This window comes from Bidens hawaiensis, unplaced genomic scaffold (genome assembly GCF_021521415.1).
Source record: "Bidens hawaiensis isolate Kalapana, Puna unplaced genomic scaffold, B.hawaiensis_p1.1 tig00004702_1, whole genome shotgun sequence".
NCBI lineage: Eukaryota > Viridiplantae > Streptophyta > Magnoliopsida > Asterales > Asteraceae > Bidens > Bidens hawaiensis.
In genome coordinates, this window is record NW_027491288.1 from 1 (window position 1) to 59,549 (window position 59,549).

Genomic DNA, 59,549 nt, shown 5'->3' on the forward strand with positions numbered 1-59,549 from the left:
AACATATCGGGTGCGACAAACAACGCGAAAACGAGTTTTTTTTGCTCTTTTTGTATAAATTTATAAAAACATAGTATACATTTTAAAAATCGAAAATATTTTCACGGATCGCTTAAAAGATTTCAAATAAGTGCTTAGTAAGTCTTTTTTCGCTTAACGGATGATACAATACTTGGTTTGTAACTATCTTTCGCGTTTAAATCTATAGCGAGTAGTTAAACGAGCATGTTTTCGTTTAACTTGTTTGCTATCAAACTAAGGCCATAATACCAATATATTAGCTTATATTAAGCGTATATCACTTATAGATGCTCCCCCCTCCCCGGGGATATCCGAGTCATAACAAGACCCGTTCGGTTAATCATTTGATTGTTACATAATAAGCGTTTATTTGCTTAATCGGTAAATATGTATTGAGGTGTACCTGGTTTTGTCTCAAATGTTACATCCCCCCCCCCCCCGTTAGAAAATTCCGTCCCCGAAATTCGATTATTCACCTTTGTCCTTATTTGGATATAGGTGCGGGTATTTCTTTTTAAATTCGGATTTTCGCTCCCACGTGAATTCGGGTCCCCGTTCTGAATCCACCGAACTTTGACCAGAGAGATTTTGTTATGTCTTAATTTTTTTATTTTCCCCTCTAGTATTTCCACTGGTTCCTCCACGAAGTTTAGTTTCTCGTTTATGTTTAAGTCTTTTAGTGGTACAATTTGGTTTCGTCTATAAGACACTTTTCAGATTCGAAACATGTAAGACATCGTGTATGGAACTTAACTCTAAAGGTAACTTCAGTCGGTAAGCTACAGGACCGATCTTAGAAATAACTTCATACGGACCAATATACCGTGGAGCTAGTTTACCAGTTTTACCAAATCGAATGACGCCTTTCCACGGGGATACTTTGAGGAATACTTTATCACCTACTTCAAAAGACAACGGTTTTCTGCGAACATCAGCGTAGCTTTTCTGTCGATCTCGGGCGATTTTTAGTTTGTTTGTGATTTAACGGATTTTGTCAGTGGCTTCTTGAATCAAATCAGATCTAGTAATTTGAGTGTCTCCAACTTCAATCCAGCACAAGGGTGATCTACATTTCCGACCGTACAGTGCTTCGTATGGTGCCGCTTGGGGATGGTAGGCGGTGCTTAGGTCAATTCGGGTTCCTAAGGCTTCTTGTACAGCTTGCTAGAATCGAGAGGTGAAATGGCTATCACGATCAGATATGATTGAAACGGGTACACCGTGTTGGGATACGATTTTTCGTTGATGTAAATGTGACCAAGTTTTTTGGTTGAGTAGGTGGTACGAATTGGAAGGAAATGTGCGGATTTGGTTAATCGGTCAACTATCACCCATATTGCATCGTTCCCTCGGGAGGTTTTGGAAGGTATGTCACAAAATCCATGGTAATTTGCTCCCATTTCCATTGCGGTATTTCTGGTTGGTGCAGCACCCCGAAGGTTTCTGATATTCAGCTTTAACCCTCGCACAAGTCAAACATTTACTGACATACGTGGCTATATCCTTCTTCATACCGGGCCACCAATAATACTCTTTCAAGTCTTTGTACATCTTATCTGACCCTGGGTGAATGGAATATTTGGACTTATGGGCTTCGTCCATAATTAAGTCCCGCACTTTGTTAATAGTGGGAATCTAAACTCGGTTTTTGTAGTATAAAATTTCATCGGTTCTTTCTTCAAAGTTTTGTTCGGTCCCGTGTAAGTCTTCATTTCCCAAGTGGTCTTCTTTTAATGCTTCGTTTTGGACAATGCGGATTTGTTCAGTAAGACTAGTTTGGATGATCATTCCAAGTGCTCGGACCCTAAGTGCTTTGATTCTATCTTTCCTTCTCAAAGCATCTGCTACTATATTGGCCTTGCCGGATGATATTGTATTTCACAGTCATAATCATTCAACAATTCTACCCATCTTCTCTGCCTCATGTTCAGCTCTTTTTGGTCGAAAATGTGTTGTAGTCTCTTGTGGTCGGTGTATACTGTGCATTTAATGCCATACAAATAGTGCCTCCAGATCTTAAGTGCAAAGATAACTGCGCCCAGTTCCAAGTCATGGGTAGTATAATTCTTCTCGTGCACCTTTAACTGCCGAGAAGCATATGATATGACTTTATTTCTTTGCATTAGTACGCATCCTAAGCCTTTCCAGGATGCCTCACAATAAACTACCAGATCATCAGTTCCCTCTAGAAGACTCAGTATCGGGGCTTGGCATAATTTCTGTTTTAGCAATTGAAAAGCCGCTTCTTGTTCTTCTCCCCAATCATAAGCACGATCTTTTTGAGTCAAAAGAGTTAAAGGTTGAGCTATGCTAGAAAAGTTAGCAATAAAGCGCCGGTAATACCCAGCTAATCCCAAAAATTGACGAATCTTTTTCGGTGACTTTGGGGCTTGCCAATTTTTGATGGCTTCAATCTTACTCGGGTCTACATGGATTCCGTGCCGATTAACAACGTGTCCTAAAAATTGAACTTCTTGTAGCCAGAATTCACATTTTGACAATTTGGCATATAGCTTTTTCTGCCTCAACAATTCCAAAATGACTCGTAAATGTTGTTCGTGTTCCTCCTTGGTTTTTGAATATATTAGAATGTCATCAATAAACACGATAATGAATTTGTCGAGGTACGGTTTACAAACTCGATTCATAAGGTCCATGAAAACCACGGGTGCATTAGTCAGCCCAAAAGGCATAACTAAGAATTCATAATGACCATAACGTGTTCGAAATGCTGTTTTGGACACATCTTCCTCCTGGATTTTAACTTGATGGTAACCGGATCGGAGGTAGATTTTTTTAGAAATAGTTTGCCCCTTTAAGTTGGTCGAACAAATCGTCTATTCGTGGAAGGTGGTACCAAATGCATGCCTTGTGATATGGAGTCGACGGTCTTACCACCCTTGGCGGGTGGTCGTTGGTATCCATTCATAGCTAACCCATTAAACAAAGCTATGCACTCATCCGGGTCCTTTGTCGTCAACAGATTTTCTCCCGCCGCTGTGTCAAGCATATTCTGCATCGCGTACATCACTCCATTATATAACTTCTCGACAACCACCCAATCTTGCAAGACATGGTTCGGGCATAACGCTAACAGATTTTTAAATCGCTTCCATGCATCGTAGAAAATCTCGGTGTCCTCCATATGAAAAGAATGAATCTGATTACGCAAACGAGCGGCCTTAGCTGGAGGATCGTACTTCTCAAGAAATTGGGTCTGCATGGCAGCCCAAGTAGCTTTAAAGCCCTGTGGGAGGGACTTGAGCCACAGACTCGCCTGATTAGCGAGTGAAAACAGAAAGACGCGAAGTTTAATGGCGTCTTCGAAAACGCCAGCAATATGGAAAGTGTCACAGATACACACGATGCGAGTAATATGAGAATGCGGGTTTTCCTGAAGTAACCCGTGAAAGTGAGCAGAATGAGAAATGGTATTCATAATATTCGACGGAATATGCCAGTTTGTATTAACTCCAATAGCGGGTGGTGCGATGCTGGATCTCACGCTAGCATTGGCCGGACGGGCCCGGTTTGCAACTGTCCTCCTTGGTTCGGCCATAATCCTATCCTTAACGTCGAACTCAGAAAACGTAGGAGAAGAGAATAGACTGCCAACGGATGAAGAAGTGGACGATGGAGAAACGGTGCGACGTCAAACTCTCTCTCTCTCTCTCTCTCTGCTCGATAAATACTTTAGTGTCAGGTGGTCCACGAGATCGAGTATGTCGCATACAACTATAAAAATCAATAAAAGTAGCCAAACTGTTCTAACAAATAAGCAAATCAAAACAAAAATAATTACAAGTAGCAAACAAGGTAAATCCTAACTCAAGTCGCTCTCAAAAATCCTAAAACCGTGTCGCCAGCAACGGCGCCAAAAGCTTGATGTGCATCGGACGATGTATCTATGAATGACCCTCACAACGAAGCTTTCAATTTAAAACGAAAATCCTAACCACACACAACCGGCAAGTGTACCGGTCACAACTAGTATAGACCTAGGAAGTCCGAGTATCGAACACGAGGACACATATAAACGCTAATGATCACTAACCCTAGACAAGACCTACCCAAGAATAATATTTAATTGATTTTAATTTTATATTTTTCTTTTTAAAATAACTTAACTGGACTAATTGGACTGACTGACAAAAGTTACCAAAAATAGAAAACTTAACGGGGAACTAACTGTGTTGACTTTGGATGGAGAAAAACGTCTACCTAGGTCTGAATCAAATTGTAGGCCTAACAAGCAAATGGATTGAATGATATCAAGACACCGATTCCTAAAAATGACACGACTAAGGATCGCTCAGGCTCACTGGATCACCTCTCGGTCTCACTCAACAAACCTTAACTATTCTTAATCAGCTAAAACAACCAAACCGGAAAACAAATGTTAACGTGTTCTAATGTTGACTCACCTCTCGGTCTCACCAACACTCGACCCTAATGGCAATGAATACTACACAACCAAGGATAGAGAAACAATTTAACTTAAACCAAAATAGATCAACTAGTCGCTCAAAACACCTAAACCTGACAAGAAACGAACTCGCTCTCGCGCAATTCTTATTCTAGCATGCAAAGATAATGAGATGACCCTACTTCTTATCACCTCTCGGTCTCTAAGAAGGTGTCTAACTGCTGTACTTTAACCACAAATTCATGCAACAAAACACTACGGTTGTACCTACCGCAAACAAACCCTAAACACAAAGTCTAGAATCAAACAAGCACCGATCAATCAATACAAAACTAATTAACCAACGCAAGGGGTTTAAGCAATGAATTAGTAAAATTTCCAGCCATCAAAAACAACCTATTTCATGTCTAAATCAAACTTTACAATAACAATTCAAGTCTATCAATCAAACAATCCATAAAACTCATCAAACTCTAACAATAATCATCATTCCTAGGTAGAACCGACAAGTTTAGCCTAACATCATTTTTGGACAGCCACGATTACTCAATAAAAACATTATATAACTCATTCCAATCATTCAACAATCAATACTAGTCATAAACACTTCAATCTTTCAAGCAATTGCAAAACTATTTATCAATTGAACAAGAATAATAAAGTGATGAACAATGTATTAAACGAAAGGATATATGATGAATTGGGGTTGTTCTTTGCTGCAACAATTGACGGAAAATCATTCCCAAGCCTTTGTTCTTGCCTCCTTCTTCTTCCTAGCCGCCACCACTCTTGAACCCTAGCTTTTTTTTCTTTTCTTTTCTTGCTGCAAATTCCAATCAGACTGGTTAAGGCGGGCTTAGGGTTTAATTTTTTTTTTTTATATTATTATTAGTGTAAGACTTGGGCTTGTCCATGATGTAAATGGGCCGGGCTTTGAGCTTTGTCTTGAAATCGTATGCGTACAATGCCTTTAAGCTCCTCAAGAAGTCCGGTTTTTCCTCCATTAACCCGTAACCTACAAGATAAATAAAACTATGTAAAACCTAAATAAAATAAGTCAAAATACATTAACAATAATATAAGAACTTAGATAAAAGGTGCGGAAAATAAGTGTGTTTTACAACACATCAATCGTTGATGACAATGTGATGTTCATAGTATCGATACGATTAGTATGAAGTCTATACGGTTAGTGTGTGTTTGTGTGTGTTATAAGGGAATTTCGGCAGAGTAACGAGGCACACACTGAATTATAAAACTTTGATGTATTACTGATAATGTTACAGGATATATATAGGGGATGACACATTCGTTAACTTAAGCATTAACGAATGTGTCATTCGTTACTTTAATACTAACGAATGAACATACTCATTCGTGTTACATTATCCTAACGAATAGCCCTTCATTTGTTTGTTACATTCTTTAAACAAGGTTAACGAATGTGGCTTACATTATAACGAATGTGGCTCATTCGTTACAGAGTAACGAATGGCCTTACAATAGAACGAATGGGGTTATTTACCAAAATACCCCTTGCATTATCAAACATTATAATAATAATATAATAAAGACCGAGACGCCCAAATCGTGTATCAACACCCTTTCTACAAAACTCACACTTCTCTACTAATATATCTATCTATCGTGTTTCCTTAATTTCCCAACAATATTAGTACCCTCTGAATTATGAACTAGCTAGTCTAGTTAATCAATGATTCGTTTTGATTCTAGAGTAAATGGGTGGTTGCTGTAACTTTTGGTGGATTCATAATGTGGAGGCACGATGCTCTTGCGTTATGGGCTGCAACGGGGTCTGTTTCAAATTTTATACTATCAATAACATTGAAGCGTGTCTTGAAACAAGAACGACCATTTGGTGAAGTGAGTTCAGGTCCTGGAATGCCATCTTCACATGCCCAAACCGTATTTTTTGCCCTTGTATTCATCATTATGTCCGGTAACATCATTCTCCTTCTTTTCTCTCCCAACATGCCTTCTAGCTAGGCCGGACTGGTGTTTCACTATATGTATTTTACGTTATTTTTTGTTTTGACCAATCCATTCTAGCTAGCATGAGCATTACCCTAGATTTTCATCATGCTACGTTATGTTCTTATTGCGCATCATGACAGTGATCAAATGGATGGGACTGAACGGAGCTACCACGATTCTTGGCATCCTTCTTGTAGCCCTTGGTTCATATTTTGTAAGCATATGCTTAGTTCTAAAACACTTACCAATTAATATACTTGCCTAATTTCCACAAAGTTAAGGATAACTAGCTATAACATGTCGTGTTGATCATCGTATTTGCAGTCATGGCTACGGGTTTTACTTGGTTATCACACTACCAGCCAAGTCATTGCCAGCACAATTGTGGGATCAAATTTTGCAGTCTTATGGTTTTGGGCATGGGAAGCTGTCATTTTTCATGCATATAACTTGAATCCATGGGTTCAAATCCTTCTTTTTGTTGGTGGTGCTTGTTATTATATAGGGTTTATATTTTATGTTTTTTGGCATTATATAAAAGGTTCGTATTTTTTATCTATACTTTTAGAGAGATTGAAATGATCCAACGGACTCTTTGTATCTACAACATAAATCAACCTATTATTTTTTTTTTTTAAAATAAGGTTGGAATTTCTTGTTTAGATGGTTGATCCTTGATACATTGAAATGATCGTCTTGACGAAATATAGAACTTATTTTGACAGCACGTAGCATTTAGTTTTATCTTTTAGATTTGTAGTCATCTGAAAAAAATAAAAATAAAAAAATTCACATGTTTTTCATTAGAAGTCAACAAATTGTTGGGTTAAAGCTACTTAACACTATATGATGATATAAATCTATTAGACGTAAACAGGTGGAGCGTCGATACGACGAAAAATCTGTAATGCTCGGTTTATAAAATTTATGTCGAGACATAGATAAAAAGACGAGTGATGCAGCGGATAAAATAAGATGGATAAACCGTGGCATTTTATATTAAACAACCAAAACCATGAAGTACTTTGGATGACTTGTATGTTTAAGATATGATTAAAATTTACGCCGAGACGTATAACAAGAGTGATTAAAAAACCGGTTAAAATTTTAGATAAAAAGAAAAATATCACAACAAATAAACAATGTTGTAAAAGTAGATCTTCAGAGCCGAGTACTCGCTACAAGGTATAGCATCGAGGAGACTTTCTTCAACTCCGCCTAGTTACCGAGAATCGATCAAATGTGGTCAACTCCAGACAGAATCACATCCAGTGGGTTAACTTGAGCCGATTTTGACTTAAAAAGAAAACATAATTCATATTTTATAATATTATAAAAAAATATCACTTTTTTAATTAATGATTAGCAAATTTTAGAATAACTTAGTATTTGAAAATATATATTCTCTTATTTATATCGATCTTCACTTATTTTGTTATAAATATTAGCATGCTTATGATATTTGACATATATTTTGTTGGAATTACGTATGCCCGAGACACGTATTTAGATTAATGTGGCTAACTGTGCTTGATCCAAGTCGGGTCATACCCAATAACGAGCTAGATAGACACCGGATTGTATTTGTTTAAGATATGATCTTTAAACGAATACCGAACACAAAGTTTAGGAAATCGGTTTTTCTAAAATTGCACTTGAAAGATTAAAATAAATAATTTGGATTATTTATTTATTTATTTATTTAATTATTTAATTGGTTAAATAATTAAGAAAAGATTATAAAATAGTTTTATAATAGTGTAGGCTAGTTTTATATATGTGATATATATAAATATATAAATCAAAAAAAAAAAAAAAAAAAAGGAGATGGGTGGCCGGTTTTGGGTGGGACCCATCACCACCCCAACAAGCCAATATGATCAAAGTCTCTTGGTTATATTTTTGGTTAAAATCCCACTAGCCTACACATGCATTGGTGCACCTTTCATTTCATTTTTCAAGTGCAAGAAAACTCCCACTCTCCCTCTCTTTTTCCTCTCGGCCGAAACAAGCAAGGAAGGAGGGCTCGGGTGCTCGGTTTTCTAGTGTTCTTGTCCTAACACTCATCCGGTGTTGCTCGTGGGTATCACCTCTTGAGGCATCCTACTCTTGGAGGCTAGTCCATCTTCCTCTTCATATCATCCTACTCTTTTGAGGTAAAAGAGTTATTGTTATTATTAATTTTGTAAGCCTTTTGTTCTTGTAGATTGATCCTATTTCGGGTTTTAGCCTTGTTACATATTGGTATGTTTCATAAAATTAACAATAGGTTGTTGATATTATCATGCTTCCGTTGCTAGATTAGTAAAAATGTTTCAACTAATACTCTAAAATAGATACTAAAACCCAACAATTGGCATCAAGAGCCGGTTACAAGGACATAGGTTTACTTTTAGTTTTTCCCCTTTGGTTTTATAAAATTAACATGCATGAGATTTTATAAAACCCAAGATCTTAACATATGGATGTTAAAGTTCAAAAAAAAAAAAAAATTTGGTTTTTGGCCAAATGGGCCGAAACCCATTTGGGCCGTGAGGTTAAAATGGGCCGAAGCCCTTTGGGCCGTTTTTTTTAATTGGGCCGAAGCCCAATAACTTTTGTTGGGCCGAAGCCCAATAACCACCGTGAGGGGTTTTTTAGTCTTTAAATATATATTTGGATATGTATTTATTTGTAAGTTAGTCCCTAAACCGAGCCTAGACCGATGTGGATGTTGTGATTGTGTGTTGTGATTTATCTATATTATTACTCATTTGGAATGTAATAGTAATTAGGGCTTGTATTTATTTTTTACAAATGGTTGTAATAGTAAATAGGTTGTTTGTAATTTTCTTTATTTTTAGACCAAATGTATTAGGATATATTTGTTGTAAATTGAAGAATTACAAGGTTTTGGTGGATTGGGCCTATTGGGCTTATTTGGGTTAATTGGGCCTCACTAGCCCAATTTGGGATTCAAAGCCCATTAAAGCCCAAATTCACATTTTGGGCTCAAGGAAGCTTATGGAAGTCCAAGGCCCACTAAGAAGCCCAAGTTGAAATCACAACAAATTAAAGAGGAGACACTTGAAGCATTGGATGCAAGATCAAGTGGGAGCATATCACTCATCCTTGTGTCATGTTTTGTCCCTTAGGATAAGACTAGGACACACACTTGTTTCGGCCAACAAGTGTGGTCCGCTTAGAGGCTCGTGTTTATGGTTGACCTTATGATGTTTGTATGCTTGTATGATTATGTTTGATTGTGTTTGAATGGTAGATATAGGATATCAATCCGTCACATAGATCTTTTAAAACAAACATATAAAATGGGTTCTAATAATTATTGGTAATTGACGTGACACGTAGTATTTATAAAATAATTAAATAGCCGTCTCACGCCTATAATAAAAATGGTTTTATTATAATTAGAACCGGTGAAAATCGTTTTCATATAACCGTGTTACTAAATGCATGTTAGAACATGGTAAATAGTTTCCTAAATCTAGAATATTGGAAAACTTAAAATCCCTTTTTTTCATAATTACCAAGGAAACAAGTCTAACACCATCCTTTTGTAAGACACTTAACGTATTAGGAAACTTTAAATGGGATAAAGGTCACCTAACCATTTTAGAGCAAACTAATATACTTAAGGTAATATTAACATATTTGTGGGATAAAGGTCACCTAACCACTTGTATGTTAATCTTACACGTTTATACAAGTAGGATGACTTGAATTGGAAACCATGTGATAAAGGTCACCTAAGCATGGGGTCCAATGGTGTTGATGGGATAAACATGCCAACACGAAATAAGGATTTCGAATGGTCCCATACCTCTAGAAGTTGCAAAGGGTTGCAATTGTCAAGGTTGACTACCTTGTTAAATCAAATAACGGGATAAAGGTCACCTAAACGAAATTTGATTTATCGTTGGATTCTAGAATTTAATTATTATTTTAAAATTTGGAATAAGAGGGTATTAATAATTAAATTGTTTATAATACTAAAAGGAACTTTGTTAAATTTTGTAGATGGCCGCTAACAATGCAAACACCTCTACCCATAACACCCGTAACCTATCCTTAAGAACCATCCTTGAAAAGGATCGTCTAAACCATAATAACTTTATGGATTGGTATCGCAACTTGAGAATAGTTCTCAAGCAAGAAGAGATATCATATGTCTTAGACGATCCCATTCCCGACGAGCCTAACGTGGAAGATGAGGAGGCTTATAACGATTGGGTCAACTACACCAAAGATTCGGTGCAAGCCTCTTGCCTCATGTTAGCGACTATGATTCCCGAAATTCAAAAGGATTTCGAGCATCATGGGGCATACGACATGATAACTCAATTGAAGGAAATGTTCCTTCAACAAGCTAGAGCGGAACGTTTCGAAACGGTTCGAGCGTTTCATGCATGTCGTATGGAGGAAACCCAAAGCGTCTCATCTTATGTCCTAAAGATGAAAAGCTACATTGAAAAGCTTCGTAGGTTGAATTGTCCCGTCTCAAATGAGTTGGCTACGGATTTGATCCTCAACTCTTTGACCAAAAGGTTTGAAACCTTTGTCATGAACTATAACATGAACGGGTGGGACAAAAGCATTGGTGAGCTTCACGCAATGCTAAGAACGGCCGAAGCGGGAATGGGTAAAAGGGTTTTACCCGTTCTAACAATCAATGAAGGAAAAAGGGGACATAACTCCAACCCCAAAGCAAGTGTTGCTAAGGGCAAGGGCCACGTCCAAGGAAAGGGAAAGAGGAAAGCCATCACGCCCACCAAACCGAAGGAAAAGAAGCAAAAGGTTGCGGCGCAAGATCCATGCTTTGAGTGTGGAGAGATAGGTCATTGGAAAAGGAATTGTCCGACCTATCTCAATGCGTTAAAAGATAAGAGGGATGCGGGGCATACCTCAGGTATTATCTTTACTATACATATTGAACTAAATGTTATTTCTTCAAATACATGGGTACTTGATACCGGATGTGGAACTCACATTTGCAATTTGTTGCAGGGGTTCAAAAGAAGTAAACAACTCAACAAAGGGGACATTAGTCTCTTTATGGGCAATGGAGCAAGAGTTGAAGTCCAAGCCCAAGGAGACTACTTGTTAAAGCTTCCAAGTGGTTTGGAAGTAATTTTGAAGAATGTTTTGTATGCTCCTAAGTTAAGGAGAAACATTATTTCCGTGTCTCTTTTAAAACAATGTGGCTTTGATCTTAAATTTATAAATTGTGATATTCATGTTTTGATGAATGGCATGTTTTATTTTAAAGCTATACCCATGAATGGTATATATGAAATAGATCAAAGTGGTATGTCACATAGTAGTTCAATGTACAATGTCAACACCAAAAAACTCAAGAAGGACTTGGGTGATTCCTATCTTTGGCATTGTCGCCTTGGACATATAAACAAGAATCGCATGCAAACTCTTCGCAAGAGTGGTATTCTAGAAACCAATGAGTTTGATTCATTTGATGTATGTGAATCTTGTTTACAAGGCAAAATGACAAAGCAACCCTTTAATAAAACTTTTGAAAGGTCAAAAGAATTATTGGGTATCATACATTCGGATGTATGTGGTCCTTTTAGACCAATGACTAGGAATGGTGAAAGATACTTCATTACCTTTATTGACGATTATAGTCGATATGGTTATGTGTACTTAATGAAACACAAAGATGAAGCTTTTGAAATGTTCAAAGACTTCAAAGCTGAAGTAGAAAGACAACTCAAGACCACAATCAAAGTACTTCGTAGTGATAGAGGAGGTGAATACCTAAGTGGTATTTTTCAAGATCATCTTAAGAGTTGTGGAATTATTTCACAACTTACTCCACCTGGAACACCACAACATAATGGTGTGTCTGAAAGGAGAAATCGTACCCTATTAGATATGGTTCGATCGATGATGGCTAGAAGCACTTTACCTCTATCATTTTGGGGCTATGCTTTACTTTCCGCTGTTCGCATATTGAATATGGCTCCAACCAAGAAAGTGGAGAAGACACCTTTTGAAGTATGGCATGGAAAGGCTCCATCGCTATCATTCTTAAAAGTTTGGGGTTGTGAAGCTTATGTAAAGCAATACACCCCAAACAAATTAGAAGTCCGATCCACTAAGTGTATCTTTATAGGTTATCCTAAAGATGATTTAGGATATTACTTTTACGATCCTAGTGAGCAAAATGTTATTATTGCTCGAAAGGGTAAGTTCTTGGAAACTAAGTTCCTTGAGGAAGGAACTAATAGTAGAACAGTGAAATTTGATGAGGATCAAGAATCACAAGATGATACACAATTGGTTGATACTAGCACTCAACAAGAGGTTGTTGAAAGTGATCAAGTGGTTGATCAAAACACACAAAACGTTCGCAGATCTGGTAGAATTAGCAATCCACCTGAAAAATATGGATTTTTTGTAGAAGGTTGCTACGTGGTAGATTCGGATGAACCGACCACATACCGTGATGCAATGTCCAAGAATGATTGTGACAAATGGCTTGAAGCCATGAACGTTGAGATGCAATCCATGTATGACAACCAAGTTTGGGAATTGGTTGAACCACCACTCAACTCCAAAGCTGTTGGAAGTAAGTGGGTTTTCAAAAGGAAAACTGATATGCATGGAAACTTGGATACTTATAAAGCAAGACTTGTAGCTAAAGGTTTCACTCAAACTCAAGGGGTTGATTATGATGAAACTTTTTCGCCTGTGGCAATGCTAAAGTCTATTAGGATATTATTTGCCATAGCTGCACATTATGATTATGAAATCTGGCAAATGGATGTCAAGACCGCTTTCCTAAATGGATATCTTGAGGAAGATGTCTATATGGTTCAGCCTGAAGGTTTTGTCGATCCAAAACATCCTAATAAAGTATGCAAGTTAAAGAAATCAATCTATGGATTGAAACAAGCATCTAGAACTTGGAATCATCGTTTTGATGAAGAAATCAAAAGTTTTGGATTCATCAAGAACGCTGATGAGGCTTGTGTGTATAAGAAAGCTAGTGGGAGTATAATTACCTTCTTAGTATTGTATGTCGATGACATTCTACTATTTGGAAATGACATTCCAACCATGGAAAGCGTTAAGGCTTGGCTTGGAAGTAGATTTTCCATCAAGGATCTAGGTGAAGCTGCCTATATTTTGGGAATAAAGATCTATAGGGATAGGTCAAGGCGCTTGATAGGTTTGAACCAAAGTACATACATTGATAAAATCTTGAAAAGGTTCAAGATGGAAAACTCCAAGAAAGGTTTTGTACCTATTCAAAGAGGGACCATATTGAGTTCAGCTCAATGTCCAAGCTCAAAGGGTGAGCAAGACATGATGAAACAAATCCCATATGCTTCTGCTATAGGATCCATCATGTATGCGATGATATGTACTAGACCGGATGTGTCATGCGCTTTGAGCATGACAAGCAGATACCAACAGAATCCAGGAGACAGTCATTGGATGGCTGTTAAGAGCATATTGAAATACCTTAGGAGAACTAAGGATATGTTTCTGATATATGGATCTGGTGAGGAGGAACTCGCTATAAAAGGTTACACAGATGCGAGCTTCCAAACTGATCGAGATGATTCTCGATCACAATCTGGGTATGTGTTCACTCTTAATGGAGGAGCTGTCTCTTGGAAGAGCTCAAAACAGGAAGTGGTAGCATTGTCCACTACAGAATCAGAATACATCGCCGCTTCATTGGCAGCTCAAGAAGCTGCATGGTTGAAGAAGTTCATTTCTGATCTAGGGGTGGTCTCTTCCATTCAAGACCCCCTAGAAATCTTTTGTGACAACGAGGGTGCGATTGCACAAATCAAGGAACCTCGTTCGCACCAAAAGACAAGGCACATAGAGCGGAGATTCAACTACATAAGGGATGAAGTTGAAAAAGGAAAGATATGTATTCGCAAAGTTGGAACTGATCAAAATCTTGCGGATCCATTCACGAAGCTCCTAGAAAGACCGAAACATGAGCGTCATGCGAGTGGCTTAGGACTTCGATATTCTAGTAATTGGATTTGATCTATTTTGTATTAAAGTTTAAAAGACTTTTGTAATTTAACTCTTTTATATGATTATGGAATCTTGAGTTAAATTCTAATTTTGCATGTTTAATCCATGAATAAGTTATCTTATTCTAAAAGTCCGTAGTCGATCACATTTGTGGGAACAAATATGAAGCAAGACTATTATGAACTAGGATTGGTGGATATTCATAAGGAATGAATATGGAGCATAGGTTTGCTGCCAAAGTTCATAGATATTTGTGGGATACAAATATTGGACTGACCCGCTCTCAATATTACTACATGGAGTCGATTGACTTGATCATTAGTAATTTTGAGTAAAGGAGAATTTCATATTATCCTTAGACCTGAGATGTATACTGGGTCTTGATTTTCACCAAGTATTACACTTTGACTCTCCCCTTTGCTATTCGTAAAAGATGGTACATAAGGATGAGCTCAGGTGGAGTATAAAAGTGATAGTGAGAGGCGTATACAGTCAAGAAGGAATTTGTTCCTCTTATGTGTTGAGAGTTTAGATGTCTAAGGCCTGATAAAGTTGAATTGAAAAGAGAATGATCACCTATGTCTCTTAGATCCAACATGACATCTAGTAACAAAGAGATATAATGATAGATTCACCTAAATCATATCAAGTAAGGGACTTGAAGGGATGATGTTATTGAATGGCACTTCGTCAAACACATTAGGGGTGGTGAACTGTTGTTAGGCGGTATTCACCACTTGCATTAATTTTCTATGTATCTCGTGCAAGTGGGAGATTGTTGGAATTACGTATGCCCGAGACACGTATTTAGATTAATGTGGCTAACTGTGCTTGATCCAAGTCGGGTCATACCCAATAACGAGCTAGATAGACACCGGATTGTATTTGTTTAAGATATGATCTTTAAACGAATACCGAACACAAAGTTTAGGAAATCGGTTTTTCTAAAATTGCACTTGAAAGATTAAAATAAATAATTTGGATTATTTATTTATTTATTTATTTAATTATTTAATTGGTTAAATAATTAAGAAAAGATTATAAAATAGTTTTATAATAGTGTAGGCTAGTTTTATATATGTGATATATATAAATATATAAATCAAAAAAAAAAAAAAAAAAAGGAGATGGGTGGCCGGTTTTGGGTGGGACCCATCACCACCCCAACAAGCCAATATGATCAAAGTCTCTTGGTTATATTTTTGGTTAAAATCCCACTAGCCTACACATGCATTGGTGCACCTTTCATTTCATTTTTCAAGTGCAAGAAAACTCCCACTCTCCCTCTCTTTTTCCTCTCGGCCGAAACAAGCAAGGAAGGAGGGCTCGGGTGCTCGGTTTTCTAGTGTTCTTGTCCTAACACTCATCCGGTGTTGCTCGTGGGTATCACCTCTTGAGGCATCCTACTCTTGGAGGCTAGTCCATCTTCCTCTTCATATCATCCTACTCTTTTGAGGTAAAAGAGTTATTGTTATTATTAATTTTGTAAGCCTTTTGTTCTTGTAGATTGATCCTATTTCGGGTTTTAGCCTTGTTACATATTGGTATGTTTCATAAAATTAACAATAGGTTGTTGATATTATCATGCTTCCGTTGCTAGATTAGTAAAAATGTTTCAACTAATACTCTAAAATAGATACTAAAACCCAACATATTTGATATCCAAAAATTAATTTTCTTTATAATCACCATATCTGAGTACTCTCCGAGTACTCCCCGAGTACTCCGAGTACGCCTAACTCCTCAGTCGGCTGTCTAAAGTCCGCCTAACGACTTTTACAATTTTACAAATAAAATAAAACCTAAAGTTAAATTCGTTTAGGTGAGTATAAAATCTTCTCATCATCTCGTGCAAAATTGGCATTCTGACGATCATGCTTCAAGTTTATTTTTCTTTTTTAAGTCAGCGATAGTTCTTTCATCATTTAGTTTTATTCTTGTTATAAAATCAGATATACAATATTGTCAATATGGTAGTTATATTTGATAGTTATGTCTGTTATATGTATAAATACATATATATTGACACTACTTCTTTAATATAATATCAAAAATTCTTTTCATGTTACCAAGCACGTATTGCTCTCCGCACATGAGGTTCCAACAATTCAATTCTTCAATCCGGGTACTGCAAATCAAATACTTTATGTTTTTGCATCATGATAGAATACCCATATTAGAATTTTGGTTAACGTATTTAGAACTAGTTTGAAGCCGTGTATTATACGGGTAATTGATAAAAATTTTAAGTTTTAATCATTAAGTGAAATACAGTCAATAAAATGATCATATATTGTTAATACAACTATAATTTACATTAAAATTACAAAATTTACATAATTAAGATTACACAAAAATGTTAAAAATAAGTAAAACCTTCCTTGTACACTATATTTGTGATTGTATTGGTCAGTATACATTGTTTATCAAAAATCAAAATCTTTAATTCATTTCTGCTTGTAACCCTTGATAAGGTAATATATAGGTCTGCTTATAACTCTTTTGTGTGATAAATAAGGTTCTTCAAGTACATACCAACCCTAGATAAATGATAATGTATCCATGAAACTAACAAAAAAAAAAAATATTCATGCATATAAAATATCATACATTTTAATCAATTAATATGATGTCATTTGAGATCATCTGCTCATGTTTATCAAAAAAACATGATTATCCCAAAAACCGGATTACCTGAACGTTGTTGATATAGTCATCCTTAGAATCTTTAGAGCATGTTTGGGATTGAGATTGAAATATGCTTATTGGCTTTTTTAAAAAGCCATTTTGAAAAGCCAGGATTTGGGGCTTTTAGAAAACTGTTTTTTTACCTTTTAAAAATCTAAAATAAAAAGGATTTTTGTGATTGCCAAACACATTTTAACTTATTGGCTTTTTTAAAACACCAATAAGCCAATAAGGTGTTTTCAAACTCAATCTCAAACATGCTCTTAGAATTTATGATAAATTTGTTGACATTAATATTCTATGTATGAAAATTTTTTAATTGATTTTATATTTTATAATTAACAATTGTATAATCAAGCAACATATAAAATCGAAAAACTATAACAAAATGATTTGTTTCATTTCATATGAAATATAATTATCAGGAAAATGATAAAAACATACTAACCTTAAAGTCATGTTCAAATAACAGTGAATTAGCAGAATATTAGAAAATTTAAAGTTGCATAAAGTGAAGGTAATTATTCTTATTTACAGTAGTTGAAAGTATTAAATTAGAAATGCATAAATTTTAATACTAATCCCGTGTTATTAGTTAATATTATGGGAAGTTGTTGGAATATGTAATTAATATTATATATAGATATAAAAAAGGGTTCAAATAAGAATAAAGAGTTTCATATGAATGATAAGAACTAATAGATTTTTTACATTTGACATTAAAACATATGCTAAAAGAATAATTATAGGAAACTATGTCGGTTTTTGGTAATTTTAAATCTCAACCATTGATTAACATGATCCAATGGCTATAATTTATTCATAGTCAAACTCTCTTTTTTTATTTTAACCCACCCCTATATATATATATACAACTTATAGAAAACAAAAAAGAAGAAAAGATTTCGGATTTTATGGAAGCATAGTAAATGATTTTTAACAGGATTAATTATTTTTTTTAAATTAATGTGAAAATGGAATATTCCTTGAAATGTAATGAGGAGCATAATTAAGTTACATATAATAAAAAATAAAAATAAAAAATAATAAATATTTCAATTAAGTTACATTATAATAAGTGTGAATCTTAATGATTTCTTATAACATATTTTAATAATAAATGTTATAACTGTAATTTTTTTTAAAATTCTAGATATAGCTTTATTATTTTGAATATAAACCATAATAAACTATTTAATTATATACTAACCAACATGTAACACTAAAGTAAATCCAATTCGTTGTGCTTGTATAAAAATAAAATTAATAAGTTAATATAATATTGAAATCTCCAATTAATAAGTTAATAAGTTAATTTAATAAATAAATCGGCTAGGATTTACATTTAATAAAAAATAATGAATTCATTTATTGAAATGACTTAAAAGATAAGAGCCATATATTAAAATTAGTTGAAAAAAATGTGAGGAGGGCTACGAGATTGATAAGTAGCAAAAGTGGTAGTTTTTTATTAGAGTAGATAGATTCTCCATGTTTGTAATATTTATACAAAATGTTTGGACAAAATTAAGAAATACACTTTTTCTTGAGTTCAAATGCATATGAAAAAATTATTAAATTCAAATTTGAAACCAATCTTATATAAAAAATTATGCACTGTTGCTCGAATCCCAGTTTAAAAACAATTTGTAGTTTACCATGCAAATCCGAATTCTTCGACAATAATGCGCCTTTATTTTCTTTATTTGAAATTACCGATGACTTTAAAATTTTATTTTAACACACCTGCAATTTCAATTTTTATATTTCCTTATTTTCTTATTTCACCATTAATGTTAATAAATGAATCGGTTAGGATTTACCTTTAATAAAAATAATAAATTCATTTATTGAAATAACTTAAAAGATAAGGACTATGTATTAAAATTGATTGAAAAAATGTAAGGATTTTTAAGAAATTGACAAGTGACAAAAATGATAGTCTTATAGATACCCCAAACTTAGGTTTTTTATTAGTATATTTAGAATTTAGAATGCCTAAATTAGTGTGTCCAATTTTAAACCAAAAAGGAAGCACATAAATAGAAAAGATGATAAACAGGGACAGACGTAATCTGACTTCGTTAATCTTAAACGCATCAAAAGAAATTTTGAAATATAATCAATATATCATAAAACAGGAACCAATATCAATATAATGAATATCTTAAACGCATCTGACTTCGTTAATCCAACACATGATTTTAAACAAGAACACAATAAACAATCTGCAACAATAAATTCTCCAATCAAACCTTACGTAACCGCCGCCCTCTTCTACTTCCTTCTCCGCCGCCGCCGCCCAATCCGGCGGCCCCAGATCCCGGCGACCACACAATTTTCCGGCGGTTATCATTCTCCGGAAAATAATAACCGGCGGTTATTTGGTTGTTTGGGTGACCGGCGGTTGTTTGGTTGTTTTAAAGCCATCCCTCATTTTATCATTTACCGGAATAGTAACGGTGGTTACGAACGACAAAGATGGCTGCGGTTACGAACATAAACCAAACAACAGTTACTAACAAAACTTATTTTTTACCTTTTGTTTGTTGAACCCACAAAATAAATCATGAGGTCACGTAGCCCTAGAGGTGCACAAATCGGTTTTTTTAAAAAAACCGGTTCGGTTAATAACCGGACCGGTTTTTCTTGGCCTGGAAAAAAAACGGTTTTTAAATAACCGGACCGGTTTATTAACCGGGTTTTTTGGTGCAAAACTCGGACCGGTCTAACCGGTTAGGACCGGTTTAGAAACCGGTTAGAACCGGTTAATAACCGGTTTTTTTAATTAACCGTTTTTTTTTTTAAAATAACCGGTTAATAACCGGTTTTTTTCATAATAACCGGTTTTAAAATTAACCGGTTTTTTCCATAACCGGTTCAGTAACCGGTTTTTTCTCTAGAACTTGTAACCGATATACGAACCGGCGGTTACTAAACCGGTCAAACCGGTTTTTAAATAACCGGTTTTTGTAAAAACCGGTTTTCGGTTTAAACCGTTGAACCGGTTCACCAACCGGTTTTTTTGCCCATCTCTACGTAGCCCACACATAAAACACCACTTCGAGCCTTCAATATTTAATCGCGTGGGCCCAAAAGTAAGAACCCATTTTTTGAGTTATGTAAATTTTTTTCTGGTTTGAATTGAAAAAGAAATAAATTAATTAATTAATTGTTATTATGATGACACACAATTTTCAGTAACTAAAATTTATATATTACATTCAAATTAATTAGACTTAATCCGAAATGAATTTAAAATTGTAAAACATACAAACTATCATATTATAACTTATACTTCTAAAGTTCTTATTATCATTAACCTAATATTATAATGAGTAACAAAAAGTTACAACATCAAAAGTTACAACATCAGTTAGGTCATCTATATAATAATGATGTGCTAAATTATCTATAGTGCTAAATTATCCAAAATGCTCCCTGACATTCATAATAATCTGAAAGCGTATATTTGCCGAATATATTTTAATGATTCAATTTTAATAATCCAAGCGTATAGTCAGATATATTTTATGATTAATTCTATTTTATGTATTAAAATTCAAAAACTAAAACACTGAATTAAATTCGCTCGAAAAGCGACATGTTTTCGGACCTATAGTCCGAACACCCATAGACGTCAAATCAGTAGGTTATAAATGGGTATTTGCAATTAAAAGAAATGAAAATAATGAGATTGTACGATACAAGGCACTACTAATATCACAAGGGTTTTCCTAAATCCCAGGAGTTGATTATGAGGAAACATATTCCCCAGTAGTGGATGCGATAACCCTTAGGTTTCTTATCGGCCTCACATTCTCTGAAGGACTTCATAAGAGACTTATGGATGTTGTCACTGCATACTTATACGATACACTTGAAAATGACATCTATAAGAAAATCTCTAAAGGATTAAAATTGTCTGAAGCATTAAAATCAACACTTCGAGATATGTGTGCTATAAAACTCCAAAGATGTTTGTGTGGTCTTAGTCTGGTCGTATGTGATACAATCGACTCAGTGAATATCACGAAAAAGAAGGATACAAGTCAGATGTAATCAGTCCATGTGTATTTATAAAAAGATCACACTCAAAGTTTACCATAATAGCAGTTTATGTTGATAATATCAACATAATAGGATCTCCTAAAGAGATAGAGAAAGCTGCCCAATTATTAAAGAAAGAATTTGAAATGAAAGATATTGGTTTGACAAAATTATTCCTCGGCCTGTAGTTCGAGCATCTGTGCAATAGCACATTTGTCCACCAGTCAAACTACATCCAGAAGATGTTAGTTCGTTTCAATATGACTAAAGGCCATCCGTTTAGCGTACCTTTGGTTCATCGACCGCTGGATCCACATAAAGATCCGTACCGCCCTCAGGAAGAGGGAGAAGAAGTACTTGGTCCAGAAGTACCATACTCAAACAGGTTACGTATTTACTTATGGTGGCACCGCAATTTCATGGAAGTTAACAAAGCAAACACTTACAGCAACATCTTCAAATCATGCGGAACTTATAGCACTATATGATGCCGGTCGAGAATGTGTGTGGTTAAGGTCAATGATTAATCACATACAAGAAGCATACAGATTAGAACAAATCAAGAAAGAGCCGACAGTTATCTATGAAGGCAATGCTGCTTGTATAGCTCAAATTAGAGAAGGCTACATCAAATGTGACAGCACAAAGCACATATCACCAAAGTTCTTATTAACATATGACTTGCATAAAGAAGGGGAAATTGAAGTTCGTTAGATCAAGTCAAGTGACAATTTAGATGCCTTATTCATAAAATCTTTACCTAGGAGCAGTTTCGAGAAGTTATCACAAATGATTTGACTTCGAAGATTGAAAGACGTTAGTTAAATTGAGGGGGAGCATTATACACACTGTACTCTTTTCCTTGACTAAGTTTTGTCTCATTGGGTTTTCTAAGTAAAGTTTTTAATAAGGCAGCATAACTGATCCAACAGTATCAGTTTATTCATAGGTCCTGAAATATCTAATTAACATCATCCTAAAGCATGTTGTTAATAATATATAATGAACATTAATGTATATCTGAGGGAGAATGTTATAAAATCAGATATACTATATGGTAGTTATATTTGGTAGTTATGTTTGTTATATGTATAAATACATATATGATCCATGTATTTGTTGACACTACTTCTTCAATATAATATCATAATTTCTTTTCAATTCTTCTTTTATAAGTTGCATATTTCTTAACTCTTAAAATAATCTAAATAAGTAGTCACATTTACTTTATTTTGATAACATTTCTGTATAAATTTTATGAACAACAGAGTTCGTTCAAAATAAAGTACTCTTTTTGTTCAAAACTATACAAAGTATGATTACTATAGCGAACCAAATTTAAATCGATCAAACAATACTAGTACCGATATTCCTTTTTATTGTTTCCAATTGTGATACGAGACGGTTTTCGTCTTTTCCAATAATTTTGCACGAATCAATATTTGTACCGACTTAATAGATACAGTGTTCGGTTTGTGTTTTTTACTCATTTTCAGTTTTGGTATTTCTGGTATCAGTGCCGAATAATTTTTTGGTAACATTCTGATACAAATTTAATTGAAAACGGAGTTGTCATAAAATAAAACATTTTTTTGTATTGTATACTCTTAACAAGTTCTGATAGTGAGCCGATACTGGCATACATCGGTTTCGATATCGTTATTTATTTCTATGGTTTGATTTGATATAAAGCGCGTGCCAATATTTTTTAGACACTCAATTTGATATAATGAAAATTATGTCAGGACCAAGCCCAAACTTCTTTAGGACAAGAGGGGGCCTTGCCCCCATCCCATCACGCGCGTATATATATATATATATATTAAAATGTAACATTTTTGTGTTACTCTGTTATTTCACTATTTATCAATATGTGGTATTTTTTGCTGACACGTGTTTGTTGTTTATATGACTCATGTTAAACTCTACATGCTATTTTAACACCCTTTACACTGTCTATGGCTGGCTTCGACTTTGTGGTATCAAACACTTAATTTTCTCTCTTTATTGTTTTCTGGCCCGCCATCAGTTGTTGCTGGGTTCCGATTCGGAGCCCTTGGTGGCGGCTTCATGGTGGTACAGCGGAGTACTTGACGGATTTGGTTGTTAACTGTGGTGGTGCCGAAGTGCCGGTCGGATGTGACCGCCTTTGAAGTTGGAAAGCCACAAAAAGGTTATCTGTTGGTTTGCACGTCAGACATGTGGATATGGTTGGATTAATTGCAAGTTTCTTCGTTCGAATATTTACAAGAAAATTAACTTTCAACTCACATGCCCAATACTTGATGACTGTGTTGGGTGAGTATTAGTTTGTGGATGGTTCCATTTTTATCCCAATTGTCTATTATTGCCCCGCTCCAATTCTGAACCCTTGATGATGTTGGAGTTGTAATGGCTAGACTCCCTGACAAAACGGGGTCAAAATACTTGCTTTTTTAATCTAGTGAAATTTTATAATTCAACTAAGTTTTTAGTTTTTAAGTTGAAAAGGCTTATCAAAATCTTTTACCTTGTACATGCGACAACAAAAGCGAAAAGGGAGACTTGCACAGTGATGGTAAAGGACAATGGGTATTATCTTAATTAACTTATCTAATATATATAAAAATTGTATTGATCAAATATGGATATGGTCAAATATCACTCGGAGTTGTCTTTTCTTGCCACTTAGGCTTTGACCCAGTAGCAAGAGGTGTTTTTTTTTGTCTGTCTTTTTTTGAAACCTAAAGTTCAATACTCGGGGAAGATGAATATTATATATAACAAAAAATAAAAAATAAAAAAAAAATAAAATAAAAGAGTTGTCTTATCTTATTTGACTAGAAATTTAAGTTTTTTTTTTTTTTTTGATTGTCTTTTGGGATAGTGGATTATAATAATCTTAAATTTGACTCGTTGACTGGTTTTAATCACAACTTAAGAAATATTTTCTAACAGCCGAAACTTTCAATGTATTTCCCTTTAGCAATCTTATACGCATTTCCATGTCATCAAAAAGCCAACGGGATTACTTTTCAATTATGCAACCGTTGGAGAGAAATAAGTTGACAGTTGAGACTATCAGAAAATATTTATTACGTTGCGGTTAGCATTGGCCTATGAGTCAAAGTTAAGAATATTAAATCAAATATTCCTAATGTCAGGACCGAAATCTGGTGCAAACCTTTATAGGTTGACAAGAACACATCAGATCTATAAACCCAAAGGCCTCTTGAATATCCCTGCGGAATCAGTATATTCAAGGGATGGGAATGAAGGTTTGAACGGTAATAGATAATCGGTAAGAACAATAATCAAAGACAAATATTCATTATATTAAATATAACATTAATGGAACAGTGAAAGGAATGTCTAGGGTTTCGTGAAAGCGGTGGCGGTAGTACGAGAATACACAACAAAAATATTCGCTCAGGTGTTTTGTGCTCTCGTATTCTGTGCCTTATCCACGCTTACAATAAATGGAAACCTAGAACACTATTTATAGTCCCTGACATTCCTTATAGAATATCATAATGATTACACAATGAATGACAAAATAAATATAAGTGTAAACAAGTCTTCGAGTATGGTATATCCCGGTCGAGTAGACTTAATATGCACAGCATGCTCGATGCAAGTCTTCGAGCAGACTTTAATTAGAATATTTTCAGATAGAAAATATTCTCCTCCAGCAGACTTCAATCTTCTTGACTAATCCTTGCTTTGCTCGAATAAGTCCCTAGAGCAAGCATGTTCTTCTAGATATCTTCTGACAAGACCCGAGCCCCGGTGCGGAAGCGTGAATAATGGTCGTTATTAACGGTGGAGCTCGGATCTGAGCTAGGATCGAATCGTATTCACTTTTGAAAGGTGTTTTGGACGGATGAGTGGTGTTTGGGAGAGAGAGCCTGAATCGATTACAATGAACAATAGACTGGATGAAAAAATATATGTAATCGAAACACAAATAAAGAAGTGGTAGTATGATTTCATTAGTCAAAAGATTGTCATACAAAACACTCATACATACACACATACATACAATAAAGATCAGTCACCTCCAGGAGAGCTCCTCCTGGAAGCGACGACTCTCTCTAAGATATAAAACCCTAGATCTCACACAATACACAATACACTCATGCTAGACAAATTAGCAAATATATCTATTTATACTACCTTTGGTTGAGACAAAAAAATATTAATTATCTTTCACCCACAATAATAATAATTCGATGCGTCGGTCTAAAATATAAGTCTCAACAATCTCCCCCTTAGTCCGATGCCAGCGAATTTCTTCCATGATCACCTCAAAAACTCGTTGTATTTCGTTGAAATTCTCCCCCTCACGTTAAGCTTCTCCCGTTGTTCATTTTAGATCATTTCTCCTATATCACATTCGGATACATTTGTATGGGCATATGAACAAGGTTTTGAACTCCGAAGATCAACTTCAAGTAACAAGGTCATCACAAAAAGAAATAAACTCAATGTGATCATCAAATAATCTTCCATTCTTCAAATCTGTTTCTTCCCTTGTAAATCATCTTCAAACCATTCCTTAATCAAGATAGCATTCAAGTCAACCATAACACGTTCTTGATTGTCAAGTGCCTTAGCATCAACTGTAGGTTGTACAAACTCTTCAGCAGTGTTTGTAGAAGATTTTGTCTTAGGAACCGGCTCCTGAGTGAGCATTGAAGAATCAAGTGCTTCATCATACGATCCAGCTGTATCATATTCAGCACTGTTGGCTTGTGAATTGTTGTTGTAGTCACATACTCATCTTCATCATCCACACTGTGCAACGTACTTGCAGTATCTGCAACAATATCTGGAAAAACGTTAAATGATTTAAACAATTCATGATAGTCACATAACCAATCCAGACCAGCCCTTGCATCCGTCTCGTTTTCCCCTAGCCAACGCACATCATAAGATTCCACAATCTTTTTTTGTGGCCTTGTTGTAAACTCTATAAGTAGTACGACCAGCATATCCAACAAAATAGCAATCATCGGCTTTTGTAAATACGTTATTGAGCCTATGGATCTAGTCGCAATACTGATACGTAACTCATGTTCAATACGTTAAAGGAAGATACATTAATAGAGGATGAATACATTATAGTCTAGAGAGAATCCGACAGCATAACGTTACAGGGGGAATAAATATGGCATGGATCTTTATGCTAATTACTACGGAAGGCCTATTTATAGGCTGGTCTCATTCGTTAGAACTGTATTAACGAATGAGGTCTTTCATTCGTTAACTGAACTAACGAATGAGGTTTTTCCATTGCCCATTCGCTAAACACCCTTAGCGAACGGGTATATCTTAACGAAGTGTAACGAATGGGCTCTTACATTAACGAATAAGCCTAGTCTTTAACGAATGAGGCCCATTTGCTAAACATGCTTAGGGAATGAGCCTTTATACATTAAATATAAAGACTAAACTACCCTTGCCTATTCGAACAGCTGCGGACACCAAATCTGTGCAACTCTTGCCTGAAGTATGATCACAATTACATGGACCATTGTATTCCTTCTTAGGCTTGTCGCATTCCTTAGCAAAGTGGCTAAATTGATGACAGTTGTAACGCTTCACTTTTAACTTATCAAAGCCTACCCTTTTGTTAAACGTAGGTAGATCTTTGCCAGTTCTCTGCATGAACTTCTTTACTTTACGAACTATCATGGCCATGTTCCACTTAAGGTCCATGAGTTCGAGATCATCCGAATCTATCTGATCGTAATGTTCATTAGTCAGTTCGCTCATTGCAATCTTACTCCCAACGAGTTGTTCGTAAGAAGTCATGAAAGCACAAATAAATGTGAACTGTTGCTCCGCCTCTTTCATGTTAACATTAGGCGGTGAGACAGACTGACTCGATCCAGATGCCATGAAGCATACATTAGGTGTCGAATTAAAGCTCAGAGTTCCATCAGGAAAACTTTGTGAGTAAAAAGCTGTAATAGGAACTGAGCCTCCAGTGTTGTTTGCCGGCAACGATCCTCCATATAAAGTCGGATTCTGGCTGTCTTTCAATGAAGTTTGTTACTTCATGTCATATTCTCTTTCTTCCATTTTGTTGATAAACTCTTCAGCAGTGAAAAGGTTGAATACGTTGGTGGCAAAGAATTCTTCAAGGTGTCGATCTTATCCACCTCTGTTGGTTCTAATTTAACAGTAGACATTTCGGCAATGAGATGACAAAACCGATTGATCATCTCCTCAATAGTTTCATTCTTGAGAAGCGTGAAGTTTCTGAATTGAAACTTGACCATTGTCTTCTTACTCTCAAGAGTGTTACCCAGGCTACATGTTTTCAGTTGAGCAAATAAGGTAGCACAGGGTTTAATATGGCTAAACTGATGAAAAATATTTTCTGGTAATGCCATAGTCAATGTTGAGTATGCCTTAGTCTCATTCTCCGCGTCTTTGATCTCGTTTGCCTTTTATAAATGAAATAGTTTGTCAGCACTACCAACTTGTGGTGGCAAGTAAACAACACCTAAATGTTGAATTCAACCAGGGTGAATAGATCCCAAGTGAGCTCGGAACCTTGGTTCCCATCTAGCAAAATCCGATAATTTGAGCAATTTCGGACATTTATTATGAGATCCGATCTCATTATCCATCGTGAACATATGTTGCATTAGAACATTTTGCGAGGCAAGAGCATAATACGAAGCTGAGTTAGGTGATGACATGATTTATCAATTTCAAAAAGTCAAGGGACTGAAATTGACAAATCCAGAAACTTGGTTGTTCACACGAACGAGGAAGGTTACTGTTTAAACGAATGACACAACGAATGTCACACGAATGAAAGTACGAATGAAGTATTTAACGAATGAGTTTGAATGACGAATGGTTTAGCGAATGAGTATTTTAGCGAATGACTCTAACGAATGGGTATAGTGTAGCGAATGAGCTGTTACGAATAACAGCTGGACGAATCTGTAACTACCTCACTAACGAATAAGCTATCAAACGTCTAACGAATGAACATTCATCTTAACGAATGAACACTCATCATGTCCAGATTTACGAACTTGTCCAGATTAATACAATTAAACACAAAACTAAACTTAGACACCTCGGAAATCAATTCCGAACCTGTTCGGACTCAAACCGAACACCAATTCCTTCAATCCAAACCAATTCAAACCAATATCAATCCCGCCATTACTGTCAATCCAATCAAAACTCAATTCCAATCCAATACACTAATCAAACCATCAATTAACCTCAATTGTTAACAATCCGAGACCTCTAATACGTTTAACTAAGTCCGAATTGATGTAAATCAATCTCAATTAGAATCCTCTATTCTAATTATACTATTAATTTGTCAATCCATTCCAATTAACACTGAATTAATATTATTATATCAATGAACAATACGAAGATCAGATCAAATGGCTCTGATACCACTTGAGATTACTTAACACGAGCTGGATCTAGATCTTAGGATGACATCGTATCGTTTGGATCCATGGTAATGCTGTTATGATTACAGTTATGTGCATGATTACGTTAGTGTGTGTAGTGTGTGTGTCCTGGAGTGATTTGGGCAGAGTAACGAAAGAGTATACGATTAATGGAAAACTTTTTATTACTTTAACATACATTACATGTATATATAGTGATGACCTAATTCGTTAAGACAGACCTTAACGAATGAGTCATTCGTTACTTTAATCCTACGAATGACCTTAGTCATTCGCTATACATTACATCAGACGAATGACCATCATTCGCTTGTCTCATTCGTTAAGCAAGGTTAACGAATAACACTTACAAGATAGCGAATGTGACTCATTCGTTACTAAGTAAAGAACGAGCCTTACAATTAAGGTGAATGTGCTTAATAAGTTAATTACCAAAATGCCCTTACATTATAATCTAATAATAATAATAATAATAATAATAATAATAATAATAATAATAATAATAATAATAATAATAATAATAATAATATAAGACCGAGATGCTCGAATCGTGTATCAACAATTTAACTGATAATTACTTGGGAACTTACACGATTGATAACATGTGAACCTATTAAATTGTGAAAACATGGCTATTACTTATGGTTATTTATTTCTTCCATGACAACGTGAAACTAAATTCCTACTTATGTTTATCTATAACCACTTGAAACTTGATTATTGCATATAGTTATTGTCTTCTTCCGTGAACATATGAAAATGGATTATTAGTTATGAATATCTCTTATTTTAACTCTTTCAATTAGCATAGTTTCTCATAAAAAACTGATCACGTGCGTGTTTACATATGAGTACTTATAAATATTTTTCTTGATCTTGAATCCCTTACGTAAGCATACTTCTTCATGAAACTTGACTACATATATGCTTATATTTGATTACCTACGATTGCCTACTGATTTGATGCCCTCAATGAACATGCTTCTATAAAAAAAACTTGAATAGATACAAGATTACATGGGATTACTTTGATCTCAATTCATTATATGACCGCATTTTCTACAAAAACTTGATTACATATATGTATATATCAGATTACTTGTGGCTAGCAGCTACTCATGATCCTAATTATATTTCCATGAACATGTCTTTTCAGCAAACTTGATTGCATATATCGTTACTTATGATTCTCTATGAATTTAAATTCTTTTCATGAACATAAATATCTTTGAAAACTTGATATTTGTGCAAAATTGTGTATCTATGAAACCTATTTATCTATAAACTCTGTTTTTCATCAAGTCTTAAGGTGTTTACTTGCCTATAAACTTGTCTTACTATAAATGTAATTTTTTGTGAAGCTCAAAACCTATAAATCTATTTCTATGAGCTTGATTTTCCAATATGTCAATTTCAGTGCATAGTTATCTAGTAGAAGCAATTTTTGTACAATAATTCGTGTTACGTTTCATAACATGATTTCATGCAATTTGGTAATTCAAATAACTAGTCATTCAAACCTATCATATTGCCCCCAAATACTTTCACCATCTTTAATGTTTTCATAACCTAGTGCTCGTGTTGGTGTATTCTTATTCAACAGCTCAGGGTTGACGTATTCTTGTTCATGATGGGTTTTAACAAGATTATCAAAGTCATAAAACCTTATTTTTATGAAAAATTCAACAGATATTAGATTTAAATCTTGTTAAGTTGATGAATATAAAACCGATTTATGCATGCAAAACCCAAAACCCGGATCCAAATACGAATAACATACTTACAAACACATGCAACCATAATAAATTGATGCATGTGAACTACCTTTCAAGAAACCCAAAAGGATGGAGAAGGAGATGATGAATGAAAGGCAAGACTTCAATAGAGAAGCTCCTCAAGCTAGCATATCCCAAGCCTTCAATAAACACCCTTGTAGCTAGGAATTTTACACTTGAAAACCCAATCTCCTTTTTGTTCTTCCTTGGCCGAATTCAAAGGGAGGAAGAGAGAAAGAGTGTAGTTGTTTTGTATCTTGTGTGTGTGTGAGAGAAAACTAGAGAGAATAATGGCACCACCCTTGGTTACTAATAAAAATGATTTGTAGGTTATCAAGAAAGGAGAGAGAGAGAGAGGAAGGAAAGAGGGGGGGGGGGGGGGCTCTCTCTCTCTCTCTCTCTCACTCTTTCAAAATTCAAAATATTTTTATAAGTTATAAAACTTATAATAAATCTTATGTTATGTTTAATAAATAAAAGGTTACATAACATAAGGGACATGCAAGATTAATTTTCCATTTCATATAGTTATTTTAACCATCTTTAAATAACATTAGAAATGCTCTCTCTCAAAATAAATCATCCATATAATTTATTTATTTCACTAATACAATGTATTTAGAAACCCTTTTCCAAATAACATAAGTGTTATTATTTATTTACTATGATCATATCATACATAAATAAATATTATCGGTGTTTGTCTAGCTTGTTATTGGGTATGACCCGACTTGGATCATGACGTACTAGCCACATCAATTATAATATGTGTCTTGGGCAGACCGAGCCCAACAATCTCCCACTTGCACAAGATACATAGAAGATTGATGCAAGTAGCAAATACCGCCTAACTACGGTTTACTACCCCTAATACGCATGACGAAATGCCATTCAATAACATCATCCCCTTCAAGTCCCTTACTTGAAATGATTTAGGTGAATCTATCATTTATCCTTTTGTCTCAGATGTCATGTTAAATCTAGAGACATAGAGTGATCATTCTCTGTTGATTTAACTTAGCAGGCCTTAGACATCTTAATCTCAACGAATAAGAGGGACAAATCCCTTTTTGAGTACATATGTCTTTCACAATCACCTTGTACTATACCTGATCTTAGACTTATGTACCATCATGTTTCAGAGCAGCGAAGAACTAAGTCAAAGTATAATATTTGTTGAATATCAAGACCCAATATGTATCTCAGGTCAGAGGATACTATGATATTCGCCTTTCCTCAAATTTACTTATGATCAATCACAAAGATTTCATGTAGTAACATTTTAGAGCGGGTTAGTCCAATATTTATATCCCATAAATATCTATGAACCTTGGCAGCAACCTTTTCCTTTATATTCATACCTTATGAATATGCACCAATCCAATTTCATAATAGTGTTCCCACAAATATGAGCGACTTCGGACATTTAGAATAATTAATTTATTCATGGATTTAAACATGCTAAAATGGAACATTACTCAAAATGTCATAATCATAAGCCCTAATCTTACGAATGAGTGAAAATTAACAATTGTTTCGATATCCAAATATAAAATAGATCATATCCAATCACTAGAATATCGAAGTCCTAAGGCACAAGTGTGACCTTCATGCTTTGGCCTTTCAAGGAGCTTCGTGAGTGGATTTGCAATGTTTTGATCGGTGTGAACTTTGCGAATACATATCTTTCCTTTCTCAATTTCATCACTTATGTAGTTGAATCTCCGCTCAATGTGCCTTGTCTTTTGATGTGCACGAGGTTCCTTGATTTGAGAAATCGCACCCTCGTTGTCACAAAAGATCTCTAGAGGATCCTGAATGGTACGGACCACCCCTAGATCAGCAATGAATTTCCTAATCCACGCAGCTTCCTGTGCTGCCAATGAGGCGGCGATGTATTCCGATTCTGTGGTGGAAAATGCTTCCACATCTTGTTTTGAGCTCTTCCAAGAGACTACCCCACCATTCATAATGAAAAAATATCCCGATTGTGATCGAGAATCATCTCGATCGGTTTGGAAACTCGCATCCGTGTAACCCTTTACAACGAGTTCCTCCTCACCAGAACTGTATATTAGAAACATTTCCTTAGTCCTTCTAAGTTATTTCAATATACTCTTAACCGCCATCCAATGGCTACTTCCCGGATTATGTTGGTATCTACTTGTCATGCTCAAAGTGCATGATACATTCGGTCTAGTACATATCATTGCATACATGATGGATCCTATAGCCGATGCATATGGGATTCCTTTCATTTTCTCTTGCTCATCCTTTGTGCTTGGACATTGAGATGCACTCAATATCGTTCCTCTTTGAATAGGTACCAAACCTCTCTTTGAGTTCTCCATCTTGAACCTTTTCAAGATTTTGTAAATGTATGTACTTTGGTTTAAACCTATCAACCGCCTTGATCTATCCCTATAGATCTTTATTCCCAAGATATAGGCGGCTTCACCAAGATCTTTAATGGAAAAACAACTTCCAAGCCAGGTTTTTACACCTTCCATGGTTGGAATGTCATTTCCAAACAGTAGTATGTCATCAACATACAATACTAAGAAGTGATGGTGCTCCCACTAGCTTTCTTAAACACAAGCTTCATCAGCGGTCTTGATAAATCCAAATTTCTTAACTTCTTCATCAAAACGGTGATTCCAACTTCTAGATGCTTGTTTCAATCCATAGATTGATTTCTTTAACTTGCATACTTTGTTAGGATGTTGTGGATCAACAAAACCTTTGGGCTGAACCATATAGACATCTTCTTCAAGATGTCCATTTAGAAAAGCGGTTTTGACATCCATTTGCCAAATCTCATAGTCATAATATGCGGCTATGGCAAATAATATCCTAATCGACTTTAGCATTGCCACGGGAGAGAAGGTCTCACCATAATCAACCCTTGAGTTTGAGTAAAACCTTTTGCTAGAAGTCTTACTTTATAAGTATCCAAGTTTCCATGCATATCGGTTTTCTTCTTGAAAACCCACTTACTTCCAACCGGTTTGGAATTAAGAGGTGGTACAACCAAATCCTATACTTGGTTGTCATGCATGGATTGCATCTCAACGTTCATGGCTTCAAGACATTTGTCACAATCGGATTGTGACATTGTATCACGGTATGTGGTGGGTTCATCTGAATCTACCACATGGCATCCATCCATGAAAAATCCATATCTTTCGGGTGGATGACTAATTCTACCAAATTTGCAAACGTTTTGTGTGTCTTGATCAACCATTTGATCATTCTTAACAACCTCTTGTTGATTGTTAGTATCAACCAAACGTGTATTGGCTTGTGGTTCTCGATCCTCCTCGAGTTCCACCTTTCTACTAGTACCTTCCATAAGGAACTTAGTTTCCAACAACTTGGCCTTTCTAGAAATGAACACTTTTTGCTCGGTTGGGTTGTAGAAATAATATCCCATAGAGTCTTTGGGATATCCTACAAAGATACACTTAGTGGATCGACTTTCAAGTTTGTTTTGGGTGTTGTTCTTGACATAAGCCTCACAACCCCATATCTTTAAATATGATAACAATGGAACCCTTCCTTTCCATATTTCAAAAGGTGTCTTGTCCACTTTCTTGGTTGGGGCCATATTTAGAATACGGGCCGCGGAGAGCAATGCGAAACCCCAAAATGATAGAGGCAATGTGCTCCTAGCCATCATAGATCGAATCATATCTAATAGAGTTCGATTCCTCCTTTCGGACACACCATTATGTTGTGGTGTTCCAGGTGGAGTAAGTTGTGAGATGACCCCACAAATTTTAAGATGATCTTGGAAGGCATCACTAAGGTATTCACCTCCTCTATCCGAAGGAAGTCCTTTGATGGTTATATTGAGTTGATTTTGTACTTCATTTTTGAAAACTTTGAAAATTTCAAAAGTTTCATCTTTGTGTCTTAACAAGTACACATACCCATAACAACTATAATCGTCAATAAAGGTAATGAAGTATCTTTCACCATTCCTTGTCATTGCCTTAAAAGGACCACATACATCCGAACGTATGATACCCAATAAGTCTTTTTCCCTTTTGTTTGTTTCACTAAAGGGGTCCTCGGTCAACTTTCCAAGTAAACAAGACTCACATTTATCAAATGAATCATCTTCATTTGATTCCAAAAGACCATCTTTTTGAAGTGTATGTATGCGATCTTTGTTTATGTGACCAAGGCGACAATGTCAACGAGAAGTCTTACTCAAATCCATTTTGAGTTTCTTTGCACTTGTGATTGGTACAACGTGTTATCAAAAGATGTGTTATAATGAACTAATTCATAATTGCCATTAGACGGCATCGCCTTAAAATAAAAGACATCATTCATAATACACAAATATAATTGTCCACAAACTTCAAATCAAAACCATATTGTCTTAAAAGAGAAACGGAGATAATCTTCCTAGTTAAACTAGGAGCATATAGAATGTTTTTCAAAATAACTTCCAAACCATTTGGAAGCTTCAAAATGTAGTCTCCTCGGGCTTCGATATCAACCTTTGCTCCGTTGCCCATGAAGAGACTTGTATCTACTTTCTTAAATTGATCACTTCCTTTTGAACCCTTGAACCCTGCAACAAATTGCAAATATGAGTTCCACATCCGGTATCCAATACCCATGTGTTAGAAGAAACAATATTAAGATCAATATGAATCATGAAAGTTGTACCTGAGGTTTTCTCTGCATCCGTCTTAGCTTTCAACTCTTTGAGATAGGTTGGACAATTCCTCATCCAATGCCCTATCTCCCCACAACCAAAACACGGGTCATCCGCGCTAGCCTTTAGCTTCTTTTCTTTTGGTTTGGGTGGTTCCGCTTTAGCCTTCCCCTTGAACTTACCCTTGACCTGTCCCTTACCTTTGACAACCTTTGCTTTGGGTTCCGGGTGATGCCTCTTCCTATTTCCACCTTCATTGATTGTCAGAACCGGTAAAACTCTTTTACCCATTCCCGTCTTGACCGTTTTGAGCATCGCATGAAGCTCACTAATGCTCTTGTCCCATCCATTCATGTTATAATTCATAACAAAAGTCTCAAATTTATTGGTTAGGCCATTTAGGATCAAATCCGTGGCCAACTCTTTTGAGACGGGACAATTTAGCCGTTCGAGACGATCAATGTGTCTTTTCATATTAAGCACATAAGATGAAACCAATTGGGTTTCTTCCATACGATATCCATGAAGTGCTCGAACCATTTCGAAGCGTTCCACCCTAGCTTGTGTAAGGAATATTTCCTTAAGTTGGGTGATCATGTTGTATGCCCCATAAAGTTCAAAATCCTTTTGAATCTCGGGAATCATAGTTCCCAACATGAGGCAAGAAACTTGCACCGAATCCTTGGTGTGTTTTAACCAATCATTATAGTCATCGGTATTGCCAATGCTAGGTTCATCGGGAATGGGATCCTCTAATACGTAGGATTTCTTTTCTTGCTTGAGAAAGATTCTCAAGTTTCGATACCAATCCATAAAATTGTTATATTTGAGACGATCCTTATCGAGCATAGCTCTTACTGATAGGTTATGAACGGGTGGGATAATAGCGTTAGGTGGATTGTTGATTGCGGCCATCTACAAATTTAAAAAAGCTCCATTATAGTATTTTTGATATCATTAATTAATTTTAATCGTTAATACCCTTTATGTCTCCAAGACAATTAATGATTAAAATCTAGAACCCAACGTCACATTTAAATAGTAGTTAGGTGACATTTATCCTACTATTTAAACTAACAAGGTAGTCAACGTTTGACGATTGCAACCCTTTGCAACTTCTAGTTTTATGGGATCGGTTTAACATCTTATGTTTAGTTGGCATGTTTAATCCAATCAACACCATTGTACGCCGTGCTTCGGTGACCCTATTCACATAGTTTCCAATTTAAGTCGTCCTATTTACACACACGTGTGAGTTTACACATACAAGTGGTTAGGTGACCTTTATCCCACAAATATGATAAACCCACCTCAAACTCACAAGTTTCCTCCAATGTGGTTAGGTGACCTTTATCCCATATCGAGTTCCCAAGTGATTCGAGTGTTGTATAAAAGGATGGTGTTTGACTTGTTTTATAAAAGGGATTTTCTTTTTCTAAATTCTAGAGTGGAAACCTATTTATGTACCTTGCATTTGCATGCATTCAAATGTATGGTACTTAGTTGAAAAACCCATTTTCAAGGTTCCTATTAATAAAACCCATTTTATTGTGAAATCATTAGCCTTTAATAAAACCAATTTTATTACCTAACGATTTCTAAGGAACCGATTTTATACAAGTTGTTGATTTTAAGTTGTTAACAATCTATATTGCAATAAGATAAAACAAAATAAATCAACCAAACAAGCAAAAAACAAACAACCACAAGTCCATAACCATAGCCATCTAATATTGACTACACTTGTTAACCGAAACATGTGTGCCAAAAAGTGTCCTAAGGGACCAAAAAGACGTAGGGCTTGTGTCGGTGAACTCCCACTTGATCCCGCATCCAAATGCTTCAAGTGTCCACTTCGTGTTGTGGTCTCCTTCACTTTATTTGGGCTTCCTTTCTTGCATCTTCTTTTAGAAAATTATATCCTAATAAAATTTTCTATAGTAAAAGAAATACAACTAAACTACTTATTATTACAAACCAAATGAAATAAATAAATAGATAACAAAACCCAAAAAAAAATTATTACAACCATATTGAATGAACAAACAACTACAACACAAACATTCATCCAAACACAAGGCCATGGCTAGGTTATGAACACCTAATACATATCCATATATGCAATAATCACAAGACCGAAATGGTTCCCCTTTTTTCCCTAAAACTTTCGGCCAAAGCTTAGGCAAACCGAAAGTTTCGGGTTTTGTCCAAACAAAACAATCAATTAACCAAATGACTTAATTTTTCAACATTACCATATGCATGTAAAGTAAAATCTTGAAAAACCAAGGGGTAATCAAAAACCCTAAAATTTTTGGCCAAATGGTGAACCCCACCGTAAACCTGAAATTTTTGGGTCTAATGAAGCATGCATTCGTATAAGCGGCTCTTGATGCCATTGATGGGTTTTAACAAGATTATCAAAGTAATAAAACCTCACTTTTATGTAAAAAGAAGCGGATATTAGATTTAAATCTTGTTAATTTGATGAATATACAAACGATTTATACATGCAAAACCAATACTTGGATCCAAATACGAATAACATACTTATAAACACATGCAACCATAATAAATTGATGCATGTGAACTACCTTTCAAGAAACCCAAAAGGATGGAGAAGGAGATGATGAATGAAAGGCAAGAGTTCAATAGAGAAGCTCCTCAAGCTAGCATACCCTAAGCCTTCAACAAACATCCTTGCAGCTAGGAATTTTACACTTGAAATCCCAATCTCCTTCTTGTTCTTCCTTAAACGAGACAGAGCTAGATTATCATTAAACTTGCATCTTGATATTCATATTGAAAAATATTTTTATCATCATGATTATTTTATTTATTTATAATTATTGTATATTTTTACCATACACAATTGGATGAACTATTCCAACCATGTGGCGACCCGAGTAATTGCGGGTGCACACGTAATTATAAAATTCTACGCATGGATACCGTAGCAAGTTTTGTTGTGTGCCATAGCATATAAATTTTTTTCTTAGTGATTTAGGATAACAAAACAAATTGAATATGGTAAGGACATGGTGGATACGCCGCTAGTACTTCTTATACATAAGTGTTCCTATTATATCGCTATCGTAGCGTTTTTCATGTCACGAGGAGTTTTGTGTTGCCCTGAAACTACGACTAACATTATTAAGATTTTTTTTATCATGTAACGATTTTTAAGCGTACTCAATGATGTGCTTGAAGTAGTTTAATAATTATTAACTAAATTAACTAAAAATAAACACTAAGTAATACTCTAGACTCTCTAAAACTCGACTAAACTACTAACCGGCAAGTGAACCGATCGACTCTAGTATAGCTAAGTAAGTCCGGATATCGAACCCATGAGACTCTCAAAATTACGTGTATTAGCTAATTTAGACTCGACTACAAACACGACTTATTAATTTATATTTGTTTCGGGGGGGGGGTGGGTTTACTTAAAATACTAATTTAATACTCTAATTAAAACTAAGTAAGAAAACAAGTAAATTAAACGAAAGCGAACGTTTGTTATTAAAATAAGATGATAATAAGAAAACTACCTAGGCTAGAATCCCCTAAATTTCATTAATGAATTAACCCGGGAAAATATTTAGTTATGGACTGGGATAATAAAATAGACACTTAAAAGAAAACTCGAACAGGACCCCTGACCCTTTTCTAGAGACACCTATGGATTTCTAACAAGTTTTAACGCACACTAGTATTGAAAATCAAGTTCCCTTACGGTCACCTAATTATTTATAATTTAGTTCCTTTATACGAAATCCTACCTTACAACGTGGAAATCAAAGGCATTTTATTATATTTAATTGATTTGATAAACAATAATAAATAATCAACCATAGACGGACTCCTTACGAAGAACTAAATCTAGCAAGATTAAATACTAAAGACTTATCAATAACCTAGCACTTTACAGTTTTTAGGTTAGCAGTACACTTAGGTTTATTCGACAATATTATTCCTATGACCTTATCATGAAATAATTCATAAAATAATCAAAAACACAACGTAATTGATCTAATAGCACCCTATCATATGACAAACAATAATCAAGGAAAGCTATGGAATAAAACTCATCAAACAATCCTAAGTATCCATATGCATCAATTAATTATAAATATATCTTTTACAAAACCATAAAAACCATAACGATAAACAATCCCAAAGTCAAATCAAAACATCAAAGTAGGTTAATCATAAGCCTAAGTAGTTCATGCAATTTAGCCTAGCATCTCAAATTTAAACAAAACAAACAATGAAGAATTCATGGCGGTAAATAAACGAAAACGAAAGAAACAAAAGATAAAACCCGTGTTTTTTGTCTTCAACTAATACGCGCACCACCGGACGATTCTTCAACTCAAAAGCTGCCAAAAGCTGTTCTCGGAAGCCTCAGAACTCACCAAAATCGGCTGGAACTTCCGGGTATGCTTAAGGGTGAGTTTATGGGTCTTTATACAGGAAATAGGAGATAAAATACCCTAAAGACGGTTTGGATCATTCTAGAAGTTGGCCCAAGGCGCCGCGCGGCGGGCCTTGGCCTCCCCACCGTGCGGCCCTCCGGTGAGTGGGGAGGGGGCCTAGCCGGTCCGGTTCCCTTCCTGGTCTGGTCCGGTTCATTTCCTGATGGTACGGTTCTCCGGTTCATCTCCTTTTCTCTTATTTTTCGCCCTCTTTTCACCATAATTAAAACCCGGGACCTACATTATTCAAATGTGTTAGTGGTATACAAATCTTAACAAAAACCGAACATAAACTAATAAAATATTATATAAAAATGTTAACGGGATTAATGTATATTAAACGTTATATCAAATATCCCATACTTATTCTTTTTTCGTACCTTAAAAAGTCTAATTGCAATGGGATCAGAATCGGAGAAATACAGTCTTAAAAACATATAGGTTATCTTAAAATTTAGAAGAACGCAAAAACTGCGATCACCGATATTGTTGTCCACTTAAACCCATGCCTTTGTCTTTACCGGGACAAGTAAGATCTGACTATTATTATTATTATTATTATTATTATTATTATTGTTGTTGTTATTATTATTTTTATTTTGTATATAATCTAGTGGAACCCACAGTCAAGACCCGTTTTATTTTATATTTTACCGGATCAAACCACCCCAACTGGACTTAAACCTTATAGATAGCAGATTAAAACATTGTTGCACATTTTTCATGAATAGCTAAGACGATCAAGGATATTGTTTATCCACCTAAATTTAAGCATCAAAGTCTACCAAGCAGCCATTAGATACGATTAAGGTTCAATTATTCAACTAACTAGCTAGTGTTCCCCACTACATGACATACACCTGTTATCAAGCAACACCCTAAAAGTCCATCTCCATAGGTGTGTATGCACGAATTCATTTGTAGGGATTACATATGGTGTGTCCTGTGTGGTCCGTTTCTTAATGGTAATGAGACGCGAGCACGGGGACCCCATATGACTAACCGCGTGTATGATCAAGTCAGTAGTGAATTTGTACTTTTAAAGCACTTTGTGATCATGTTTAATGACCCATAATATGGCAGATAAACTGCGGGTTTGCTCTTTTTAGGCTTTTTGAAAAATCCATAAATCCACTTAGGAAATATGAATACCAGATGAATAACTGCATACAGACCCATGGTCTCCGAACCCCGGAGCATCCCATCAATACAGGATTTGAGGCCATAAAACCATACGCCTATGAAGTGTTAAACACTAAAACTAGAAGTGTAAGTTTTAAGTTTATATCACCGGCTTCACGACATAATCTAACGTTAAACCTACCCAAGTATCGTATGATAACGTATTCAGATTTCTTTAAAATTCATAATTTTCTACAGTCAAACTAAAAATGAGGCTTGAGTATGGCCTGGCATTTCATCTCGTATTTTATACAGACTTAACATGTTTCCCACTAAAAATCAAATTATATCGTTTAAAACCAACTATCAAACTGCCCTTTCATTCTCAAGGCTGAGCCTACCGACATATCCCAAGTTAAGTGCGTGTTCTTTTAATTATATCTTATTATAGTAGTTTGAAAAACTGATTCCCGATAAGTATCACTCATCTCCCATTTATACGCAAAAAGAAACAAAATCAAGGGACATTTTTCAAAACCTTTTTTTTAAAATTGAAAAAAACATATGTATTCCCATCCCCACACTTCAAATTTGCATTTTCCTCAATGCAGGAACGGAAACACGACTCAAAAATTTAAAAAAAAAAAACCAAAACAAAAACCTAAAAATACAAAAAAAAATAAATGCAAAACAAAGCTAAAAATTAAAAACTGAAAATATAAAAACAAAGAAAAAGACTTAGCTGGTAGTATGCGCATGAAGTATGACGCTAAAGTCTTCTTCCAAAAATGTCCTCAGCAACCAGTATCTCCTTCTCTCATATACGAACGAAAGCGGCAACAATACAAACACTATTTAAAAATTCTATCAACTTGATAGATATTAATCATTCAAAGTATGCAACCAAACCAACCAACCCAACCAACATATAATAAAAATAACAGCAGAAAATAGATATATAAAAGTATACGGCTCCTGCTGCTCCATCCCCATACTTGAATGTTTCATTATACTTCAAGGGGATCTTCTATCTCATACTATCTTCCTTCAAAACTTTCAAAACTTAAAAACAAATATAAGCTACAAAAAACTACATTAGTGACTTAAGGAAAAAATAAAAATAAAATAGAAATAGAAATAGAAAAGAATGTACAAACTCTACACTTGAGTTTTCAGTCAAGAACCTCGTGTGGCAATTTAATGCGACGGATCGAGAGGAGTTTCCTCCATCTCGATTGATTCTTCCGGTCCTCCAAGATAGTGCTTTAAGCGATGGTTGTTCACCTTCCAAGATGTTCCATTATCCGGATTCTCCAACTCTACCACTCCATACTGGAAAACTTCTTTCACCAAGTACGGTCCCGTCCACTTCGATCTCAACTTTCCGCAAACAACTTCAAACGAGAGTTAAATAATAATACCTTATCACCTTTCTTGAACTCCTTGCCTCCTTTCAACCGTCGAGCGTGTAGAGCTTTCGTCTTTTCTTTGATGTTCAACGATTGAGAGTATGCTGCATTCTGAAGCTCCTCCAACTCATGAATCTGAAAGTAACTTTTCCTCGCCGCTGCGGTAAGATCGACATTCATTGTCGATGCTCCAACTATACCGGAAGATGACAAGACTTACCATAAACAAGCATAAATGGTGTAGTACCCAACAGGGTCTTGTATACGGTTCGGAATGCCCACAATGCATCATCTAATGTCTCCGACCAATCTTTCCGACTCGCCCCAACCGTCTTCTCCAAAATCCTCTTCACCCGTCGATTTGCATTCTCGACTTGACCATTCGTTTGAGGGTGATAGGCCGTAGAGGTACGATGAGTAACCCCATAATGAGCTAACGCCTTCTCCATGACGGTATTACAAAAATGGGTTCCCGGATCACTAATAATAGCTCTCGGAGTACCGAAACGAGTAAACAACTTCTTAAGAAACCTCACCACAACTCGTGCATCATTCGTGGCCAATGCTTGGGCTTCCACCCACTTCGACACATAATCAATAGCCACCAAAATATACTTATTACCGTTCAACATGGGAAACGGTCCCATGAAGTCGATGCCTATACATCAAAGATTTCAAGAATTTGTATGGGGTTTTGAGGCATCTCATTCTTAGATGAAATATTACCTGTTCTTTAGCATGCATCATAAAACTTCACAAACTCTTCGGCATCTTTGACAACTGTCGGCCAATAGAACCCACTATCAAACACCTTCTGTGCGGTAGCATGTGCACCGTGATGACCTCCAGTCAACCCTTCATGCACATGCTTGAGAATATCCCAACCTTCCTCTTTCGTCACACATCTCCTTAGAATCCGATCACCACCAATCTTAAACAAGAACGGGTCATCCCACACATACCGATTAACATCCCGGAAAAACTTCCTCTTTTGTTGCGTAGTCATACCCTCCAACACAATATTCTTCGCCAAATAATTAGAAAAATTAGTGAACCATAGAATACCTTGCTTTTTAGCTGCAACAAAATCGATCGACTTGTGAGGGAATGTATCTCCAATCTCCTCCTCACGTAACTCTTCTCTCCTCGGGTCCTCTAAACGGGATAGATGATCGGCCGCTACGTTTTCCGCCCCCTTTTTATCTTTGATCTCGATGTCAAACTCGGAAAGTAAAATAATTCACCGTATAAGACGAGGCTTCGCGTCTTTTTTCTGGAAGAGAAAACGCAAGGCTGCATGATCGGTAAAAACGGTGGTCTTGGAATGTACGAGATATGAGCGGAACTTGTCAAATGCGAGCACAATGGCTAAAAGCTCCTTCTCGGTGGTGGTGTAGTTCTCTTGAGCATCATTCAACGTCTTACTAGCATAATAGATGGGGTGAAAATGTTTATCTCTCCTTTGCCCCAAAACCGCTCCAACCGCATAATCACTAGCATCACACATGAGCTCAAACGGTAAGCTCCAATCAGGAGAACAAAGAATGGGAGCATTTACGAGCTTTTCTTTCAAAAACGTGAACGCCTTCACACACTCATCATCAAATACAGACGGTACATATTTCTCGAGGAGTCGGGTCATCGGACGAGTAATTTTTGAAAAGTCTTTGATAAATCGCCGATAAAATCTCGCATGATCCTAGAAACTCCTAATCGCCTTCACATTTGTCGGTGGAGGAAGTCTACTTATAGTATCAATCTTCGCGCGATCCACCTCAATACCGTCTCTCGAGATCTTATGACCCAACACGATCCCTTCCATCACCATAAAATGGCATTTCTCCCAATTTAACATCAACTTCGTTTCGATACACCTCTTTAGCATCTTCTCCAGATTAGCCAAACAATGATCGAAAGAATTACCGTAAACCGAAAAATCGTCCATAAAAACCTCCATGGACGTCTCAATCATATCCTGAAAGATGGCCACCATACAACGCTGAAAGGTAGCCGGAGCGTTACATAGTCCAAACGGCATGCGATGGTACGCAAACGTGCCATACGGACATGTAAAAGTTGTCTTCTCTTGGTCTTCCGATGCGATGGGGATTTGAAAATAACCCGAAAAACCGTAAAGAAAACAATAAAACTGCTGACCTGCCAAATGCTCCAACATCTGATCAATAAACGGCAACGGGAAGTGGTCCTTCCTGGTGGCATCGTTCAATCTCCGATAGTCAATACACACTCTCCAACCGGTAACCGTACTTGAATGGATAAGCTCATTCTTCTCGTTCATCACCACAGTCATACCTCCCTTCTTCGGGACAACTTGGGTCAGGCTCACCCACGAAGAATCGGAAATCGGGTAAATCATCCCGGCATCCATCAACTTCAATACCTCATTCTTCAACACTTCTTTCATATTCGGATTAAGACACCTTTGTGGTTTCACCACCGGTTTGTACTCATCCTCCATTAGAATCTGACGTGTGCAATAAGCGGGGCTAGTACCTTGAATATCGGAAAGTCTCCATGCAATTGCCCCCTTATGCAACTTCAATACGTCTATCAATTTTGACTTTTCCTTCGTCAACTTGGAAGACACAATAATGGGCAAGTTTGAGCCCACATCAAGATACGCATACTCCAAGTGTGATGGGAGTACTTTCAATTCCAACTGGGCGGGTTTCTCCTCGGAACCCGTCTCACTCTCACAACTAATCTCTTTCACCTCTTTAATCTCGGGCAAACCCGAAATTTCAACCAACTCATCACAAACCGAATCGTTCGTACACGAATTATCCTCACCCAAATCATTACAATCAACCAAACCATTACTTCCTACAAGATCCACACCACAAATATAATCGAAACAACTATCCACACCTGTAATAGAAGAGTTAATGAAATAAACCGAGTGGCATGGACCACTGAAATCATCTTGATCACATGGATGCTTCATTGACCTCGCGACATCATAAGTAACATTCTCATCGCCAACCCGAAGCGTGATCTTCCCATCATACACATCGATAAGTGCCTTTGCGGTACGTAGGAACGGACGACCAAGAATAATGGGAACCTTCTCGTCGGCCTCCATGTCGAGCACCACAAAATCAACCGGGAACACAAACTTATCAACCTTTACTAGCAAATTCTTGATGATACCTCGCGGATATTTAACCAAATGATCGGCCAATGATAAGGACATGCGAGTCGGTGTAAGCTCGCCTAACTTCAACTTCTCGTACAAAGAATACGACATCAAATTTATACTCGCCCCCAAATCCGCCAATGCATGCCTCATCGCATCACTACTAAACAAATATGGAATCGTAAACACACCTGTGTCCAACAACTTCTCGGGCACGCGGTTCAACACTACCGCCGAACAATCTCCCTTAAGGGGAATCGATGACACCTCTCCCAACCTATCCTTCCTCTTCAACAGATCCTTCAAAAACTTCGCGTATTTCGGCATGTGTTGGAGGGCTTCAATGAACGGGAGATTAATCTTCAACTGTCGGAACATGTCAAGAAATTGCCCATACTCCCCCGTGTATTTCCGATGTTTTAAGCGAGCGGGGGATGGACACGAGAGTGATCAATTACAGGTGATGACCGGATTTCAACCGGCTTCTTCACTACTGGCGGTGTAACCGGTGTGGCATTTTGCACTTTACCCGGTACTTCCATCTCGATTTCTTCATCCATCACCTCCTCATCTTCAACTTCCACCTCATTCCTTCTTACCTCGGGACCCAAAACCCTGCCGCTACGAGTAGTATCGCCTTTAGTTGAGCAGCCGGATTCTGCTGAGTGGAACCTGAAAACTATCGCGGGGGGTCTCTCATCCAATCTTCGAACAATATCGCCAATGGACCTTTGAATGTCAAGTAGAGCCGATTGTTGATTCTTAAAAAGCCGGTCATGATAGGCAAGAGTCTTTTGAGTAACTTGATCTCTAGTAACGATTTGCTGCATCATCTCGTCCAACTTCTTAGTTAGATCCGGCCCATTATTCGAACTTTGACCATTAGAACCTTCATTGTTATACTGTACATGATTTCGGTTATAGGGAGCTTGGAAACCAGATGGCCCACCGGCCGAACGCCAATTCGAGTTACTTTGCCCTTGATTCTGATTTTGATTCCTGTAGTTGTTTCGGTTCTGATTGTTGTTGTTGTAAGCATTAGGGAACATGTTCTGACCAGCCACAAAATCAACATCTTGATTGTTCACCAACGGACACTCCAGCGTACCATTACCACCCCTACACATCTCACACTTATCCACCTTTTCCTGTAATTTCTTTGTCTCAAGGGTAAGACTCTCCAAGGCAGCAGCCATACCAGTATCCAGATTAACCTGGTGTACACCTTGAGCAGATGAGGATGCACTGGTGGCAGGATTGGAATTCCCGCCTCGTGGCTTTTTCTCGTACTCCGTTTGCGCGAAACATTCAAACCTCTCGTTACACTCGGTCATATTCTTCTTGTCCATCATATTACCTCCAGCAGCTTTGTCAAACCTCGCTTGAGCCTCATAAGTAAGTCCATTGTAAAACTTCTCAACAAGGGCCCAAGGTGTGAGACCATGTTGTGAATGACGGGATAGCAGATTTTGAAAGCGCTCCCAAGCTTGGTAATATGGCTCATCCGGTTCCATGTGAAAGGAGTGGATCTGGTCATGAAGGCAAGAAGCCTTAGCAGGTGGAAAGTACCTCTTGATGAATGCATTGCAAAGCGCCTCCCAAGTAGTGAATTCTCCAGAAGGTTGCGAGTCGAGCCAAGTGGCGGCACGACCCGAAAGTGTAAACGGGAACAAGTGAAGGAAGATCACATCCTCATTAGCACCTTGCAAATTGAACGTTTTGAACACGCAAGTCAGATGGTTGATGTGTGCCGGCGCATCTTCATCTTCACGACCATGGAATTGGTGGTGTTGGGTGATGTTGGTCATGACGTAGGATGGAATCTGCCATGAGTTAGGGTTATCAATCTCGGGAGCGATAATGGGTTAGTGATCCCATGGAACCCTTCAAAAGCTTGCTGGTACACGGTGCGGTTATTTTCGGCCCTTGGGATGGGTCTGGGACTTGGTGGTGGTGAATTTGTGGGTGATAATTTCGGTGAAGTATCTATGGTGATCGGTTGCTTTTCTGACGATGATGAACTTGCCTAGGACTTCAACGGAATAGGTCCAAAGCATTCCAACGGCGGTCCTTGCGAATGAAGATGTGGCATATACCTACAAAACGCACAAGACCGAGTAAGTAGTTTCTAATAAAATGAAAATAGAAACAAACTAATAATTAAAAATAAACTAGACTTAATTAGACTCCTACGACTCAAACAAAACGTAAAGCAAAACAAGTAGAACGTATGTAGCAAGTAGGTCCAATCAAAGCTAATAACGTAATCGCCAATAGTCCCCGACAACGGCGCCAAAAACTTGATGTGCTTGAAGTAGTTTAATAATTATTAACTAAATTAACTAAAAATAAACACTAAGTAACACTCTAGATCTCTAAAACTCGACTAAACTACTAACCGGCAAGTGAACCGATCGACTCTAGTAAAGCTAAGTAAGTCCGGATATCGAACCCACGAGATTCTCTAAATTACGTTTATTAGCTAATTAGACTCGACTACAAACACGACTTATTAATTTATATTTGTTTGGGGGGTTTTTTTTATTTAAAATACTAATTTAATACTATAATTAAAACTAAGTAAGAAAACTGTTGGACTCGATATGCCCAAGACACATATTATTATTGATGTGGCTAGTACGTCATGATCCAAGTCGGGTCATACCCAATTACAAGCTAGACAAACACCAATTATATTTGTTTAAATATGATATGATCATAACAAATGAATATTAACGCTTGAGTTATTTAGAAAGGGGTTTCTAAATACAACGTACTTGTGAAATAAATAAATCATATGGATGATTTATATTTTGAGAGATAACATTCCATAATGTTACTTAAGATGGTTAAATAACAATATGGGAAAATGGTTACCAAGCATTTTACCTACATTGTGTTATATTTATTTTGGGAAATAACACAATGTGAGTTTTATGATATAAAACTTGTTTAAAAGAAAAAAATAAATTTTGAAATGGGTGAGTGGGTGGCCGCCCCCCTCCCCCTTCTCTCTTACTCCTTTCATTTTATATTATTATATTTTCTTAGTGGAGACATGCAAAGGTTTTCATTGGTGCTAGTGGGTGGTGCCCTTTTATGACCATCTTCAATCTTCTCTTACTCTCTACAACTTCACAAGTAACAAAATATACAACACAAGACTAGAGGAAAAATCCTCTACTCTCTCTTCCTCTCTTCCACCCTTTAGTGGAACAAATGAAGGGGCAAAAGACTTAAGGCAATGACAAGGAATGGTGGAAGATACTTCATTACCTTTATCGACGATTATAGTCGTTATGGGTATGTGTACTTGTTAAGACACAAAGATGAAGCCTTTGAAATGTTCAAAGTCTTCCAAAATGAAGTACAAAATCAACTCGATAAAACCATCAAAGTACTTCGTTCGGATAGAGGAGGTGAATACCTAAGTGATGCTCAAGATCATCTTAGGAGTTGTGGGATCATCTCACAACGTACTCCACCCGGAACAACACAACATAATGGTGTGTCCGAAAGGAGGAATCGAACTCTATTGGATATGGTTCGATCTATGATGGCTAGAAGCACATTGCCTCTATCATTTTGGTGTTTCGATTTGCTCTCCGCAGCCCGTATTCTAAATATGGCCCCAACCAAGAAAGTGGACAAAACACCTTTTGAAATATGGAATGGAAGGGCTCCATCACTATGATATTTAAAGGTATGGGGTTGTGAGGCTTATGTCAAGAGCAACACCCAAAACAAACTTGAAAGTCGATCCACTAAGTGTATCTTTGTAGGATATCCCAAGGACTCTATGGGATATTATTTCTACAACCCAAGCGAGCAAAAGGTGTTGGATGTTCGAAAGGCCGAGTTCATGGAAACTAAGTTCCTTATGGAAGGTACTAGTATAACGGTGGAACTCGAGTAGGATCGAGAACCACAAACCGATACACGTTTGGCTGATACTAGCAATCAACAAGAGGTTGTTGAAAACGATCAAATGGTTGATCAAGACACACAAAACGTTCGCAAATTCGGTAGTTTTAGTCATCCATCCGAAAGATATGGATTTTTCATGGATGGATGCTATGTGGTAGATTTGGATGAACCCACCACATACCATGATGCAATGTCACAATCCGATTGTGACAAATGGCTTGAGGCCATGAACGTTGAGATGCAATCCATGCATGACAACCAAGTATGGGATTTGGTTGTACCACCTCTTCATTCCAAACCGGTTGGAAGTAAGTGGGTTTTCAAGAAGAAAACCGATATGCATGGAAACTTGGATACTTATAAAGCAAGACCTGTAGCAAAAGGTTTCACTCAAACTCAAGGGGTTGACTATGATGAAACTTTTTCTCCCGTAGCAATGCTAAAGTCTATTAGGATATTGTTTGCCATAGCCACATATTATGACTATGAGATATGGCAAATGGATGTCAAAACCGCTTTTCTATATGGGCATCTTGAGGAAGATGTCTATATGGTTCAACCCGAAGGTTTTGTCGATCCACAACATCCTAACAAAGTATGCAAGTTAAAGAAATCAATCTATGGATTGAAACAAGCATCTAGAAGTTGGAATCACCGCTTTGATGAAGAAGTTAAGAAATTTGGATTCATAAAAAATGGTGATGAAGCTTGTGTGTATAAGAAAGTTAGTGGGAGCATCATTCCCTTCTTAGTATTGTAAGTTGATGACATACTACTATTTGGGAATGACATTCCAACCATGGAAGGGGTAAAAGCATGGCTTGGAAGTTGTTTTTCAATCAAGGATCTTGGCGAAGCCGCCTATATTTTGGTAATAAAGATCCATAGGGATAGATCAAGGCGGTTGATAGGTTTAAACCAAAGTGCATACATTGACAAAATCTCGTAGAGGTTCAAGATGGAGAACTCTAAGAAAGGTTTGGTACCTATTCAAAGAGGAACAATATTGAGTGCATCTCAATGTCCGAGCTCAAAGGATGAACAAGAGAAAATGAATGAAATCCCATATGCATCGGCTATTGGATCCATCATGTATGCAATGGTATGCATTAGACCGGATGTGTCATGCGCTTTAAGCATGACAAGTAGATTCCAACATAATCCGGGAAGTAGCCATTGGATGGCGGTTAAGAGTGTATTGAAATACCTTAGAAGGACTAAGGACATGTTTCTAATATACGGTTCGGGTGAGGAGGAACTCTTTGTAAAGGGTTTCACGGATGCAAGTTTCCAAACCGATCGAGATGATTCTCGATCACAATCGGGATATGTTTTCATTATGAATGGTGGGGCAGTCTCTTGGAAGAGCTTGAAACAAGATGTGGTAGCTTTGTCCACCACGGAATCGGAATGCATTGCCGCCTCATTGGCAGCTCAAGAAGCTGCGTGGATTAGAAAATTCATTGCCGACCTGGGGGTAGTCCATACCATTCTGGACCCTCTAGAGATCTTTTGTGACAAAGAGGGCGTGGTTGCTCAAATCAAGGAACCTCGTGCACATTAATAGATGAGGCACATTGAGTGGAGGTTCAACTACATAAGGGATGAAGTTGAAAAGGGAAAGATATGTATTCGCAAAGTTCACACCGATCAAAACATTGCGGATCCACTCACGAAGCTCCTTGAAAGGCCAAAGCGTGAGGGTCATACTTGTTGTCACACCCCGTTGAGCGATTTGCGGAAGCATAAAACGGAAATGAACAGACACCTCTGGTATCAATCACATTGCTTATAAAGAACAATACAAACCAGTTTACAATATTTTACATCGATCTAACTTTGTTTACAACTAGGTGATACAAACTAAATCTAGCTAATTAAGCGACTTTACTTCTTACTAGCACACTTGCATCAATTCACCCAGCATTGATCGCAAGTCAAAGACGTAGCACATTGACTTCTATTCCAATCCAGTACCTGAAAAACATGTTAAAACGGGTCAACTACAAATAGTTGGTGAGTTTCACGAGTTTCAAAAATTCAGTCGTGCATACAACAATCACAGTTTGTAAATACGCAAGTATGTATGTATGTACGTTCACAAGTACGTTTGTTTGTATGTTTATGATGTAATTATGCTAAGCTACAGTGAAGCCTTGACTATCTGTGCCGCGTGTATCCATTTCCCACGCTCAATCAACCATTGTGGTTCCCCTTCCGCCCACAACATGCCCCGGTAGCTATGTCTAACACTACATAGCCTGTTTGTATAAGTGTGGTCATGTGCAAATGGAGCTATGTGACACAGCAACCAGGCCGATTCCGTTTGGGTTTGTCAAACCAATAGTACTATTCACAAGCCACCGGCTCGAAGTTAATCACTGTGTTCGTGGGGACTTTCGTGTGTTAGCACTTAGATAATTCCCATCATCAAACAGTACAGGGTATATATAGATATGTATCAACATGTTTTTCACCCCAAAAGTTCGTAAAAGTAGTTTAAAAGTGGGGTCATGAAAACTCACAGTTTAGTAGATAATCAGCACCGAGTTAGCTCGTGGTTTGTTTGATTTGCTATCACTAGTTCCTAAAATCAATACTATCATAATATTAATATTTTAATATTATTATAATCTCAAAACTAATCTGGGTATAGTTGGAACGCCCAGAAAGTGGCAATAGGCTTAGGTTGTGATGTTGTTCAATGTCTAATACTTAAAACCGAACTTGGCTCAGTTTTCCATTTTTCCAGCTGAGCCAAGTTATTCGTTTACGCGTTCTGAAAACAGTTATGGGGAAATAAGCTTGGGTAAATGTGTTGGTTAATAAAATGATTAAGTTATAAAGAAAGATCATACATTGGGGTCCCGGATTAGCAACGGGGCCCATTTCCGTTTATTCAGTTTGATTTGAGAAGAAACGCGCACGATCTTTCCAGATTGTCCAGGTTTCTCATAGAAAGGTTCGTTTTTACTTAATTATTCCAAAAGTATGATTTTTGATCACTTTTGGTGTTTTGATATTCCCGCAGATTCGTTAATCGCGAACTTGCCGGTTTTTATAAAAACTGAATTTGTTTAATCTTCGAATTAGCATAATTAATTAACCGTTAATCATTAAATTATGAACATTTAGCCATTTATCAATTAAAATATGTAGATTTTTATAAAAATATTTCTGGAATTATTTACTGACTTATTAATTTTTAAAAATTCATTTTTACTGCTATATTTAGCCTGAAAATCGTCCGTTTATCCCAAACTATTTCCAAAAATTCCACAAAAATTTCTGAATACTCAAATTATGTCCCAAAACAACCTGTATAAATTCCAGAATGCAATAAGGTTTTTCAATATTCTTTTCGGCCCAAAATTTGGCTATAAAAATTTATACGAACGTATATGCACAAACCACTCTTAAACTTTTCCAAATGATCCCAAATTTTTTATGTGATCAAAATGTAACAAATATGAGTTCCCCAAAAAATTTCATAATTTTTCAAGCAATTTAACTATTTTTCCCAATTAAATGTCCCAATTTGGTAATAAATTCGCCAAATATTCTCGGATGGTCAAACAATTACCAAATTTATACAGGGATTCAATGATATGGTCCCTGATTTCCCTGAAAAATTTCAAGACCTAACAATATGCACATCATAACCTTAAACTAAACAACCCGTAAACGAGTGTTTCGGCATTACCTTAGCGGGTTTGGCTCGTTTTTGCCTTTCTATTCAAGGTTTCAAGCTGTTGTGCTTATTTGCAGGCTAGATAGAAGTCCTATATCACAAACCAAGAAAGTTTCATCAACACAACAGCCCCTTAACATAGGGTTTCAGCTAGGGTATAAAACCGAACTTTTGAACCGTAAAAATGCCGTTTCAACCCTCTAATCCGTGTTTATGGCCACAAAAACAATCAAATCAGATTCCTTAGCATGTGTATGATCAAAAAATGTTTATGGACCATTTTTAGGAGCTTTACATGGTTAGGAACGATTTTTGGCAATTAATCCATGTTTATATGGTATTAAACATCATTAAAACTAGTTAAAAATGTTGAGTTTAGTAATCTTACTTTGGGTTTTTGGGACTAGGCTGAAGAACAGCAGGAACCTTGTAGATTTTCTGGAAATTTCTGTCCTAAAATATCTAATAGGTTATTATATATAATGTTTACTAAATAATAATAATAATATAAGGTATTTTTAGTCCACTTTGGTGAGCTTGGGCTTGTTGGGCCCCCTTTTGGGCCCATTTGGCCCACTTTTCTTGATTTACGTGCCCGAACATGAAATGCCGAGTCCAAATTTATTTCAGGTTCGGTTTTTGGCGCGAAAAACATATCGGGTGCGTCAAACAGTGCGAAAACGAGTGTTTTTCGGCTATTTTTGTGTAAATTTATAAAAACATAGTATACGTTTGTAAAATTCATAAATATTTTTTTACGGATCGCTTAAAACATTTCATATAAGTGTTTAGTAAGTCTTTTTCGGCTTAATGGATGATACAATGCTTGGTTTGTAACTATCTTTCGCATTTAAATCTATAGCGGGTCGTTAAACGAGCATGTTTTCGTTTAACTGTTTTGCTATCGAACTAAGGCCATAATATTGATATATTGGCTTATATTAAACGTATATCACATATAGATGGCCCCCAGGATATCTGGGTCATAACCAGACCCGTTCGGTTATCCGTTCGTTCGTTATGCAATAAGCGGTTAAACACGTATTCGATTTGTGAAAACTGAGGTGTATCTGGTTTTGTTACGATTGTCACACTTGTGCCTTAGGACTTATGTATTCTAGTGATTGGATATGATCAAATTTTGTCGGAACAATTGTTATTTTGACTCATTCATATGATTATGGTTTATGATTATGACATTTTGAGTTATGTTCCATTTTAGCATGTTTAAATCCATGGATAAGTTACTTATTCTAATGTCCGTAGTCGCTCATATTTGTGGAACAAATATGAAGGTAAGACTATTATGAACTTGGATTGGTGGATATTCATGGGATATGAATATAGAGCAAGGGTTATTGCCAAGGTTCGTAGATATTTATAGGTTATAAATATTGGACTGACCCGCTCTCAAATGTTACTACATGGAATCCTTGTGATTGATCATAAGTAAATTTGAGTAAAGGCGAATATCATTGTATCCTTCGACCTGAGATACATATTGGGTCTTGATATTCACCGAATATTGTACTTTGACTTAGTTCTTCACTGCTCTGAAACATGACAGTACATAAGTCTAAGATCAGATATGGTACAAGGTGATTGTGAGAGACGTATGTAGTAAAGAGGGGATTTGTCCCTATTATTTATTGAGAGTAACATGTCTAAGGCCTGAAAGTTAAATCAACAGAGAATGATCACTCTATGTCTTTAGATTTGACATGACTTCTGTGGCAAATGGATAAATGATAGATGTACCTAAATCATTTCAAGCAAGGGACTTGAAGGGGATGATGTTATTGAATGGCACTTCATCATGTGTATTAGGGGTAGTAAACCGTAGTTAGGCGGTATTTGCTACTTGCATCAATCTTCTATGTATCTCGTGCAAGTAGGAGATTGTTGGACTCGATATGCCCAAGACACATATTATTATTGATGTGGCTAGTACGTCATGATCCAAGTCGGGTCATACCCAATAACAAGCTAGACAAACACCAATTATATTTGTTTAAATATGATATGATCATAACAAATGAATATTAACGGTTGAGTTATTTAGAAAGGGGTTTCTAAATACAATGTACTTGTGAAATAAATAAATCATATGGATGATTTATATTTTGAGAGATAGCATTCCGTAATGTTATTTAAGATGGTTAAATAACAATATGTGAAAATGGTTATCAAGCGTGTTACCTATGTTGTGTTATATTTATTTTGGGAAATAACACAATGTGAGTTTTATGATATAAAACTTGTTTAAAACAAAAAAAATAAATTTTGAAATGGGTGAGAGGGTGGCCGCCCCCCCCCCCCTCTCTCTTACTCCTTTTATTTTATATTATTATATTTTCTTAGTGGAGACATGCAAAGGTTTCATTGGTGCTAGTGGGTGGTGCCCTTTTATGACCATCTTCAATCTTCTCTTACTCTCTACAACTTCACAAGTAACAAAATATACAACACAAGACTAGAGGAAAAATCCTCTACTCTCTCTTCCTCTCTTCCTCACTTTGGACGGCCAAGAGCAAGGGAACCAAGGAGTGTTGTAAAGTGTTACCAAATCCTAGCTAGAAGTGGTGTTTGTTGGAAAGCTTGGGGTATTCTAGCTTGAGGAGCTTCATATTCAAGTTCTTGCCTTCTTCATCATCATCTCCTTCCTCTTCCTTGGATTTGAAAGGTAGCTTTAACATGCATGGACTTATAGTGACATGCATGTGTTTGCTAGTATGTATTTCGTATATGGATCCGGGCTTGGGTTTTGCATCTGTAAAATAGGTTTTATACATATGAAATTAACAAGATTTAAAAACTAATTTCCGTTGCGTTTTTCATAAAATTGGGATTTTATGACTTTGATAATCTTGTTAAAACCCAACAAAAACAAGTAAATTAAACAAAAGCGAAGGTTTGTTATTAAAATAAGATGATAATAAGAAACATACCTAGGTTAGAATCCCCTTAATTTCAGTAATGAATTAACCCGGGAAAATATTTAGTTATGGACTGGGATAATAAAATAGACACTTAAAAGAAAACTCGAACAGGACCCCTAACCCTTTTCTAGAGACACCTATGGATTTCTAACAAGTTTTAACGCACACCAGTATTGAAAATCAAGTTCCCTTACGGTCACCTAATTATTTATAATTTAGTTCCTTTATAAGAAATCCTACCTTACAGCGTGGAAATCAAAGGCAAATTACTATATTTAGTTGATTTGATAAACAATAATAAATAATCAACCTTAGACGGACTCCTTACGAACAACTAAATCTAGCAAGATTAAATACTAAAGACTTATCAATAACCTAGCACTTTACAGTTTTTAGGTTAGCAGTACACTTAGGTTTATTTGAAAATATTATTCCTATGACCTTATCATGAAATCAATCATAAAATAATCAAAAACACAAGTAATTGATCTAATAGCACCCTATCATATGACAAACAATAATCAAGGAAAGCTATGGAATAAAACTCATCAAACAATTCTAAGTATCCATATGCATTATTTAAATATAAATAAATCTTTTACTAAACCATAAAAACCATAACGATAAACAATCCCAAAGTCAAATCAAAACATCAAAGTAGGTTCATCATAAGCCTAAGTAGTTCATTCAATTTAGCTTAGCATCTCAAATTTAAACAAAACAAACAATGAAGAATTCATGGCGGTAAATAAACGAAAACGAAAGAAACAAAAGATAAAACCCGTGTTCTTTGTCTTCAACTAATACGCGCACCACCGGACGATTCTTCAACTCAAAAGCTGCCAAAAGCTGTTCTCGGAAGCCTCGGAACTCACCAAAATCGGCTAGAACTTCCGGGGTATGCTTAAGGGTGAGTTTAGGGGTCTTTATATAGGAAACAAGAGACAAAATACCCTAAAAACGGTTTGGAACATTCTGGAAGTTGGCCCAAGGCGCCGCGCGGTGGGTGTTGGCCTCTCCACCGCGCGGCACTCTGGCAAGGTGGGGGGGGGGGGGGGGCTGGCCTAGCTGGTCCGGTTCTCTTCCTGGTCTGGTCCGGTTCGTTTCCTGATGGTTCGGTTCAGCTCCTTTTTCGCTCATTTTTTCGCCTTCTTTTCACCATAATTAAAACCCGAAACCTACATTATTCAAATGTCTTAGTGGTATATAAATCTTAACAAAAACCGAACATAAACTAATAAAATATTATATAAATCTTATCATATGACAAACAATAATCAAGGAAAGCTATGGAATAAAACTCATCAAACAATTCTAAGTATCCATATGCATTATTTAAATATAAATAAATCTTTTACTAAACCATAAAAACCATAACGATAAACAATCCCAAAGTCAAATCAAAACATCAAAGTAGGTTCATCATAAGCCTAAGTAGTTCATTCAATTTAGCCTAGCATCTCAAATTTAAACAAAACAAACAATGAAGAATTCATGGCGGTAAATAAACGAAAACGAAAGAAACAAAAGATAAAACCCGTGTTCTTTGTCTTCAACTAATACGCGCACCACCGGACGATTCTTCAACTCAAAAGCTGCCAAAAGCTGTTCTCGGAAGCCTCGGAACTCACCAAAATCGGCTAGAACTTCCAGGGTATGCTTAAGGGTGAGTTTAGGGGTCTTTATATAGGAAACAAGAGACAAAATACCCTAAAAACGGTTTGGAACATTCTGGAAGTTGGCCCAAGGCGCCGCGCGGTGGGCGTTGGCCTCTCCACCGTGCGGCACTCTGGCAAGGTGAGGGGGGGCTGGCCTAGCTGGTCCGGTTCTCTTCCTGGTCTGGTCCGGTTCGTTTCCTGATGGTTCGGTTCTCCGGTTCAGCTCTTTTTTCGCTCATTTTTTCGCCTTCTTTTCACCATAATTAAAACCCGAAACCTACATTATTCAAATGTCTTAGTGGTATATAAATCTTAACAAAAACCGAACATAAACTAATAAAATATTATATAAATCTTATCATATGACAAACAATAATCAAGGAAAGCTATGGAATAAAACTCATCAAACAATTCTAAGTATCCATATGCATCATTTAATTATAAATAAATCTTTTACTAAACCATAAAAACCATAACGATAAACAATCCCAAAGTCAAATCAAAACATCAAAGTAGGTTCATCATAAGCCTAAGTAGTTCATTCAATTTAGCCTAGCATCTCAAATTTAAACAAAACAAACAATGAAGAATTCATGGCGGTAAATAAACGAAAACGAAAGAAACAAAAGATAAAACCCGTGTTCTTTGTCTTCAACTAATACGCGCACCACCGGACGATTCTTCAACTCAAAAGCTGCCAAAAGCTGTTCTCGGAAGCCTCGGAACTCACCAAAATCGGCTAGAACTTCCGGGGTATGCTTAAGGGTGAGTTTAGGAGTCTTTATATAGGAAACAAGAGACAAAATACCCTAAAGACGGTTTGGAACATTCTGGAAGTTGGCCCAAGGCGCCGCGCGGTGGGCGTTGGTCTCTCCACCTTATGGCACTCTGGCAAGGTGAGGGGGGGCTGGCCTAGCTGGTCCGGTTCTCTTCCTGGTCTGGTCCGGTTCGTTTCCTGATGGTTCGGTTCTCCGGTTCAGCTCCTTTTTCGCTCATTTTTCGCCTTCTTTTCACCATAATTAAAACCCGAAACCTACATTATTCAAATGTCTTAGTGGTATATAAATCTTAAAAAAAACCGAACATAAACTAATAAAATATTATATAAAATGTACACGGGATTAATGTATATTAAACGTTGTATCACTCAATTATTTTCTAAGCATCTAAGTTTCACCTTTCGAGTTCCAACCACTCATCGTTAGAATTGTTCTTTTCCCGGAAACTTATCTAAAAAAAATACAAATCTCTCTTATCGTTTACCTATAACACCCGTTAATTTCAGATAAGTGATTTAAAGCATGTAAAGTATGTACATCTCTCGGGATTTATCCGACATTCCTCGGAGGCTTTCTCGTCATTCCGGTTCGTTAGACTAATTAACTTTTCCGCCAAGTTGCAACTTTGTTTCAATTGGAGGGGCTAGAGTGTAAGATTTTTATATCATAATTAAAAAACCTTAGCCCCCCATTTATGAAGTCCGATAGGCCAAGAGAGCAGCAATCCCACCCCCGTTTTTCTTTTTTGCAGCCAAGGTGAAGGTGTAAAACTCCAATTGAAGGTTAGTCCCATGTTCCTACAAGTCTTTTACACCTTAAACCATCCTTATACATCGCGTATTGATCGTTAAACCGCTTGTTTTAGGCTTACCGGGTGGCTGTCCAATTGGGCAGTTTCAGGGCTGTTTCGGCTAAGGTTTTTTCCTCAACAATTTTCCTAGGTATGTCCCATATAACATACATTAAAATCATGTGCATTGGTGTTCGTTTGATTGGTCAACTAGTTGTAGTTTGAAAGATTGTTTTCGGTTGGCTAGAATGGTAGATTGTTGCGTTTAACGCGAGATATGAAGTAAGTGATAACCAATTCAATTAGGATAGCTTCGGTTTAGTGTACGGGCTGTTGGAAAATGATTTTTATAAGTATTGGGGCTGAATTGGTTGTCGGTTACTCAAACAAGTCGGTACAAAGCGCATTTGCGTTTATTGAATAGTTGGTGCATTGTACTTGCGAGTTACCGACCCATTTAACTCGTGTAGCGTCGTGTGGACTTGTTGGCTGTGCATTTATCATATCGGGTCCACAC

At 36.5% G+C, this 59,549-nt stretch overlaps 3 protein-coding genes across 3 annotated transcripts; 1 reads left to right on the plus strand and 2 right to left on the minus strand.

The window, feature by feature from the left end:
* Nucleotides 1-3,335: 3,335 nt before the first annotated feature.
* LOC143627675 (lipid phosphate phosphatase epsilon 2, chloroplastic-like) lies at nucleotides 3,336-7,051 on the plus strand. Its single transcript, XM_077097448.1, has 4 exons — nucleotides 3,336-3,392; nucleotides 6,182-6,407; nucleotides 6,583-6,656; nucleotides 6,767-7,051. The coding sequence occupies exons 1-4, from the start codon at nucleotides 3,336-3,338 to the stop codon at nucleotides 7,022-7,024; spliced, it is 615 nt and encodes a 204-aa protein (XP_076953563.1). The 3' UTR covers nucleotides 7,025-7,051.
* Nucleotides 7,052-41,879: 34,828 nt separating this feature from the next.
* Nucleotides 41,880-42,271, minus strand: LOC143627676 (uncharacterized). The gene is made up of 2 exons (XM_077097449.1): nucleotides 42,104-42,271; nucleotides 41,880-42,062 (listed from the first exon to the last, which is right to left on the minus strand). Exons 1-2 carry the CDS (start codon nucleotides 42,269-42,271, stop codon nucleotides 41,880-41,882), a joined length of 351 nt encoding a protein of 116 aa, XP_076953564.1.
* Nucleotides 42,272-42,824: 553 nt separating this feature from the next.
* LOC143627677 (uncharacterized) lies at nucleotides 42,825-45,626 on the minus strand. The gene is made up of 3 exons (XM_077097450.1): nucleotides 45,263-45,626; nucleotides 44,340-44,935; nucleotides 42,825-43,301 (listed from the first exon to the last, which is right to left on the minus strand). The coding sequence occupies exons 1-3, from the start codon at nucleotides 45,624-45,626 to the stop codon at nucleotides 42,825-42,827; spliced, it is 1,437 nt and encodes a 478-aa protein (XP_076953565.1).
* Nucleotides 45,627-59,549: the final 13,923 nt, after the last annotated feature.

Bases quoted from the DNA above. Each gene is read 5' to 3' on its own strand.
- LOC143627675 (XM_077097448.1), top strand. From the start codon at position 3,336: ATGGCGTCTTCGAAAACGCCAGCAATATGGAAAGTGTCACAGATACAC. The intron at 6,408-6,582 runs GTAACATCATTC...GCATCATGACAG, and splicing joins TGTATTCATCATTATGTCCG to TGATCAAATGGATGGGACTG. The intron at 6,657-6,766 runs GTAAGCATATGC...TCGTATTTGCAG, and splicing joins TAGCCCTTGGTTCATATTTT to TCATGGCTACGGGTTTTACT.
- LOC143627676 (XM_077097449.1), bottom strand. From the start codon at position 42,271: ATGAATGTCGATCTTACCGCAGCGGCGAGGAAAAGTTACTTTCAGATT. The intron at 42,063-42,103 runs GTATTATTATTT...GTTTGCGGAAAG, and splicing joins AGTTCAAGAAAGGTGATAAG to TTGAGATCGAAGTGGACGGG.
- LOC143627677 (XM_077097450.1), bottom strand. From the start codon at position 45,626: ATGTTCCGACAGTTGAAGATTAATCTCCCGTTCATTGAAGCCCTCCAA. The intron at 44,936-45,262 runs GTATCATCAAGA...TGGATCTTGTAG, and splicing joins TTTGGTTAAATATCCGCGAG to GAAGTAATGGTTTGGTTGAT. The intron at 43,302-44,339 runs GTGTGTATTGAC...TTTGACATCGAG, and splicing joins GTACGGTTACCGGTTGGAGA to ATCAAAGATAAAAAGGGGGC.